This window comes from Lolium perenne, chromosome 7 (assembly GCF_019359855.2).
Source record: "Lolium perenne isolate Kyuss_39 chromosome 7, Kyuss_2.0, whole genome shotgun sequence".
Classification (NCBI taxonomy): Eukaryota; Viridiplantae; Streptophyta; class Magnoliopsida; order Poales; family Poaceae; genus Lolium; species Lolium perenne.
In genome coordinates this window covers 108,521,294-108,591,397 of record NC_067250.2, presented here as the reverse complement: position 1 = coordinate 108,591,397, position 70,104 = coordinate 108,521,294, and the positions used below count along the sequence as shown (strand labels likewise).

The window sequence follows — 70,104 nt, the reverse complement described above, 5'->3', positions numbered from 1 at the left end:
ACGCAGTTTCCACAACAGAACCCATATCGTCGGGTTAGGCCCATAGGCGACGAAAAATACCCCTTAGCGGACGATTTTGAGACGTTGTCTATCAGAACTTTTCTTGTAGTGTGAGCCTTTTATTATGGTGCCTCTTACTTGTTGCTCAACCATTTGTTTGTTACAAGTGTTAAGCTTAATTTTCTATCTATGATCTATTGCAAATGTTTGTGTTTTAAATGGTAATGAGGGAGTAAGGATTCCATGTTATGCATATTGTATTCAAATGCAACATTTTAATTTATGCATGTACCTTGGGGAGCTTCCTCATTCTATTTAAGGCACTATTTTGTGGTGATCATTAGAGTTTGATTCACTTGGTATCTTTTGTTTTGAATGATATTATGGGAGTGATGATTCCATGTTTGTGCACTTTATACTTCAATGCAAATTGTCTAGTTTTGTGCACAAACCTTGGGGAGCTTCCTCATATTATTTAGAGTAATCTTCTTGATCTTATCATAATATCTATCTTTCTTTTGGTATCTTCTTTGTGGTTCATTTGGTTGCTTGCTTCATTTGTTGAAGCTTCTAGACTTTGTTATCTTTTTGCAATCTTTGATCCTATCTATAGTGTGATTCCTTCCGAATATTCGTCATTGGATACGTGCATTTGATTCCACTCAAATTATGAGAAATGCACACGCTATGGAGGAACTCTCACTATATTGACCTTCTAAATTTTTCACCCATTTCGGCAATTGGTGCCAATGGGGGAGAAGTTTGGAGGGTTTAAGGGAATTTGGTTATGTCTTTGCTTTGTGCTTAAGCATGTGCCTTTATTGCATTGCATCTTGTTGCTTTGCATAGTTGAATAGTTACAGGAAACTCCACTAGGCTTTGAATGCCAATATATACAATGAAAGTCAAGATCATTCACACACGCATATATTATGGGGGAGTTTGCTCTATATATTCAACTTGCTTGCTACTTCAATTCCTTATATAAACCCTCTCAAAGAGATTGTCATCAATTACCAAAATGGGGGAGATTGAATGTGCATGGAGCCCCCATGTGTGGTTTTGTTAATTAATGACAATCCCTATGGACTAATGTTTGCATTGAGTTATATTTGTAGGATTTGTCCATAGGCAATTCTTGAACCATATGTTGGCTTCAAGGTTGCAATAAGAAGAAATTGATGAAGGATATCAAGTGTCAAGTATGTCTTGAAGATGAAGATGAAGATGAAATGAGCCCTCAAGTTACTTCAAGACATCAACATGATGAAGAATGAAGAAATGAAGTGCAAGTTCAAGATGAGCCAACTCGAAGAGTTCATAAGCTTGAAGCTTGCCATGGAGAAATGATGTGCAAGTTCAAGATGAGCCATCTCGAAGAGATCCTTTGCTTGAGTCTTGCCATCCATATGGTGATCATGGATATGTGAAGATGCGTCGAAGAAGAAGCTCTCCCATGGTGGATTATGGGGGAGCAATCCACATGGTGGTCATGGTTATGTGAAGATGCGCCGAAGAAGTAGCTCTCCCATGGTGGATTATGGGGGAGCAATCCACAAGACTTCGTCAAGCAAGCACAAGCAAGAAAGGCGTTTCATCTTGTTGAGGTCAAGATCGTCATCATCGAGCTCAAGTGGAATGCGCAAGTATAAGGTTTGCTCTTGATAGGATTTCTTTCTCACCGGTCTCATAGTGTAGTTGGAGACCGGTTTATAGTTTAGTTGTCGTACTATCAAGAGGGCTCTCGAGTGAGTAACTCGATCGTATCGTTCGGAGAGAGCTCAAACCTTTGGCATCCTTGCATCATCTTTCTTGGTTGTTATTTGGATCTTATCCATGTGATGTTTTAGAGCTTGTGCTTATTCTCATGACAAGCTCTAGTTCATCGAAAATGGATTTTGCATAGATCACTTGTTGCATTTTCAAGGTTGGAGGTTTTACCGGTATGTCTTTTTTAGATAGGTCAAACCTTTCTTCATTTATTTATATCGTACCTTGCTGGACTATGATGGTTCCCTGCATGATCTTGTAGAGCTTGTTACTAGCTTCGAAACAAGCCCAAGATCATCAAAATCGGAGTCCGGATGCTCAAGTTATGATCATTCTCGTTTTGGTGTTTCTGCATTTTTCAGGGGGCGGATATTCCGGCCCAAGTTTGGGGCGGATAATCCGCCCCCCCCGAAAAATCCGGTTTTTGGGAAAATCCGGCCAAATATCCGGCCCCCTTACTGAGAGCAGTTTTCTCATGTCCTTAGCCATTTTTTGGGGCCCGGATATTTTGCAAATATCCGGCCCGGAAAATCCGGCCTAAGCACACCCAAACGGTCATATTTCGATGGGAGGGGGTATTTAAGCCCCCCTTCTTCCTCCTTGGGCAGCTAACTCTTCCCCCAAGTGCTTTCCACCATTGTTGACCTTGAGAGCTTCTCTTTCCCTCTACTCCACCTATGCTTCTTGAATCTATTTGAGGGAAAAGGAAGAGGAGATCTAGATCTACATTCCTACCAATCAAATCCCTCTCTTTGTGAGGGGAATCCACTAGATCTAGATCTTGGAGAAATTTGGTGTTCCTCCTCTTATTTGTTCTTCCTCTCTTATTCCCCCAATAGCTTTTGTAGCTTTGTTGGAATTTGAGAGAGAAGGGCTTGAGCATCTTTCTGGTGTTCTTGCCATTGCATTTGGTGCATCGGTTTGAGTTCTCCACGGTGATTCGTGGAGGTGAAAGCAAGAAGGTTGTTACTCTTGGGTTCTTGGAACCCTAGACGGATTCTAGGCCTTTGTGGCATCTTAGTGGTGTTCTTGGGGACTCCAATTAAGTTGTGGAGAATCTTCAAGGGCAAGGCCTTTGTGGCATCTTAGTGGTGTTCTTGGGGACTCCAATTAAGTTGTGGAGAATCTTCAAGGGCAAGGCCTTTGTGGCAATTTATTGGGAGCCTCCAATTAAGTTGTGGAGATAGCCCCAAGCTTTGTGCGGGTTCGGTGACCTTCCTAAGGTCCCATAGTGGATCGAGGACATCCCTTTTGGTGGGAATTCTCGAGGAGAATACGGTGGCCCTCGTGCATTTGGAGTGACTTGTCCTCCACACCGCTCCAACGGAGAGTAGCACTCGCAAGAGTGTGAACTTCGGGCTACATCGTTGTCTCCGCGTCACTTCGGTTATTCCTATACCTGAGCTCTTTACTTATGCACTTTACTTTGTGATAGCCATCGTGCTTGAAGTTATATATATATCTTGCTATCACATAAGTTGCTTGTCTTGCTTAGCATAAGTTGTTAGTGCACATAGGTGAACCATTGCTTAGAATAAGTTGTTGGTGCACATAGGTGAACCATAGTTTATAGGCTTTGGGCTTGACAAAGTAAACGCTAGTTTTATTCCGCATTTGTTAAGCCCATCTCGTAAAAGTTTTAAATCGCCTATTCACCCCCCCTCTAGGCGACATCCGTGTCCTTTCAACTACCCGATGAAGAACTTAACTATATTTCTGGAGGACTTGATGAAATCCATGTGCTCCCGATGGGAGTAGGCTCCACTCGAGTCATAGAATCGAGTTGAGTCCACAAACCTTGATTGTCACAGATGTTGTGGAAGTTATTTTTCTATCGGGTGCGCGGCCAGCGCTCCCGATGGGAGTAGCCCCCGAGGCTACAGCCAAGTGTTTGCACTTGGGTGTAGGCTCAACTTGCTTTTAATCGACACCACAATTTTTCCTCTTTCTTGTATCTTATCGGGAGGGTGAACAATACTCTCGATAAGAGTAGCCCCCGAGCCTATGGGCAGGTGCTTGCACCTAGGCATAGGCTCAAGTTGTACTACTCGATAAAGAACTTGACTATATTTCTGGGCGCAGCCCCTCTTTTTATCGACTCCAGGCCATTGCTATTTTTATTTGACATCCATATCTATATTGTACAGGGATAATGGTAATTGGGGCTAGTTCATCTGACGGATCAGGTACTAGTTAACTGCTCTAGTGGCAATCCGCAAAAACCTACTTCAAGATCACGTCCCTGGACATGATCTCGGGATACTGGTGCTAACTCGACAGGTGCCGCTTAAGGTCTTACCATCTGTCGAGCCCCAGTCATGTTTTATCGGGTCCACAGCGTGTCCGCTGGGATATTTCTTCACATCTATTGATGTGGAAAAAAGTAGCAGAGCGCAGTCTTTGGCGATGCCACGCCACACAGGACGGATCCCGGGGTCTTACCTTCGCAGAGTTTTGCGGCATTCAGAGATTATTCGCAACTTTGGCGCTCTGAGAATATTTTGTCAAGTGCCTTGTTCGGCTGATGCAATGACCCATTTTGCGGGTTCTTCTATTTTTCTCCCGGGCTTGATGAGACAGCTGAATATATTGGTTATTCTATATTGTCGGGTACATCACCGATGCTCTTGTTCGGAACAATATGACGAGTCAATGAACCCGAAGATTTGGGTTCCTCCTTGATGAAAATTTCGTCGAGTTCCTCCTTCAGGAAAATTTCTTCGGGTCCTCTTTGAGGACAATTCTTCGGGTCCTCCCTGAGGACAATTCTTCGGGTCCTCTTTGAAGATAATTCTTCGGGACCTCCTTGAAGATAATTCTTCGGGACCTCCTTGAAGATAATTCTTCGAGACCTCCTTGAAGATAATTCTTCGGGACCTCCTTGAAGATAATTTTTCGGGTCCTCCTTGAAGATAATTCTTCGTCGGGTTCCTCCTTGAGAAAAATTCGTCGGGTCCTCCCTGAAAAAGATTTCGTCGGGTTCTCCTTGAGGATAATTTCTTCGGGTTCCTCGAGATTTTGTCGGGTTCCGTCCTGAAGAAGATTTCGTCGAGTTCTCTTTTGAAGACAGTTTCGTCGAGTCCCTCCTTTAAGATTTTTTTTGTAGACACGGTTCTTCTTTGGTCAACCTGAGATGTATAGTGAAGAAGTATGGCGCAGCCCCCGAGTGTCGGATGCGGCGAAAGTAAATGATAATCAACTTTATGCAAATCAAAGGAACACTTAGCTTATTGGGCACGACGGATTCGGCGCGATGAAGTCTTCGAGTGCGGAGAAGAAGTCGAGCCGAAGTAGAAACCACCGAATAGCGAAAGTGGATGCCACCAAATTGTTGATGAAAAGATAGCCGAGCCCCCGAGCACTGCTGGGGTGATGTCATGATTGTTGCTTAGACGCCGTGTCACCGTTGTTACTCGGGGCAAAGTCATTGCCGAGCCCCCGAGTATTATCCGTGTCGCCGAAAGAAGGCCATTAAGGATGAAATACTGAAGATGAAGTCCGAGATGAAGTACTTGAGATGAATCCATATTAAAGATTACACCATCATATATTGAAGATGAATCCGCCGATATCATAGAGGATGAATCCATTGAACCGAAGAATCCAGAAATATCCATAAAAGATGAATCCGTTGATATCATAGAGGATGAATCCATTGAGCCGGAGAAAATAGTTCCAGTAATAACCATAGAAGATGAATCCATTGACCCGGAAACGCGTCGGGTAATATTGTGTAAGAGTAAACCAGTAATATCCATATAGATGAATCTTATAAGATGAATCCGAAGAAGACAAAATCCAGTAAGCCGAAGAAGATGAATCCACTAAGCCGAAGAAGATAATTTCACTAAACCGAACAAAATGAATCCACTGAAGGAGATATATCCAGAGCCGAAGAAAATAAATCCATTGAGCTGAAGGAGATATATCCAGAGCCGAAGAAAATAAATCCATTGAGCTGAAGGAGATATATCCAGAGCCGAAGAAAATAAATCCATTGAGCTGAAGGAGATATATCCAGAGCCGAAGAAAATAATTCCATTGCGCCGGAGAAGATAATTCCACTGAGCCATAAAAGATATATTTCGGAGAAGATAATTCCACTAAGCCGAAGAAGAGAAATTCACCAAGTAACTGAGTATATTTGTGGTAACGAAGTAATGGCGCAACCCCGAGTGTCGGGTGTCTTTGTTGTAATATTGCAATGGCATAGCCCCCGAGTATTCGGGTATGGCGAAAGTAAATAAATAATTGAATCTTGGAGGAAGAGAAAAACTTAGCTTTTTATTGAGTGCGGCGAAGCCAATGTGGATGCAAGTCGTGCCTCGGACGCAGTATGTAATCACGCGGCGCCTGGCCAGAAGTAGTAGATGTGGCCGACATAGTTGATGAAGAGGACGTAGTGGATGTGGCGGATCCGCGACGGGCGAGCCCCTGAGCATGGTGAGTGCGCTATGTCGAGTACACGACAGGCGAATAGTCGAAGCTTATTCCGATCTGCAGTTATATTATGGCGCAAAAAATCTGCGAGCAAGTAACAATCCAAACCGAAAAATATTTCGGCTAAATAAATTTTACAATAGTAATTAACTGGAAATATAGCACCTAATGGTGTTTGTATCGGATGGCGACTCCGCTATGGCGAGTGCGCACTAGCAGGTTCGTGCTGGTGTCCATGAGAGTCGTCGTTTGCAAATGAATCTGAAATTACTCGTAAAAAATTTGGAGCAAATATTGATCTATATTTTCTACGCGGTGATTTTTCTTACTATAAACACGATCACGTGTTGCTTGCCTTTATTAGATGAATAGTTGTCCATAGTTAAAAACGAAATACAAAAGTACGATAAGAAACAACAAATAGGAATACTTAGCTTTTGTTTTCTGAAGAAAACACGATCTTAGAACCGTCTGTTGTTATTGCATGCTTCCTGAATCCTGATAAAGCTTTCTTGAGACTTGCTCCTCCTTCGCTTTTTTTTTCCTAGATTCATGAAACCTGTACGTGAAGCCCCTGGCGCTAGCTTACCTGCACTGGATTCATTAATTCAGAAGTGATTCGCTTTTCATTCTTGGTCCAATCAACAAAAGTAGTGCTGTCTTTTGATTGACTGAAACCGAGGCCACGCGCGCTGATTTGCAGCGACATGATGACAGCCATACGGCCCCTTGCGCGAGAGACAGCATGACACGACAGCGCTTCTTTTCTTGCAGATTTATGTCAAGCGAACATCAGTCGAGATAGGCGATGCGCAAAGTCCCGATCGTGTAGGCTTCTTTTTCTTCACGCTCGACGATAGATCTATGCTTGTTGATGAAGATGATGAGGGATCTCGGTTTCTTTTTCTCGACTTAAATCTTGCTGATGAAGTTGCTAATGAATTTGACGGATCCCGCCCGGATGACAAAATCCAACCGCCGCAAGCCCCACAGACGGCGCCAATTGACGAGGGATCACCTCGGCAATGCCTACGTATTGTAGACTTGGGTTTCGGGAGAGAGCGACGATGGAGATTCCGGGAGCGAGATTAGGCACACGACGTACCCAGCTTCGGGTCCCCTCGGTGGAGGATCCCTACGTGCTGCTAGCAATCCAGTATATGAGCATAAGTATGTTTATAGGTTGCCGCCGTAGGCGGAGCTATGTTGTCTATGTCTTCTCCCTTATTTCGGGTGCCCTGGCTAGCTTTATATATGCAACCAGCCTAAGGTTTTACAAGAGTCCTAGTCGACTACTTCTTCGGGTTGCCTTGTTTGGACCTTCTCCATATTGGACCGAGCCGATCCAGGTATACTAATAATGGGTACCCGAAGGGTTTACCCATGTCAGCGTGGTTAGGGTTCCCCCGAGTCGCTCCGCTCGAGCGACGCGGGGGTCGGGCGTACTCCATAGCTATTCGACAAGCGAGATTTGTGCACTTATCTGAATCAGACGGCTTCGGAGGTGGCTGATGCTTTGGCTATTTACAGCGGGTTGATTGCTAGCGTTGGCCAATAAATAAGGGTCTGATGACTAATTCTTAGCTGACAAAAAAAAAGCTATTTCTTTAACAAAACTTGTTAATCTGTAGCAGTTCTTACTCGCCGTTATGATTGGTGAAATCGGCCTAGGCTTTAGCTATGGCTGAGCTTTCTCACTTTAGCCATTTGTGTTCTTTTTTTTGATGGGCCTTTACAATTTATGGGCACTAAATCAGAGTTTGGATTTTTTTAGCTCGAGCTACACATAGTTCATTTTTTTCAAAAATTCTAAAATGATACTTTAAAGTTTTAAAAAAATCTTAAAAAATATCTTGATGTAGGTAATGTTGGGATCTACGTATGTGCAAAATTTCAACTTAAAATACCTTATATTCGAAGCTGCACAAAAATGACAAAATCTGACAGATTTGGAGGTTTTAAAATATTGCACTGTTCACTACTATAGGTGTCAGATTTTGTCATTTTTGCACAGCCCCGAATATATGGTATTTCGAGTTGAAATTTTGTACGTACTTAGATCAGAACATTGGCTACATCAAAGATTTTTTTCCATATTTTTTAAAACTTTGAACCGCCGGTTTTGAATTTAAAAAAAACCGAGCTACATGTAGCTTGGTCTACACTGATGGTTTTCGCACTAAATCAGCAGTATGTCATTGGTTTTTGGGCCTTGATGTAGATTACGGATGGTAGTATAGTTTTCTTTCACTTTCTTGCGAAAAGGATTGCCGATTTATTAATTATCATCAACAACAGTACTACGAGCTTTTCTTAATAAATGCAAACAAAGGATACTAGGAAAAGATTATGTTACTGCATCAGTTCTCCAGGTTCATGATAAATATACGCTTTAAGTGCATTGCTAATTTTGTTCAATAATCCACTTATACTGATTTCATGCAGCATCATGGTCTAATATAAAAAGGGCTAATCTGCTTTTTACAGACAATCATGTGCCCCTCATCCTTCTCACATGCTGTGACAAGCAGCTGGCAATTCGTCTCCACCACAACATGTGTCCATCATCTGGCCTTGGCAAGCATGAAAGCATCACAGCATGCTAGCAATTCCACGGTGCCCGGATAAGTGACATGTTCATATCTTCGGCACCCGTATGTTCTCACATATATCTGGCCATGGGCAGCCCGGCCCGAAAAACTCGGGCCTGGGCCAGAAATGTTGGCCCAACTGCCGGGCCGGGCCGGGCCGGGCCGGGCCGGGCCTGGGTAGCCCGAAAACACACTTTAACACTACGGCCCGACGGGCTTGGTGGGAATTTGGTCGGGCCGGGCCGGGCTTGGGCCGAATTTTTTTTGCGTCGGGCCTACCTCGGGCTGGCCCGAGGCCCGGCCCGGCCCGACACATGCCCAGGTATATTCTCACACAACCACTCCTACTCCCGCCATTCTAGCATCAATGTCCAGAGCGCCATCACAATTTAATTTCATCCATCCTTGATTAGTTTTGACCATTTCAGCACTTCTGCTCTGGATGGGATAACATCTGGCGAAGAAGGAAAATTCTAGAGACTTAGTTAACTCGTCTATTAAAATTCTGATTATGCTAGATATGTGCTAGTAACTTTATTTGGAAATCCTGGACCAACTAAAGAAAAAAAGAAATTGAAAGGTTGGAAACTTATTTAGGAGATGTGGTAAACAAATTAAATGCTACACTAGGAGATGCTCCCGGCCGAAATTGTATTGACCATGCTTTCTCTTATACTACATGCTTAAGGCTTAGGAACACAAATGATATCATGGTTAAACTTTCTAAGAAAATTATTTATTTGGAACTTTATGGAAAACTAAGGATTGCACTTTAATAGTACTAGCCTACATGAGTAAATTTCTAAGTTTTGCTAAAGATATCCCAAGGAAGAAAGTAAGAAACAAGATGATATTACACACATTGAGGAAATTAAAATGCTTAATAATATTTCTAATGATCCTCTACTTAAGCTTAAAAAATGTTGCTCGCATGAATTATTAGCTTTGCATAATTAAACATCGCTAAGTTTGCTTTATGATTTAAATCTGCGGTGGACGATGTTCCATGCAAGACAATCTTGCAAGATAATATAGTATAGACTATTACTTCTTGTCATATCTTAACAAGTTTATCACGAGCCTCAAGACTCGAGCTTAGATTTGATGCATTTCCTGTAGGTCAACCCATCGAAGCATAGCCAACAGCCAGACAAAGGTGCATACTAAACAAATCAATTGAAGTAAACAAAATAGAAAAGAAAACACTATTATACCACTATGGCTGTCTGAGTGGAAACTCTCTTGCTCCCTGTTCACTGGCGTACCAAGTTCTTCGTTTCATATTAGTTGTCGCTGATTTAGTACAATTTTATATTAAATCATCGATAACTAATATAAAATTGAAAATCATGTTGTCGGTGTACGTGAAAGAATACACACAACAATGTCATCACTAGTTTACGATTGAAGCATTAGTGGAACACTCTCGCCCCATTTTCACCGGTGTACCAAATTACTCGCTTCGTTTCATATTTGTTGTTGCTGGTTTAGTACAACTTTACATTAGCATGAAACGGAGACTGCGGATATCGCGTCTGTGACCGTTTAACACCGTAACTGGTCCTCTTCAAGATCAGGCTTCTGGTATACATGAAAGAATACAGATAACAATGTCATCACTAGTTTATGATTGAAGCGTTAGTGCACATGACATGACTGAAATCTTCGGTTCGATATCCTTGCACGGCAAAAAATACCAGCAGATAATACGATTGACACATGCTTTTTTCCTTGTTCCTGCTGGCAAAAAGGAGGAAACTACATTTTGAAAAGAGTGGGAGGCAATTCCTTTGGTCGGATAGAGAAAATAAAATTCAAGGAAAATGTCTTGCTAGCTGGGAAATGATGTGTAATCTAAAATATCAAGGAGGACTGGGAATCTTAAATCTCAGGGTACAAAATCAAGCTCTCCTAATGAAGAACTTGCATAAATTCTATAACCATGCAGATGTTCCTTGGATCAAGTTGATCTGGCATGCTTATTATGAAAATAGAGGCACTCCCCAAACAATTAACACAAATGCCTCTTTTTGGTGGATCTTTTTGGTGGAGAGATTGTCTGACATTTCAGGACAAATATAAGGAAATAAAAACTGTTGATGTAAAAAAAAATGGAAAATCAGCCATCTTATGGAAAGACAATTGGAACAGTGATATAAGATAAGATCTGTATCCCCATTTGCACTCTTTTGCCACGAATCAAAAAATTACAATTGACAAGGCCGTAGAGGCAACAAGTGATAATATCTATGATATTTGTCATCTTCCTCTCAGTGTTGTTGCTCATGATGAGCTGCATAACTTGGAACAAGAACTCTTGGATTTAAATACTACAGATGACCATGCCATTTGGTCTTTTAATTAGGGAAGCAATTTTTCCACAAAGAAAATACAGAGATCTTATTGGCAATCATGTAACACCAAGTAGTATTTCTGCAATATGGAAAGCCTGTAGTATTCCAAGACACAAATTCTTTGTCTGGCTAGTGCTTAATGGTAGATTGAATACCAAAGAGATGATGAAGCACACAATTTTTTATGTCGAGTTCTCAGAATGCATCATATATGATACCTGCCTAGAAGAAACAAATATGCACCACTTGTTTGTGTGCACTTTTAGTCAAAGCTTCTGGTGGGCCCTTGTCTGGAGTGGAATGTGGATATGAACCTATTTCAAACGATTGATGAAGCTAAACAGAGAATATCTTTGGACTTCTTCATAGAAATTATGATTGCTGGATGCTGGAGCATATGGGACCAACGAAATGATGCTATTGTTAATGGAAATTTTCTGTATTAGCAAATTTAAAGCCACCTTTACTCTCACAATGCATATAGCTAAGCCTAGCCTTAAAGAAGGAATGCAATCCTGGATTGATAGTCTATGAGCATGTAATAAGTGGTACTCCATTGTAAATATTTCATCCCTTATTAATAGAAAATGACATAATAGGGAGCCTTTTCGTACTGTATTTGTGTCAAAAAAAAAAAAAAAAACTTGGAACGAACTCGTCCCATGGTAGGAGTAGTACATGGGTAGCCTCACGCCACCGACCACACAGGAAGAGGTGTGAAGCAACCGAGCCGTGCGTGCGTTGCAGAAGAAGGAGTACTCCAGAAGAAGAGACCGCGCCGGCACGAAGACGAACACGATACGGTCGCCTCCCCCGACAAGCCAACGCCAACCCAAAGCCCACGCCACCGCTCGCTCGCTCTCTCCATCTCTCTCCTCGTCTCTCGCGCGCGCGACGACAACGAGAAGCCGCGCCGCGGTCGGGGGACCCCACGCTTCCGCTCCGCTCGCCGGAGATGGAGTCCTCCGGGAGCTGGGACGCCATCGTCTGGAACCAAATCGAGGTACCTACCCCCGCCGCCTGACCCCGCACCCACAATCTCGCGCGCGCGGCCGCCCTCCCTCTACGTACCGCCTCTCGTCGGCGCGGGAGTTGGGGCCGGGGGAGGGCGCCGATTCCGGTGCGGCGCCCGGGGCCGCCGCCACGCCGCGAGCGCGCATCTCGCTCCTCCTCGCCCCGCACCCCCGACAAGCGCGCGCGTAGGGTTAGGTTCTGGTCCGAGGTTCTAAATTCTAATGCGGCGCCGTTTATTCCTTTTTTTTTCCGCTTCCAGGATCCGAGGTCGCGGAGGTCCACGCAGGGCATGGAGGAGTACCTGCTCGAGGACGAGGAGGTTCACGCCCAGGTTCCGCTCAATTCCCCCCAAGATCAATTCCCCCGGCTTCTGATGGGTTTCATTTTGAGACGGCATCCCTCGTGTGGTTGGAGAATTTAGCTTTGTGACCCTAACCAGTGTTCATGTTCTCGTTACTGCGTGTGCCATCACATGACATATGGCTAGCCTGGTGGTATGAGTTTGTAGATTAGCCTAGTGGCATCGCACGCATCTCTAATTCTATGCAGAACAAACGGGTACAAGTTTGATCTCCCATAGACTTAGGAAGTGGCGCCAGACCAAAATGTGGATTTCCTTTACTTTCTAGCCTCAAGGGGGTTCGTTCTACATAGCTTTCCTTAGCAGTTAACATAAATAAGAACGGGTCTAAGCTGGATGCTAATTTTCGTAGGAGAAACTTGTGCTTAACACTAATGCGGTTTACCACAGTAAGCGCTACCATACACCATTGTCTGTCATGCTTCCTCCAATAGTAAAGTATTATGTACACAAAAAACTGAGTACAGTTGAGTACGCTGTCCTAAACGGAACTAAGTTATTAATTCCATTTCTTTTTGTACAACCTAACAAATTAAGTTATTGATGTTACCAAATTCATGAAAAACAAGTTGATTCTAATTTTGTTCAGTAGACCATGCATTAGTTCGTCACCAAATATCAAGCGCCTGACCAGAACAATAAAAATCTGATACTGGGTCATAGGCGAAGGATGGGGTGACAGGTCTACAGGCCGTGCTTCCAGCATCATGTGATAGATACTGGAGCAGATTGCAGTTAGTGGATTCCAAGATTTTTGAGGTTGTGTTACAACGTATAGCAGGTCCAGCGTACATAGTACTTGGCTATTTAGTGGCAGAACTGGAAATTCACTAAGGCAAAGCACCTGTGTAGCATGTATTAATCGAGTTCGAAACTAGCAGAATTAGTAACACAGGAATTCAGTATTCTTGAATAATTATGGAGTGGAATAAATGCGAACAGCAGACACATGTTATGCACCAAAATGATAAACTGCCTTTTACTACCATGCGTATTCAAACTTGCCAGACAGAAAGCATTAGAGTGCTAGACAAATAGCTCCACCACGCACAACTCACAGAGAACTAACATAAGTCTAAAGGTCCGACGACAATTTGTGTTGTGTGAGGTGCTTCAAGGATCAATGGGCCTGGTTCGCCTATGCCTAGTTCCTCCCTTGCTGCTATATTTGCTCAGCCTTAAAATGAAATTTAGGGAAATAAGTGCCTTCCTGCCTACTGATGCCAATTTTACCACATTATAAGTACTTACATATGTGGGCCAGATCATTTTAGTATTCAAATCTGTAGTGACTTCATTTTGACCTCCAAGTTCTTAAATTTAAGAACAAGTGCAAACTATGAGTTAGTGGTTTAATGAATTTCCAGTCAAAAACCAAAAACCTTCACTGGATGAATCCCCATTCCCATGTTTGGCTTTGGCATTTCTCCATCTCGATTTTGATCGCCATTACCTCTTCTTACTTAGGGCCATGGTGTTAATCTACTAAACACAGATGAGGCTGGCATTGTTTCAGTGACAAATTTCCGTCTTCTCTTTGTGGTAAGCAATCATATCATTATTCCATTGCTACCGTGAAAACTAATTTTACATCTTGTGATGCCTCCTGAGCTTAAATACAAATTCCTTTTGCCATGTAACTTTTCAGTTTTTTAATTACGTTTCACTTTCTACATCGTACCCTCAATTTCATTCCATTGAATTGGAATCTAGAAAAAAATATTGGTTTGTTTCAACGAGCTTAGTATGTTCTTTCTTATATTTCCCCTTTATTTGCAGAGCCAGGCAACTAAAAGCATAGTAGAGTTGGGTACCATCCCTCTGACTACAATTGAGAAGTTAAATGATGTAAGCCTCCAGGTTATATTCTTAAGTTTGGTTTATCTTCTTTGGTGCATACCCACTGTTGGTTTGCTCTAATGCTTGCAACCAATTCTTATAGATTATTATCAATTACTGGTTCTGTTGCAGGATGTAAAGCTTCAATCCCTGCCACACAAGTATGATAAGAACCAGCCTCGTGAACTTCTTCAAGTCATTGGTAAGTTCGTACTTTTCAGGGATTACCTTTAAGAATCAGTATAGGACTCCTTTTATGAACTCATGGAAGTATGTACTCCCACATTCAGTATACCTCTTAAAAGAATCTGGTATACCTATATCATTCTGATGTTCTCAATATACCTTATTAATTATTCTAAGATACCTCAACACAACTAGTATGCAAAAAAATAAATCATTGGACCCTTACTTTTTATACAGAAAATCATATATGTGATACCTCAACACAATGATAGCACTGATGTGAGGGGTCTGTTTACATATCATCCTGGAACTGTATTCACCATTTCTTTTATCCCCGCGACCTTAGATTTTTGATATTTTTCCAGTGTGGTAGTCACAATGTCTTTGTTCTGTTACTGCATAATTCATTTTTATTTATGCTATCTGCACTTTATTTCTCACCATTTAGAAGTAACGTTTCAGGTGGGATGGGATCGGGACGTCCGCCTCCCGCCAGGCTAATCATTCATTTATCCCACCGTCCCTATCCCTATTATCCCACCAACAGGAGAAGTTAAGTGACCTCCTGTGGGATGTCCCACCTGTCACACAGATATCCCACCTTTAGGTGCGTACGGTGTATGCACATATGCTTTCCGTGTTGTCTTTGCGTTCTCACCAGCTGTTTTTGCGTTCGCCTCATGTGCTTTCCGTGCACATATGCTTCTCGTTGAGAGCCCATATGCCATCATGGAAATTACAAATAAAAAAATTATAAATTGAAAATTTGCAAACACAAAATTTGACACTAGCCGAAGAATTAATACAAGACACCACATGCACAGTTTCTCAAGATCCACATAAACAGATAGTGGCATGTGCAACATAATATACTACTAGTACTAGAATTAAAAAAAACAACAAGAAACAGAGGATTAAAAAGCAGAGTACTACAGAGTACAGAATCGAGTCATCTAAGTTCATTGAAATAGAATACTGCATAAGCTACAGCTAGCCGCTTAAATCAATTTGAGGAAAATGTTGTGGTATGCTTCAAGCAGGAAGCGCTGGAATTATGTTCTGCGCCAGGAAATCTTGTCAAAACATCTGCCAGGAAAGGCCACTCTTGAGTAGAATCTTGGTTCCCTGGTTTAACACTTCCTGAGACAGTAGTCACGACAGTAACCTGAGACATTAATCAAGACATGGTTAGCAACAATCAACTGAACTTGAAAAAAACAGGCAACAAAACCATATATTTCACATGATGGAATTCTGCAGTAGTAAGCTAGTACAGATAAAATCAAAGCCAACAGAATCAGGCTCAGTTTCTGGAGGATACTTGGTTCATTCAGTTACTACTACAGGGAACAATGGTTAATACTAAGGATGTAAAGCATACCTTAACAGCACAACAAATTGTAAATGAACAGGTTCATCAAGAGTCCACCTGTGTCTCGTTTCTCTCCACTCTGAAATTAGAAAATCATGTGAGCATCCTTAAATCCTACATGGAACCCTTGATATTAGGAAAGCCTACAAGTTCAGCTGCAAAGTGTCCAGTTCTGGATATATACTTTGCAACCTTTTCCCCAACACCTAGCCACAAAGAGCAACACATGTTAAGGTATGCTCGTACCTGAAATTAGTACTAGCCCTGAGAATTTCATCTTCATTATCCAGATCTTCTACAATTGTGGTTGAATCAATTACACCTGAAAACATAACAAGAATTTGTAAATTTAGTAAACATAACATTATTGAGTAGCCAAGAGGACAATAGTTTACCTGATGGGCGCATCCAATCTTGCAGGCATATCAATGCCGTGATGGTTTCGCTAGCCAAACGACTACGGTAGTCGCTAATCACCCTACTTCCAGTGGAGAATGCTGACTCTGAAGCCACAGTAGATGCAGGAACAGCCAATACATCACGTGCCATACGTGCAATTGTAGGATACTTATGTCCATTGGTCATCCACCATTCCAGAACATCAATTTCAACATCTGGAGGTACAAGGTCATCTTTCAAGTACATATCATACTCACTTTGCTTAGTTCGCTGCTTGCGTTGACCCACATGCTGACTCCACCTAGCCCACGGATCACTTGAAGATGATGCTTGATTTTCTTGTTCATTTCGAATTCCCGAGTCACCAATCTGCTCTGATGAATACGCGCTTAGCATTTCTTTGAATTTCCTCTTCACGATTGCTAAATACTTTGGCCCCTCAACCTCTGTATCATCCTTCAAGCTGTAGTTCAAGAACTCAACCTTGCACCGAGGATCGAGTATTATAGGTATGCACATAGTTAAGTATGAGAGCTTCCAGTACTTCAAGAACTTCTTCTTCATATGCAGCACCATTGATCTGATTGTGGCATTCGCATTTGATGCTTCCTTTTCCAACGTCCATTTGACCCTCCAAAGCATTTTGAAATATGCATTGCTTGTAGGATATAGTGAACCAGAAACTACCACCGTAGCATCATAGAAAACAACTAACAACTTGCAAATTTCCTCCGCGATTGTCCATTGAGAAGCTGATGGTGCACATTTGAATGAAAGGTCTTGCACAGCCAATTGATCAAAGGCTGCAATGTACTCACTTGCTGTCTTCATCATCAAATATGTTGAGTTCCAGCGAGTGCTGACATCCAATGCGACCTGTTTCTCACAAGTTATTCCAAGCTGTGTAACGATTTTGTCAAAGTTTTCTTTCCGCTGAGCCGAGCTCCTCACAAACTTGACACTCTCCCTGATGGCATCAATAGCCCCACAGCTGACCTTCAGGCCATCTTGCACGATCAGATTTAGAACATGTGCCGCACAGCGATGATGAAATATGTCACCATTTCCAGCTAGCAGTCTTCTCCCAATCAGGTTTGATTTGATATAGCTGACCATCAAATCATTAACTGAAGCATTGTCTAGAGAGATGCTGCAGATTTTATCATCTATACCCCAATCTTCCATTGTTTTTAACATAACATTTAACAGATTAGTGGCATTGTGAGGAGTTTCAACGTGAGCAAAGTTGATAATTCTCTTATGGAGTTTCCATTTGTTATCCACAAAATGGCATGTAACACAAATATAACCTAGCTCTTGATTCGATGTCCAAAGATCTGCTGTTAGTGAAACTCTAGAGTTCAAATTTTTCAACACCTCTAGTAGCTGTGTCTTTTGCCTATTGAACTCTGCAATACATTCATCTCTTATAGTAGTTCTAGACATAAGCTTGAAGGCTGGGTTCAGACTAGCCACGAATCTTCTAAAACCAACATACTCAACTATACGGAAAGGAAGCTCATGGAGTACGATCATCCTGACAAGCTCATCAAGAGCTTTATCTCTATCATACTTAAACCGCTTAATAGCAGGAATTCTTGCATCGCCGGGCTGAATGGTACCAATCAGTTCATCTAACTTGGCTTTTTCAGTGCAGGTCAACCTATGCCGACGGCATTGACTAGATCCAGACTTTTTAGAAGTCGGAAAGATGGTTTCACAATGGATACACTGACCTTCCACAAGTTTGCCATTGTCATCATAGATAGCAGTGAAATCATCCCATATGTCCGACGTGAGTTTTCTTTTTCTTGATCTAGTTGGTGGGCCTGCATTATCAACAAGGAGGCATGTATTACAAACCAGGAAAGCTACTGCTAGCACAATTTTCATAGACATAAAAGACAGAAAGGAACTTACCGGTAGCATCAGCTGAAGTATGCACACCTGCTGTAGACGCTACGACATTTGGAGGCCGCCTGGTCGCTGAAGTGTGCGCATTCGCGAGAGACAATGGAGAGTTCCTAACAGATGGAGAGTTCCTCCGCCTTGCAAATGATGGGCTCAAATACAATCTGAGACCAGGAGAGCTGACAACAGGCACGATTGGAGACCTTCGCTGTGAATGCTCTGCTTGGGATGATGGGGGAAAATACATTTCGAGTATAGGTTCTTCAGAAACATCATATTCCTCATCCTGAGAGGTTGACATGGTTTACCAACTAATACTGGCCTGCAACATTATCATAACAGAAGAACAATAAAACTTGAAATATTATATGGAAAGGTAATTGTTATAGTTTACTTTTTCTTTTAAAATTTACTACATGGTTTGGTTAAGTTATTCAGAAGAACAATAAAACTTGAAATAATGTTGCTTTGCTGTTTATGAAACAATTTAGTTGGTCGGAACACCCCTGAATATCTATAAAATTTTATGTAGGTTCCATTTTTAAGCTAAACTAACAATTTTTGATGATGAGCTAATTATTAGCTTTAATTTGCAAGCAAGAACTCTGCATCACTTAGCTTTAATTTCCAAATGCCCTAGCTGACCATAGTGAATGCCTAAATTAGTACAACCGACAGTTGCAGGAAGAAGAGTAAAAACAGCAAGAACTCGTGGGGTACCTTGGGGACGAACCAGTCGTTGGCGAGCTTGGTGCTTCAGCAATGGAGGAGAGGTGGCGTCCTCAAGGGCAAGTACAAGCAAATCAGTCGGGAGGCCGGGCTTGGGGAAGAACTCGCCTCTATCGGAGAGGCCACGAGTCGAGGACGAGCACGGGGGGAGCTTGGGGATGGCGCAGAGGTCATACCGCGGGCGGACGAGGTGCGACGGCGGCGGCTGCGTCGGCGATGTGACGGAACTCTCGGGCTAGGGTTTCAGGCGGCTGGTTGGGGCCCTTCTCTACATGCCTACGGGCCTAGCTTCGCCGGAGAACAAGGGAGGCTTCGGCGGCAGCGCGCTGAGACCTGGGAGACGGCGGCGGCGGTATGACTGGGAGACGGCGGCGGCGGTCGGTGAGAGCCTGAAGGGTTCGCTCCAAATCTCCAATCGCTCGACAGAGTCACAGAGAGGAAGTAGGGATGTCTGGGCTGTCGCTGGGATAGATGGGCTCGTCCCACTCGGCCCACACGGGATTAGTAGAGTCAATTAGAGGGATGGGCGGGATTAGTGGGATGGGATGGGACACGGGATTGCTGGAAAATCCCATCCCACTTGAAATTTTATTTAGAAGTCCTGAAGTACAGTTTAATGACTTTACCTTTTACTTGATTATTTTTCTTTCAGGTAAAGACATGAGAGTTATTGTGTTCGCTTTTCGTCCTAGAACCAAGCAGGTGGATATTCTTTTCCATTCTAACCATCTACCAAAACTGTTGCATTTGTTTACTAATTACCCTTTTAGCTTATTCTGGAAATATTCTTGTCAGTTCCCTTAGGTTGAGCAATATCCAGTTTTAACTATGCATGGCCCGTGCCTTTATTATGCCAGCCATTTTGAGATATACTTCAAATACTTATCTTTTCAGAAAAATGAAGTATTTGACGCATTGAGAAGATACACTAAACCTGCTAATTTGTGGGAGCTATATGCATTTTCCTGTGACCCATCCACTGTTGATAAGACGTCCAGTCCAAAGTCACGCCTCTTGAAGGAATACGAGCGCCTTTTTAGCAAGCAGTTTCCAAAGTCGGGCAGTGGGTTTGAAGTTGAAAAAGATTCTATGCATAAAAATCTGTGGAGGTTAACTACAGTTAATTCGAGCTATTCATTGTGTTCAACTTACCCCTCTCAATTGATTGTTCCAAAGAGCATAAGGTACTTTTCACCATTGGCAACATCATTTGCTAGTTTCTGTTCTCTTAAACACATGCTCAAAAAGTTACATATAATATATTTTTTTAGTGACGAAGATTTGTGGCTAGCTTCTACTTTCCGAGCTGGTAGACGATTGCCTATTATTTCATGGTGTGACCCTGGTAAGTGCGTTCATTTTTTACCCTTTGCCAACAGTTGTATTATTTCCTCTGTAATTTGAATCCTCATTAGATCTGTATTATAACATCAGCATTTTTTTTTGCAAATATGGATGGTTCATAGTTTGGTCAGTCATTTTCACCCTACCAGCTAAAAGCTTGGCACAACCACCACTGACCACTCTTGTTAGTATCTTTACTATTACAACTTGCAAGTATATCCAAACCAGTCGATTATACTAGCAATGATGCTATTCTAGGTCTGCCAAGCAGTTACTGCTTCTGGTGGTTCAAATGTTAAATAGCCCAATAGTAGATACTGTAAAATGGGAAGTTCCTGGTACCCTGATCTCCTTATTTCTTGTGAGCATGTGGTGTGAAATCTGGAGTTTGGCCGAGCCATTGGCCAAAGAGAATATTCCTTGTTTGTACATTCCACAAGCATATAAAGGAAATCTAAGTCTGTTAATATATATTTTTTCTTAAAAAATATTGAGATTTGAGTGATACTTTCATGTTGCTGAACACCAAGTCACTATTTTACATCCATGTCTAGTAAACTACGCATGTTCTGGTTGTTAAAGGTACTTAGATACTTTCAGATGGGGTCATAGTGGTAATAAAGGAACTGTGGAGGAGGCATGAGCCAGCATTTGGTTTTAGTTGTCTTGAATAGAATAATACTCAGAAAAAGTGAACTTGTTTATATTCCAGGGTCTGGAGCTGTCTTGGCAAGGTCATCTCAGCCACTGGTGGGATTAATGATGAATTTTAGAAAGTGAGCTTACATTCATCTAAATAAATAGCTGATACATGTGCTGACCTTTGAGTGCTGTTGGTCTAATCATAAGGTATTTTTCTGCAGCAATGCTGATGAGAAGCTTGTTTCTGCTCTTTGTCCCCAAATTTTTGATCCTAAGAAGCCTCCAAGGTAATCAAATCATGCTTTTCATTTCTATGTTGGTTGGGCTCTCTCTTTCGATATACATTAAAGTTTTGTCTCCTATAATGTGGCTTTACTCTATGAACACTCTTTCACCTACAATGTTTGCAAGTAAGCTGTGACATGTGTTTCTTTTTTTGACAAAAAAGAATGTATGTATGCAAACAGTGCTGTACTGTTATTTATGCTATCAACTATCTTATTGCTTTCCTTTTTTTTGTGCACTAAAGGTTTATCCTCACATACTAAGCTAAGAATTGCACATCTGTTGACGCTTGATGATTACTTTCATAGATGATGTCATGTCATATTGAATCTCATCTACTTCTGCATTTAACAACACAGTACTCTGAGCAAATTCTAGCTAATTTAAGCCATTGTTTTTTATGCCCTCCATTCCATATTCTTAAGCACCTATTGACTCTTTCTGTTTCCTATCCGTTATGACCAGTTTTAATGCCTCCTTATGCTGCAATTCTTCTGCTTCGATGTAAACAGGAAACTATACATAGTTGATGCCCGGCCAAGAGCAAATGCTTTAGCAAATGGGGCAAAGGGTGGTGGCTCTGAATCATCTTCTAACTATCCAAAATCTGAGGTAAGATATGCACAGATTGGCCTCTATGTGTATCCTATATCATTGCTCCACATTTTTTTTATCTGTTCAATTCTTGGATCCGGAACCAGGTTCTCTTCTTAGGAATACAAAACATCCACACAATGAGAGATAGCCTTTCTCGTCTTAGGGATTATGTTGATGCCCATGGGTCAATATCATCAAACGGTACCTCTTCAGCTGTATCCCTCGTCGGGGACCGGGCAAGTATCTGATTTTTTTCATACTGTAATAGCTGCATGTGTCAAGAAGCAAACATAGGAATGATAGGAATATTGTGTTTTTCCAGAGAAATCGTGGATCAACCTGGGGTGGAGGGAGTCTTAATAGCATGACACAATTTTCTTCGATGTTAGGGGAATGGCTAAACCATATCCAGAACATCCTTGTTGGTGCTTCATGGATTGCTGCGCAAATTGCCCAGGAATCAGCTTCAGTTCTTGTCCATTGCAGGTTTTCTACTTACCTCAGTATCAATTATACATGCTAATTGAATTAATTCGTCTATATTGTACTAAATGAACATCATTGATTTTTTTTTTCTGTGACTGTTGATGTTGCATTTAGTTCAGACATGTATGCATGCAAGTGCCGGTATAGGATTATCAATTCCTACACAGCATATTTGTGCTTATTTGTTCAGAATAATATAACAGACGACCTGTCGCTAATGATTCTGAAAATTGGTGTAATCAATAGGAAAAAAACAATTTTCAACCCTCAGCTATGAAAAAGTCTGCTTTTCAACCTAGAATTCTGAATAGCAAAACTGTCTAAAACATCGCTTCATTCAATTATTTTTGCTCTCTAGATTCTGTAATCATTAGACGACACTGAGATGTGCATAAGTTCATTTATGCATTGCTTTTAAGTTATAAATAGCTGGACTCATTTGTTGAAATAATAATTATTACATGTCCCGAGTTTTTACCAGTTATTGTTGAACTACATAATCAGAACTTAAAATTGCCTTTTATACACTTACGACCTTTGGATGGAAAATAATGGTGAAACCACACCTTTGAGAGGATTGGAATAACATTTGGAGGTCGTTCGTTTTCATTCATCTGATAGTGAAGCTAGCCTATTCTACACCCTTTTGCCGCTGTAGCTCCTTTAATCATTTATTGTATCTGAGAATACGTGACAATGCCAATGGAGTGGTTGAACTATACCATCTAGGTTCCACCTTGACCCATCGATGGTGTTTTGCAGTTTGGGTTGTCTGTTTTGTTGCTTTTTTTTCCATAAAGGAGTTTAAGACCCCCAGCCTCTGCATCGAGGAGATGCATACAGCCTGTCTGTTTTGTTGCTATTGGCTTAATGTAACTGTGCTGGCTGTGGCTGCTCGTTCACTGTTTCACACCTGGGTTTCCAAAAACTGGTTATGGGAAAACAAGTCCTGGACCTAGACTGCTAGGCTCCTGCCAGGAACAGGGAAACCCATGAGCAGTAAGTTTCGAGAAAAGTTATGTCTGTTACCTTTGGGAGCTTTTATATTCAAACTTAATCCATAGTATAAATATAAATTAATACCTGTCAGCTTTCCAAATACTGGTCCTACTAGCGATCAGATTATTAGAGGGATTCCAAATCTTGGTTGTCTTGTTGACATCTCATGCACTAAGTAGTGATCCTTCGAATGTAATGTTAGCTTGACTACAGCTGCTCACATAATTTTAACTTTCGCTGTTTTTCTCTTTTGCAGTGATGGATGGGACCGCACGACCCAGTTAATTGCACTTGCTTGTTTGTTGCTTGATCCCTATTATCGGACGTTCGATGGGTTCCAGGTACAGACTGCAGAGACCACCAAGCTTGCAATGTACTCCTGTAGAAACACCTGTTCCCGCTTCTCTTTTATTCCTGCCATTGAACTTTTTAGATTACATATGCCATTTCCTCACACTAGCTGTTGCACGCGCCTCTTCAGATGATATATGCCTTCTGAACTTATGAGATTATAATGACACTATGCTCCTGCGTACTTTAATTTATCATCATTATGTTACTCCTTCCGATCCATATTAATTGTCGCTAATATGGATGTATCTAGACACATTTTAGTTCTAGATACATCCATATTATCGACAAGTAATATGAATCGGAGGGAGTATCTAATTTATGCTAGTTCCTGATTGCTGATTTTTTACTATGTGACTTCAATAATACAAATGACTTAGTTTTTCCGAGTGAAATATTTAACACTCTTTTACCAACCTGTTTTAGGCTCTTGTGGAAAAGGATTGGCTAGCTTTTGGTCACCCGTTTGCTGAGCGAATGGGAATTCCAACAGTAACTGAGAACGGGGGATCACAGTATGAGCTACTAAGACAACCTTCTGTTGGGAATTTAAGCAGTTCACCAAGCAGAACCTCTTTAGGATCATCAGGGTCATCCTCTAATACATCGGCTCAATCCCAGACATCAAACAACAGTTCGCCCATACTGTTACAGGTGGCCTACAAGTTATACTTTTCTTTCTTTTGTTGGGGTGATTTTATCATTGAATAATAGGAGTTGCCTCCGTCTCAGCAACTACCAACTGCTTGCTTCGATGAATAAATGTTTATATTCATTTACTTGCTCCAATTCACTAACTGCATGTACGCTATAACCTTTTGGATTATGGATTTTACCTATTGGGGTTGTAAGATTGTACAACAGACCCCTCACAAGTCATGCATCTCAGAAGCTTTTTTATTTATTTTATGAAATGATATCAGTTAACAGCATGGTGTGCTTTAATGAGTACCAATGTGTTTGAGCATTTGAGAACAACACTACCTATCATACAGTTTTGATGTGTCAAATGGTTATTCATCCATTTGTGTTTGTCTTGCAAATATATGATATTTCCCTTAATTACTTGAACTTCTTCTCTTCTTCTCTTCTAATATGGCATCTTATGTTCCAGTGGCTTGATTGTATTGCTCAGTTGTTACGTCTATACCCATCTGCATTTGAGTTTTCATCTGTAAGTCTTCTTTTCTTCTCCACCTGTATGTGTCTGCTAAAACTAGGTTTCCACATGTATATTCATCATAACTAGGACTGTTTTTTTTGCAGAAATTCCTTGCTGACTTTATGGATTGCGTCTTTTCATGTCGCTTTGGGAACTTCCTATGCAATAGGTATTTAATCTTGGGACCATCTTGGCTAATTTGTTGATATGTCATATCTGCATTTTATGATCTAGTGAATCTAGTAGGGGAACAGAGGCATGTTCATCACACTCTTTTCATATTTTTGTTTTGTCCAGAGTGTGAATCACCGGACATAAGTGGATCATATACAAAAGGAACTTGAAATGTAGGTGTTTTGTGTTGGAGAAATATTTATTAGTACGAAATTTTACAAGGATCAAACTCTTTTTAAGTTTGGCATGTATGCTTTGATTGAAAGGAACCTCTGTAAAGAGACATGATTTCATTCTTGGATTTTCCATAGGCACTATTGAGTATCCAATTAGGGAAACAATAAGTAGCAGGATTATAGTTGACTTAAGTTACTGAGCAATTGGACTATCTCTGAAGTTATTCTCTGGTGCTCAAATCAATTCAAAGTATTAGGAGGCTACATGCTATAATCTGGTCATTAGTATACCCAGTAATCATGTCGCATCCTGTTTTAGAATCCATCATCCACTCAATTTTAAGCTGTATAATGCACAAATGGAGGTTGAGACTATTGATTGTGTGCCCAAAATGGGCTTGTCCAGACCATGATAGCGCTTTGATTGATCAGATAATGCTTGATTCTTTTCTTCATCTGCACTGTTTTATTTATCTTAATTGTAAAGTATTCTGCATACTAATTTCTTATTCAAAATGCAAGTGAGCGGGAAAGGGAGCAATCTGGGGTTACAAGCTCTTGCAATTGCATGTGGACGTACTTGGCTGATCTCCGGGCTTCTGGTGGCAGCTACCATGAGCACTTCAATCCATTTTATGATGCAGCTAGTTATGATGCTCCCCTAGTGCCGCCTGCTGCAGCACTTGCTCCAACTTTATGGCCTCAGTTTTATTTGAGATGGACATGTCCCCCTGAATCACAAGGTGGTGGTCTTGAATCCCATTGGCATTCCATGAGTAAAAAATATGCGGCCTCAGTTAAGGTACTTATCTCTAGCCTTCTAGCTATTTTTATTTATTATATACACGAGTTAGGAGACAAAAAATAATGGCTGAAGATATGTTAACAACAAGAGCAATATTAGTATGTTCTATTCGAAAATGACTGCCATATACCCTTGGTAATGCTCTTGTATTTTTTATTTTTTCATGCAATCGGCAGGCAAAGGAGATAGCTGAATCAAGATCACGGGATATTAAAATGAGGATGGAGTCTATGCTGGCAGACTTGCAGAGGGAGAGGCGTGCAAGTAGTTCAGCCTTAGCCATGGCTCAAAAGGCTCGAAGGGAAAATGCTGCCATTAAAAGGGCAATCCAAAGTATAGGTTGCGAAGTTAATTTCTCGATAAATGAAAACCAAGTTGACAGGACCGAGGAAATGTCGTATTCATTTCGAAGGGAAGCAGATGCTGGATCTCAGCAAGATGATAATGCTGACTTATCGGTATCCATATCTGCGATTGAGGACGGTTTGGTATCAGACACACCTAGTGACCAAGTTTGCGAGTCACTGTGCCCCTTGCGCACGAGAGAGGGGTGCAGATGGCCACATGCTGCCTGTGCGCAGCTAGGAAGTCAGTTCGTTGGTTTAAAAGCAAATTTTGATGCTTTTGACCGGCTATCAATAGAGGACTGCTATTTTGGTCCAGAATAGGCGAGATCACGTGCTCAAGTCAGTTCAGATGCACTTTGACTTTTTGACAGCTGCCGGTAGATATTTTTTCCCACGGTGGCACCTCTCAGTTTGCATTAACATCAAAAGATTGCACTGGGAGCAAATGAAGATTGATTATTCTGACTTGAAATTCACGTCTAACTCGCAAGTTCCTCAGTGATGTACTAATGGTTTCTGCTGGTCAGTTGGTATTCTAGATTAGGGGTTAGTGATTCGTTGAGAGCCACCGGGGACTGAAATAGCAGTCCTTTGTGTTGTATATAGTTTAAAGCAAAATAATGCCAGATGCGAAAGGTAGCTTCTTTTACCCTTTTGTTTTTGCTAAAATTCATCTGGTTAGCTTGGGAATAAGAGCTGATGTACACCCTGCGATGGTGAATAAAATGTGATCTGTCAAAAACATGGACGTTGTAGCTTTTCTTGATGTTATGACATCTTTTCATTATTATTGTAGTATCTTGTTTTGTGAAACTAAATCATGGTGTGCAATATACATACTTCTGGCACCAAGGTTAAGCAAAAACAGCAGGGATACACGCCTATATTTCATTTGCAGCAAAGACATTCTGAAGAATGATCACATAATTTGCATTCAAAGCAATTGTTTGAGGACCATCAAGCGCTTGCATCTGCAGAAATATTCTTGAAAGACAATCTTCACTGTTTTCCAATCGAAGTTACTAACTTGATTTCTAAACGGAAACCACAAATGTAGCCTGAGCTATAGCTCGTTTATTTTTGGAAAATTTAAAAATGGCATGTTAAAGTTTCGAAAATCTGAAAATAAGACAATGTTGCGTTCTACCAGTGTAAAATTTGAACTTGAAATGCCCTTATAATCGAGGTTGTGCAAAAATGACAACATTTTGTAATAGTGAAAAGTGCAAATTTTCAAAACCTCAAAATCTGGATAGGGTGTTTCTACATCTGGGTGCATATACACCCTTTGTTTAAAATATATTTTGGACATATTAAAAAATGTAAACAAATACGCAAAAATATCTCTTATATATTGTAATGTCCCAGGATTAGAGACGATCGAGGGGTAGATTTTAGAAAGGGGTGTGCATTGCATTGTAAATTCTGAGAAAATTACGCGCTTTTAAACAAAAACTGCATCGAAGGGGGACAAGTTTCTCTCTCGACACCTTACAGAGTTAGGGTTTCGAGAGTGCGACAAACTTGTTTCTCATTCAACTAAAATAGGGTTTTGAGAAGAGAGGGGAGAAATTGCATCTAACTTAAGTTGCATGATTGAATTCAAACCTAAGTTGAATTTGAATTTCAAAATTCAAACATTAAATAAATAACTCATAATTCAATTGTGAGGAAATTCATTAATTAAATTATAAAAAATAAACAATATTGAATAAGACAAATAATAAGTAAAGCTCATTAGAGAAACTTTGAGCTTTATTGATTAACACACAAGATACAATGTCATTTACAATATTCAGATTTGAATTATAAAATATTACAACATATTACAAGTATTGAACAAATGGAAAAAGAAAAAGAAAGAAAATTACAAGTAAATGATCTATCCTAAATTACATAAGATGAACTTGATCTTCACTTGATCATCCTAATTGAGTCCCTGCACACACTCAAAGATCAAATAATGGATTATGCCAAGTGGCATTGCCCCTTGTCAGGTTAGTGAAACAAATGAAATTGAGTGGATATGGATCAGCTCTGCCGAGCTGATCATCTCACAGCCAAGTACCAAGCCAGGTACCAAGCACTTGGTACACACACACAGCCTAGCAGCTCACCAGGCAGTGTGCATGCAGCACAACACACACACACCAGCAGTGAGTCACCAAGTGAGGCCAGGCCTTGTTGTCGACCAGGAGAACAAAGCAAGGGTGGTATAAAACCTTTTCCACCGCCAGAACCAGCAATCCATCGACAAGCAGCTTGGTAAGTCACCAGATAGCAAGAACACAAGAACAGGAGGAACAGCACTGCTGTTCAATCTGTCCAAAACCATCACAGGACCAACTCAAGCATCACAGGCTTGCTAGGAGGAGCAGGGCAAGCATAAGATCAACATAGAAGCAATCCTCTACACCAACAAACAATCTAGGAGCTGGAGTGAGGTATAAACAAGATCATCCTGAGCAAAACCAAGTTTTGCTCATAAATAAGCATCCAATGCATCACAGAAGCACAGAAGGGTAGAATACTCTGTTTGTGTCATCATCTGGCTATAAAGCCATTTGGTGCAAGCAGATATGGGTAAGACCACTAGGCAATCATCCTATGGGAACATCAGTTATGCAAATTAGTGCATAACTAGAGAAATCCAGCAAGGGATGAAGTCACAGCTAGCCTAGCCCACACACTTAGCACCTACAGCTATCTATGCCATCAGACTATAGACAATTTCTTGTCTATATACTTTGTCAACATCTAAAGGCCACTGGAAGTCCAATATTGGATCAAGCCAGTGAACAGCTGTTCCATTCCAGCAAGCAATCACAAACCATAGCAAGTCACAGAGGGGGGAGCAACCATGACAGCATCACAAGTGCTGCCAGGGCCACCTCAACCCTAAGCCAGCACAAGAACCCACACATCATTATCCATTTGGATTCAGTACAGGGCTAGGGTACCAACCAGAGGTTGTCATCCAGCTAGCCCTAGTTAATTTAATTGAAATAATCATCACTGTGTCACAGTTCACATCACTTATCCATTTCAGTAAATTCAGGCAATACAGACAAGCGAACAACACAAATAATCAAAGCACCAGAGCCTTGCAGATGATCCAAGGGATCATTGCAAGCAATAGCTGATGCTTAAGCAAGCACCAGCTCACACCAGGACCAACCTGTGTGACACACACACATCACAGGTTGAGTAGCAATGAGACGCAGAAGCAACACAGCCGCTTTTACAAGCAACTGATGATCATATGATCATCAGGAGCTTGCTAGAGCATGCCAGGGCATGCTAGGGCATTACTAACATCAATTCATGGGTCAGAAAAAATGAAACAGCAACAGTTAAGCAACAATTATATTACAGATAATCAAATCAAGCATATCTTGAATCAAACCATCCAGGGATGGAACCAACCAGTAGCATTAGTGCTCAACATGACAATTCCAAGAAGCATAGCACAATAAATCACACACCAAGGGCACTGGTACTTGCTAAACAGCAAGAATCACTCACAGTAGTGAACCAGGGGAGCCAGAGCATAGCACAACACAAGCAAGCAAGCAACAACAATGGCTAGGGATGCTCAGATGAGCATCTAGACAGATAATAGCATGTATAACCACAAGGGTGAGCAGAGACAGGAAACAAAGGAGGCATACGCCACAGTAGGATTAGCACACGCGCATAGACTAGGGCGAGTAGAGCAGCAGCACTAACACTGGCATGGCCATGGCAGCAATGGCCAAGGCCAGTGGAGCACAACAGCACGAACATCAACTCAGGAGCAGGCAAGTATGGCGCAACAAAGCACAACAGCTCATGAGCAGGCAAGCAAGGCGCAACAGTAGAGCATCGGCATGGCGAGCATCTCTACAGAGAGGTACAAGCCATAACCAGAGCTAGAGGAAGAAGAACAGGCAGGAGAGGGAAAGAAGGGAGGCGCACATACCCGGGGTCGAGCAGACAGGCGCAGCCATGGCGGCCACGGCGACACACGCCGGAGCGCGGCGGCGCCAGGCCAAGCCAAGCCATGGCGGCACCACAGCACCAACCGCACCACCGCGGCAAGGTCCACGGCGGCGCCATCGCGCCTGGAACCCAGGGCGCAGCGGGATCGCCACGGATCCTGTAACCATAGCCGCCGCGAAGGAGGTCGAGGGCGAGCGGGAGCAGCACCTGCTCCAGATCGACGCGGATGAGGTTGACCACCATCGTGGGGCGCGTCGATTGCGCACCATGGCGGGGGCCAAGTCCGGCGGAGCTCGCCGGAATCGAGCGGCGACGGCGGAGGCGACGCGGATCGCCAGAGAGGGGATTAGGGTTAGGGTTTCACACGCGCGTGAGAGAGAAAGAGGAGTGAGGCTGGTCGAGCCGGACCAGGTGGGTCGGTTCGACCTAACCCCACTGGGTTACACCGACAGGTGGGCCCAGGGGTAATTTGGTCATTTCCAAATTCATATAAAAACACAAACTTTGACCAAGTTTTATAAAATCATTATAGCTCTAAAAAAAATAATTAAAAATATGAAAACCACTCAGTATAAAAAACTCTATCATAATAAAATATGAAATGGAATTTTTGAAGTTAAACAAGAATAAGTTCAAATTTTATGATTTAAATAATCATTTAAATCACACATTTTATTTTCAATAATGAAAATAAGTCCATAAATTCTTTTGGACTCTAAAAAAACCTTGACAACATTTCAAGGTTGTATTTTGCCCTAAATAGAGTATCCCTAAATCATTCTTAGTATTAACCTCTCATAAAATGATAAAGACATCGGAAGGGGGGAACAAACCCTAAAATTGGAATCATGCATAAATGCTTCTTTAACCATTGCCCTTATCGGACAATGATGCTATTTTTCAGCAACAGAGGACAAGGGTCAGTCCACACCATCCAACTGCAACACTTTGCAGTGTTCAGGCAAGTTCATCACTTGCTCATGTCATTTGAGTATTTTTACCAAATTACTTGCAAAGTACTATGTTTATCACTATTGCATAAAAAGCAAAACCACTATTTTCATAACTATGAATATGACTAAATGGTGGGCAATGGAACCATGGATTGTGTTGATATGGTGGAGGTTCCATTGCAAGGGTTTATATCCATCTAGGATTAAACAACAAATGTCGTCCAGTGATTCTTGTGCCGTAATACCCGTGTTAACCATAAGATCTGGAGTGGGACGGAGTAGTCAAAAGTGTTTCCACCTCTCCTTCATCAACGGATGCGCTTTACCGTAGTACACTTGTAATCCAAGGGGGCAAGCGGTGAGGCTGGGGAGTCCTAAGTCCCCACGGCATTGTCCGTAGTACACTTGTCGCCCGAAGGAGCAAGCGGTGAGGCTGGGGAGTCCTAAGTCCCCACGGTATTGCGGTCTATGATGGGTTGCAGCTACCGGCGAAGGAGTTTGGTTCGATCCCAAACTGTTGTCGTGGTCGGGGTCCACCCTAAAATGGGAATAATGGGACCGGCGAGGACCTAGGGTCGGGGTTTGCAACAAAGGGTGGGTGTTCGAGGTAGCGGAGGAACATGATTGGCTAGGACCTTATACCGGGCCTCACACCATTGGAAGTGTGGACGGGAAAGCTGCCCGGTTGGCACCAAGGTTAAGATCTCTTATGGGTAAAGCAACACACCTCGAGTGTAACGAATCGTGACCGATCCTCCACTGTTCGGGTTTTGGAGCTATGACGCTTAAAGGAACTCCATGAAGTTCTAGTAAACCGGTGAAGGCTGACGGACATAGTTCTTTTGAATAAAAGCAACCTTTTGAAGAAATGATTATGAAAACCTGCATTGGTATTAGACTTTCTGGTCTAATACCGTAGCTAGTGCATTAAACACCTCTTTCCTATAATGAACTTGTTGAGTACGCTCGTACTCATACCACTCTTAAATCCCACAGCTAGGTATGCGAATCGACTGGAGGAGGACAATGACGACCCCGAAGGAGCCGAAGTCATCGGCTATGAAGAACCAGACCTCTCAGGAGGCATCGAAGGAGTAGACTACCTCATAGTCTATGGAACCAGGGAGGGTTCCGGAGGAGAACAAGCTTAGACCTATCGAGTAGTAGTAGTATCCGAGCAGTACGAACTCTTAGTACTTAACTGCTCGAAGAGAATAAAATGTATAACCTAGTTAGACTTCTATGTTGTAAGTTAAGTTGGGTTCGCCTCGAACCCAGGAGTATCCCTCTTAGGACCCAAGAGGAGCTCCGAGATGATATGTACATGTTGCTTGTAATAATAAGTGAATGAGTTATGGACCTGCTATGTTCTGTTGTACTACTCTGAGGGATGTAATATTTGCGGATTGGTACTTCGTGAATGTTATATCAACGACTGGCATACTGCAACATGCAGTGGTATGCAGGGTCACCACATATATCTTGATATGTTACATGCTCACAAAGTTGTTTCAGCAAAAACTCAAATATTTGGTGCTACAATAATCCACTTCTCGAAGACATTTTTATTATTATCCTTTTACATAGGGCACAATTTTTTTGGTTGTATGTGAAATTTCATGTGAGCACATAGAACATGCATGCAAAATTTATTTCCTAAACTTTTTAACTTTTTAAAATATGTTTTGAGTTTTAGTCAAAATCTGTCAGATTTTGTTATTTTTGTGCAGCCCTGAATATAAGATATCTCGAGTTGAAATTCTGCACATTGGTACAACACGGCATTGTCTACATCTCGATTTGATTTCAGATTTTTTCGAAACTATTAAATACCGATTTCGAATCTAAGTCAGCTACAAGATAAGTTCAACTGCGAATTGGCCTGAACCACCTTGTTGCTCTTTCTAGCCCAGAATAATGCCATGAAAGATTGCAAGATATGCAGACATGCACACACACATTGTTTCGTGATTGAATCAAGCGTTTATCATCGCCTAATATCTCAAACATGGACAAACTCATGAGTTTAGAACAAGTCATGGAGTGGGAAGGTAGAATGTTTAGGGAATTATTATTTCCTTGCTCATAGCGTCATAGCCAAACATGCAAGTGCTTGCAGCAAACAAAAGCACAAGAAAAAGTATAAACTGATGCTAGTGGTGAGCTGCAACAGCAGGGGCTCCTTCGGCTTCCTCCTTGGCCTTGCGAGCAGCAGCTCTAATCTGGCGTTGCTCCTCCTTGTAGATCCTGTTCCTGCGCTGGAACTGCAGTCGAAGACATCACAAAGGGTAAGCACATGATTTTCCTATCAGCTTAGCATGGTTCTTCAAATCACTTAGCAATAACTAAGAACGAAATGGAAGCACAGAATAACACGAGTTAAGACTGGAGACTTGTAATACTTCAATAACTATGAATGGGAAAAAATGTTTCTAAGGAAAAAAAATTACCAGGAAAATGGTCCTAAGGATCTAGGGGATTATTCCTTTCAAACAAAACATTATTCAGAATATGATCTCATCAGGCATCGAAGGATATCTTCGACCTTTTTGCGCTTGTACTAGTCCACATCGTAGAACCAGAAATTCTCCTAATAGGTTATCCATCACCCAAGTAGGAAAAGTTGTGCTTAGGATTTTTCTACCAGGATAATGGTTCTGAGGAATTGGGGGATTATTCCTTTTAAACAACACACAATTAAGAATACGATCTCATTAGGCATGGAATGATGTATCAAAAACTCAACTATTATTCGTTTGAACCAGCAATACTCCTAATTATTTACCCATCACCAGAAGCAGGAAGCTAGAAGGATCACCTCGAAAAACTGCCCCCCGCAGCTCGTTCGACATAATTCAAAGAAGCAAAATCTAGATAACAAAGGCAATTAGTTGGCTAACGAGCCATGATTTCAGCAACCATCCTAAGAGAGCACTCAAAATACTCCGATACAGCATCCTCTGCGGAACACTTATCAAGCTCGACCACAGCACAAGGAAAGTGAGCGTGTAAGAACCCCCGCCTATTTTGTCCAATCAAGTCTACAATGGATTACAGCTCCCTGCGCAATCCTTATTTGCCCAAACACAGCTATGGTGAATCTCTCCAGAGGCCGATGATTTACAGGTAGGCTACATTGAGGACAATATAATGAATGAACACGAAGCGAAATGGGAACAGCCTAAACCGGAACCCTCCCATTTGGAGAAAAAACACATCAAAGAACAATCGATTCCCCTCCATTCCGATACAGCCACGGACGGAAGATCAGGCATGTCTGAAATTCGGGAGCGGCTCGCCAACGAATCACACGAGGCGGCGATGGCGACGGATCTAGGCAGCCGCCGGTCAGCGTCGCGGCCGCGGCAGATCAGACGAGGAGGGGATAGATCTCCTGCCTCTATACATCGAAGTGGGGGGGCGGAGGGCGATGGGCTGGGGGGAGTAGGGGGAAGGGAAGGAGGGGCGGGCATACCTCCTTGGAGTGGTGGAGGCACTCGAGGTAGTCCTCGCGGAGGAGGACGCAGTCGGAGGGCTGGCGGCAGCGGCTCATGCAGGAGCTGAAGTCCAGCCAGAAGTCGTAGCACCGCCCCTTGTTCCCGTTGATGCCCCACCCGGACGCCATCGCCTCGCTTTCTCCCCCGCCGCCCTGCTCTGTAGCCTCGTCTTCGTCTCTGGCTCCGGTGGTGAGGCAGGCAGGGCTAAGGATGTTCCCGTGCTCACTCTCTCTCTCTCCACCTTCTTTCCCCTCGGCGTGGCCACGATGACAATGTCGGCCCACCTACAGAACTACAGATCCTCGTGTCTGTCTCTAGCGGGCTTCGCATGCGTATATGGGCCTCCAGAACCGTTTTTCTTTTCTTCAAGAGCCGTTTCGTCTTCTATCGGAGAGAGAGATAGAGAGGAGGGTGAGAAGTGTGCCTTAGCTTTTTTTTTTCTTAGGTCTTCTTTGACTTTGTTTATCTTCTCCCATTCATAACTACTATACTAAAGATGAACAACTTCGATTTTTCTCAGATTTTTGAAATTTTTTTTGAGTCTTTCATGTGGTGACACGTGTTAATCCTTTAGTTTGACTGTTGCTGTTTTTTTTTTGCTGTGTATGTTTTAGTGCTCCTAACGTTTGTCTATCACTGGCCACATTCTTCCTAGATTGACGCGTGTAGAGCTTTGCTTGTTTTCCTTGGTGGTGTTTAGTTGGTAGGTTACCTTGATGTTTTAGTGGGGTGGGCGTAGCTACAAAACTGATTGAGATAGTGGTGGGCCATCCAGGAGTGGGCAACGGATGGTTTTCATGATCTGTCGGTCAGTCAAAGCGGTGGTGGTCTGTGCCAAGTCCTGCTACTCTACCGACCTGTGCTACTGACGCGTGTGTTTGCTATGCATCGTGGCACACAAGACGCAACTCCCATCCTCCTCCTCCAGTAATCCAGTCTCCTCTCCACACAGGCCATTATTATTTTGCCACCGATCTCCTCCACCGAGCCCAGCCTGTAGCGAGCTTGCCTCAGCCCCAATCTATGCCGTGATGTTTTTCATGTTTGAACTCCTTCTTGCCGCAGGCCGCAGGTCACCGAGTTTCACCTGGGCGCAGCTTGTGCTCACCTCAGCCGTGTCGTGCCTCGCCGTCATGGCGCCCCACCTCTTCCCGGCGTGCTTCGCCTTGGCCGTTTCGACGACGTGAGGACCTGCTTGCCGCGCAGGAGTTTTCCGCGTGGGACCCTGCCTAGACGCGGGACCTCTACCCGCTCGCCGTCTCCTTCCTCGGGGCCGCCAGCGAGCTCGCACTCACGGAGGCTGCCGTCGAGGAATATCTTGTGCCAGCCTCCGCGTCCATTACGCCGCGGGCAACGCCTTCGTGCGCCGCTACGCGGGCTCCGGCACCTTCTGGCAGATGGACGCGACGGTTGGCCGGCTTTGGAGGTCCGACCTCCTCATCTCCTCCGCGTCGATGTATATCAGCCGCTAGACGTACTGCAGGCTCGGCGAGTTCGCGAGCGGCGTCATCCTCGGCGGTACAGGGCGTCGGCAACTGCAGTATGGAATTTCGGCTGGACCTCACTACCCGACAGGATGCAATTCTTCTGCTGCAGCCGGAGGGGCTTCTCTTCTCGCTCTGTTGTTTGCTTGATTCGACTCCTTCATGTCCAAAGAATGGTCTTGCCCACCACATGTTCGTTTGAATGAACCAACAATTTGGGCCTGGATGCTTACCGACTGAATTTCTGTTTGTCCCATGTCTCTTAGTTGAAGTTTTGGTTTTTTACAGGTATACATACTCTTGCTCTACAAGATTTTTGGATGCAGCTCATATAATTCGTTGTGTTGACTTATCAAACATGACATTATTGCTGGTGTTCTGTAGGTGAAAATTTTGTTGCTTGAACTATATTCTTGGCCACTGTGGTATGGTTAGCTGAAAATAATAATGCTACAATGAAACAAAGGTAATTATTGTTTGGTACAAGAAAACCCGTTGGTGATTTTGAAGGAACTTTCATAAAGGAGGGTACTGATAAAACGGCACTATTTTTATGCAACCAAAACAATTTGTAGTCTACCTAAAGACACGTTATGGGCTATCATGGTTTCCTTATTTAAGATTTGCTAAGCTAGCTACGTGTTATTGCTGAGTGCGCACTATCGTTTATATATAACGTAATGGGGATGTATCTAAATACGATCTACTGCTCCTGGAAAAAAGTGTTAGTCCATCGGACTTTCTTTGAAGGTTCTTGGTTTTTGTGCCAAGCCTCTTTTTTGTACATATGCAACTTCTTACAATGTTTTTGTATAGTTCTGTTGTCATGAGTTCATGACGGTATGGTGTTACGTATATATGTTATTCTATCCTATGCTCCTTTTTATGTTGTTAGATTATACTAATTTTGGTTTCTCTTTTCCCTATTTCACAGTATGGTTGTTCAGTCTTTCAGAGTGTGGACTGCCTGTGTTGAAGTTATTGTATTTCCAACTAACTATTATGGGATGTGTGTGTAAACGGCCTTTTAATGTTCAAGGATTGAGTCATGCACTCATTCTACGATGTTGGCGCCTGGCGGTACGTCAGTATATCTTGCGACAGAATTGTCGCCGAACAGCAAGTTGGCATCACTTTGCTAGGAAGTCGTTGGAGGTGGTTGATTTTAATTAGGTTTATATGTTGAATAGATTAATGATATATTTTTTTATTTCGAGTTTGGTTTTATGGATTGCGGCATGTACAAAAAATTTGCACTCAAATATTCATTGAAATATTATTATCTATTCTGATTTACTACCATATTGGGGTGACTATTGATTTACAACTAGATGTCGAGCTGCCATTTAGTATCAGTTATCTATATGATGTCAATTTCTTGCATGCCTTCTTACTTGCTCATAATGAGCGAAAAATCATGGTTGTTCTAGATGTATTTTGCAAAGGACATGAATGTCATATTTGTTGCCAACAAGATCCCTTCACGTGTTCCCACTAGGCTCTTTCCCCCACTCCCCTAGGAGCCCCAATCACTGCAGCATTGGACAGTAGCTAAGGTAATAAGGCATTGTAATTCAATTCCAGTATCAAATTGTAGATAGGCCATATGTGTGATCTCAGAAATTTAAGATACTTTGATTTTCAATGTTTTCATGAGTAAAAGGTTCTCGCATTACGTGCAGGTCTGTTATGACGTGGAAGGATAGGGCTTCTTTGATCTGAACCATGCCTTATTTTAGAAGTTATAGGCACATGTGTGTACTATGCAACATAATCCCTGCTTAAACTTTTTTACTGTGACTCATGCTATTAGTCTATACAATTAAATCAATATTGGATATGAGAAACTAGGCGAGGGCGACGCGCCGTGGAAGAAGCTCAGCGTCCCTCTCATGTTCGCTCCGATGAGAAGTTATTTAAATTCAGGTGCATTTTACCACTGAACTCAGTTTGCAGTAGGATACCATTGCATCAAATAGCCTGATCTGCATGTTTCTTTGCTTCCTTCTCGAGGCTATTAAGTTGTTTCTTAAAACCTAGCATGGTTTTTCTGCTAACAATGCTCAAGAACATTTTAATCTGAACTTTTATGTCCTTTCGGTAGGTGGTTGCAATGGGCCATGAAGACTGTGGCGGGTGATAACACCAACAATTCAGGCAACAACCTTCCCTGTTTACTGCAATTATATCTTCTTGGAAGAAGTTATCTGGCAAGCTAAACATAGCAAGAAAAGGTGGCGGGACATACTGTCAACCATCCTTGTCGTTGCCATCATCAGAGACCATTTGCACGTGTGTGCCATGGGATGGCATTGGTAAAATTTCCTGGTCTTTAGTTCGCTACCCTGCTTTCGAATTACTCTGCACTATGGAAAGCAAGGGAGATAGCATTTCTATCTAGACTAGATATTCTTGCCAAGGAAGATACTATCACCAACGTTGGTGCCTAAACTCCTTGGTCAGCTGAATTCGAATTAAGAAACTTAGTCTTAATTGTAGATGCTAGCGACGGTGTTACCACACAAAGATTATACATTGTTATACTGAAAAAAGGTAGGTAGGAGAGGTGCAGGGTGTCTCTTTCGATGATGAAGATTAGTCATTAGGTATCAGAACTCTGTCACTTACGTGGGAAGTTCAGTGTTTCTTTTTTTTTTGTAGGGAGCGTCGATGGCTGGAGATTGTTGAAGCACTTTGGTTATACGAATCAGATGCTAACAGATTTTCATTAAATACTACTGGCTGTTTGACTGAAACAGAAGTTATTTAAATTCAGATGTGTTCTTCCTCTGAACTCTTTGCTCAATGAAGGCACTATGTTCCCTCCCGGGATATAGTAAGGTCGTATGTTCTCTAAGAGTTTGTGTAAGGAAGCAGGTGAACTATTTTTCTTCTTCTAGATAACATGTAGTCCTCCTATACAAAGAATAACTGCAGAAATCTTATATGTATATCCTATATCTAAGAAATCAGCCATATAACGTGATCAAATTAATCGAAGCAAACCGATGTTACTCCTGTTGGTATATTTAATCACTTTTGCTCCCCGGGCCATACCGTTTGTCTGACCACCGGTTTGGCAGCATGGTGTTGCTGAACGTCTAGAAATCCATGATCAGAGGAAAGAAACCTGCAGTTGATGTGTTTAGATCGTTGCCTATGGTCAGTTTTTTACTGCTTGGGGGAAACAAAGTGCACTTGAGAATTCGTAAAGTTCATGAACTCTGATGGCCGAAGACCCAAACCACCTATATTGGTAGATGACCTAGCTGTTTGTTCAGCTTGACAAGCTGGTCCGTCTGGTTCTTGGCATTCTTTTGTAGTTGTTTAGCATGGAAATATTGCAACTTTACTACAGTCTTTATGACTTGCTGCTGCTCTGTTTTACAAGAGTTTGATGCATAGTATTTCTGCTTTGTTTTACACGTGCATGCATAGAGGGCAGTATTTCACGACTGCATCGATTTATCGCATTTCTCATCCCTTTGGTGTATCACTCTCTTGACAAGGACAATTTATAAGTAATATTGCAGTGCCTCTTTGGTTTTAAATTGCAGAAGCCCTATGTTACACTCTTTAATTTCTTTCCACATGCATCTACTCTTGTTTGGTAGATGATTCCTCATTTCTTTGACAACCACGTCCGAATGATACGAAAAATAACGAATTAGCATTTAGAAGCAGCTATTCTGCATGTCAATGTACCCATACATGTATCTACACTTTTGCTTGATACATGATTTCGCTGACAATCACGTCCGAACAATACTAAAAAAGATAGAATTAACATTCAGGAAAACTATGCAACACGCTCTAGAAAAAGACCTATCTTTCATTCTTCAACTTGCAATCACAATTTGGGCGCGGCATGCCGCCGCGCCATCTCCCGGCGTGGAGGCTAGATATAACTCGCTTCTCCGTCCCTACTCCTACCCCATCGGCGGGAGGCCACTGCACTCTCCCGCTCCTCCACCACCACCGCGACTGAGACGCCCAGCTACGGCCATGTTCCTAATCTTGGGTGAGGCCCGGCTCCGCTCCCATCTGGCTTGGTACGCGGTCGAGCTCGCCATGCTCGCCGATGCGGCCTGCCCTCTTCCTGCTCCCCGCCGCGGACAGCATACGTCCTGCTCGCCGGTGTGTCCAGCTCTGGACGCCCATTCGCCATGATGTTCTTCCTGTATGAATGATGTTGTCCTCTTTCAAATACAGTGTTCTAGCCTAAACACATCAGTTTGGTTCAATAATATATTGTCAACGACTGAATTGGCCGCCCGTTTATCTTGCTCACTTTTAATTCAGTAATGTTGGTCTCTTGCTTTACTTAACGACATCGTTTGGTCTGAATTATTTCATATGAAATAATGGTTTCTCCTGCAATCAAGATTCTTGATAACAACATGCCTGAAAATTCTACCTCAACAAATAGGTGTAGCAGTGCACTTATCTCTTCCTGTGCCCAACAACGACAAAGAAGCCGTCCAAGGTCTTGCCCTCCCTAGAAGAGCTGATACCGGGCGAGGACAACAATGCCGGCTGCTGATACCTCAAAGACAGAAGAACACCCGCAGCACCTGTCTTACCATGCTATCCACTAATTAATTAACAATGTATATTAGCTAATCGACAAACTATGTACTGGAGTGCTATGTATTAAGTAACAATGCAAGATATTACCAGTAACTAATCTTCCTGTTATATGATGTAATCCTATCAACTATGCAATCCTGTAGGAAGATGTATCAGTATAAGTGACTATAGTTAAGTAACAATATATATTAGTACCACTAGCTAATCCACAAGCTCTATGTACTGGAGTACTATGTATTAAGCAACAATGTTAGTTGGTACCAGTAACTAATCTTCCGGTTAGTTGATGTAATCCTGAAGGAAGATATATCAGTATAACCGACTAATTGGTGTGCGCCTCCCCAATACCATCACTTCTTAATAGTGTTATGCATACAATGCAGCCATTGTCATTGGCTCAACGGTTTAGCTGGCAATTCTGCAGTGATTTTTCTTCGAAAAAACGCAAAGAATTTGTGTTTCTTTTTGTCGAATAGAAGAATTTTTCAGTAATGCTCTTGATTTTCATTCTAAGTATACCTACTATGGTTGCAACCTTTTTAGTACCTTCAAGGGCACCACCTCTTGAATAGCTTATGCTCTAACCTTACCAACTCGCTGCGACTTACAAAATAACGGATTCGTACTAAACAACAAAATTAACTAGACAATTACCATGATCTGGCGCGGCGTGCCGCCGTGCCCTTCTTTGCTAGTGTTAACTATGGCCTGTCGTTTTGATTTTTGTAATCTTGGCATGGCTTTGACCATTGATCATGTATACGCCAAATAAGACTAGGCAGGGCTCTAGGTAGGATTAACTATACACACCCACCACAACAAAGATTTCATTCTTGATAAACATTACTGAGTATATAGAAGAAAAGGCTGCACATCATTCAACCTTACCTTTTGGTACAGTGAATATCCATTGAACTAAAGAATGTTTCCAATATTTCTATTACACAATTATTACATGAGAACATCTGAGGAAAATAAGGTTTCCTTGGTACAGTTTTTACATTTACTATGCAGAAAACAATATAAGGATGGTTTGTACATTCTCTACGCAGAAAACAATATAAGGGTAGTTTGGATTTTAACCTATGCTACAATCAAACTACAGACCTAGTCCTCCCTAATGTGGCATGCTTATGCAGCAGTAGTGCAACAACAAAAGCCCACTTATTCACAAGGGAAGCAGACCGGCACTTAGTCAAAACAAACATAGCCATAAGTTTCCCCGAGGTCTCATGTTAGCATTTACATTTCCAGTCAATCGCAACACCTTCGCTCAGGGCTTAGACTTTTGTGAAGATCCCTTCTTTCTTTTGCGGTGCAAAATAAGGTAATGTTTGATTTCAGCCATGCCCGATTTACAATTTTGTGCAGATCACTTAATTGCAATAGAAAATTCTTCTGTTCCCCACCATCTGGACATAAAGAGAAACCAGACTAAGGATCTGCATTCAGAAGGAATCCAACGTCCATCAGAATGTTTGGAGTTTCATATTTTCATGAGTAATTGGGATTTTAGGGTAGCAGGTGACCTGATTCGTCCAATGTAGCTAGATGTCAGCACTGAAGGAGGTAATCAAGCCAGTGTGACCTTCTTTCCTTTCGATTCCCTAGCCTGCATAACATTTCTTTCAGTAATCGTCCAAGAAACCCCACACTAGAAAGACAACTATTGCAGGTGAAGATGGATCGGATGGGGACACTAGAATATTCAATTGTGAAATATGCAGATTGTATGCTGTGAAATTGAGTACGAAGTAGCACCTTCGTGGCAATAGACTTCCTGGACGACACAAATTCACCAAACTCCTTATCGTACCCCCTCTTATCATCGACTGGTGTAGAAGGTCTCGCCTTCATAGCAACAGACATGAGGAGTTCCTTGCTGATACACGGTTCTCCTTCTGGGATACCGTCCTCTCTGCTGTCCAGAACTTCATGAATCGCTGCCAACCCAGCATCTGTTAGAATTGCCGCCAGATCAGCACCAGTAAATCCTTCAGTCAACGAAGCAACATCTTCCAGACTGGCGTCACTTGCCAGTGTAACCTGAGACGAACAGGAGACATAAAACAAAGCCAAAATTATAAAGAATGTGGATGCAAAGAAAATAAATTGTCATGAATTCAGATATATTTCAGATCATATAAGTGAATGTTATATTCTCTGCTGAAATTTTCCATAAAACAAGAGAAAATACAGGACTGAGGAAATACTGGAAGAGGTATTTCTTTTAGGGGTACAACAATGTGTACATAGATTAAAGTGTCATCATCCTTTTCTAGTCTACTGACGAAGTTTTTTAATCCAGGAACAAAAACAAACTCATGCCCAGTACACACAAACTAAGAGAGAAAACTACACTTGTGCAGATGTTCACGTAACTGGCTATGTAAGAAATGGGATACAAAATCTCACCGTATTAGATCATAAAAAGGCAACAATACAGAACAAAGAATAGAATTAACAACACATTCTAAAGAAATCTCACCGTTCGAGAGTGCACTTTCAGAATTTCTAAACGCTCGTCCCATCGAGGAAAATCACAAAAGACAAGTCGATCGAATCTTCCAGGCCGCAAGAGTGCAGCATCAATTAATTGTGGTTTGCTGCACATAAGAAAACAGTGACACCATAAAAAATGGAATGAATGAAGTGTGCATATGAGTAAAACAACCCTCACTGATAAAAATCAATCATCCTAGCATTTCATCCTATGCCGGCTGAAATTATGAATATCCAAAAGAGCAAATAGAAAGAAATATAGGACAGAAGGATAGATCTGACAGTAAATTTTAAAAGCAAAATAAGAAAGAGACTAAAATCTCTTTTTCTTTGAGAACTAACCTTGTAGCAGCAAACACAAATACCCCAGTCAAAGTTTCCACGCCATCTAGTTCAGTTAAGAACTGCATACATACAATTAAAACAATGCAAAGCACGGCAAAAAAAATTAGATAATGTTCTGTCTTTCTTGTACCTAAAGATCCACCTACAGAAGTTGAGTAGCAGCAATGATAATTTACTCACCTGATTAACAACACGATCAGAAACTCCTGCACTATGCGTTCCTCGTTGGGGTGCAATGGAGTCAAATTCATCGAAGAATAGTAGGCAAGGTGCTGCTGCAGCTGCCTTTGCAAAAAAGTCACGAACCTGGAATCGAGTGATTAATATCAGAGCATGGTGATCTGAGTGGTCTTTTGAACTCAAATGAATAATTACATTTAGCAGTAAGAGATGTTTGAACAATACAAGATGCAGCGAAATAACGGGCGAGAAGTTCCTTACCGATTGCTCAGAAGAACCGATGTACTTGTTCAACAGCTCTGGACCCTTGACTGAAATGAACCGCAGGGAACAAGCTGCAGCTGCAGCCCTCACAATATGTGTTTTACCACATCCAGGTGGTCCATAAAGGAGGATATTTGATCGCAACCGTACAGGTGCCTTGGTGAAGACATTTGGGTACTTTGATGGCAATTCAAGAGTCTATAAGGGGGGAAAAATATAAGTGGAACCCTCTTACACAAGTAAAAAAATCGAAGGCGTGTACAGAATAGTTAGTTGCCCATGAAGATAGAACTTAGAAATCAACGTTATTGTTCATTAAACATTGACCTTCCTATTTGGAAAATATCAGGAATAATCCTGTTGAATATAAATAACAATGTTCGTTAGAATGTATCTAACAGTGAGTACTCTTCAACACCCCCAACCCTCAAGAAACAGTGACTTTAAGATTACTGTTAAGGTTCTCAACAATTAGTTTCAGATATAGGCAGACAGAAAATTTGCTTGTTCCGTTAGTTAAAGGGCATTCATTCCCTGAGCAATAACCATGGTATACCCTGGTGGAAATTAATATCCACCATCATATCTTAAAGCTCAGGTTACAATGCAGAAATTACTGAAACTTTTACAGCCATGAAGATTAGGTGTTGCGAGCTCTAGTGGCATCATGTTTAGCATCTGTTAATAGCACAATGAAGTAATTTGAAGAAGTCAGGAAATGACACCTCTTTAATAATAGTTACTGCTTCATTAAGCCCTCCAACATCTTCCCAACCACCATCATTGCCATCAGGAGCATATTTCCTAAGATCACGCATGGCAACAGGAAGGAAGTCATGCAGCGCTGTCAAGAAGTCTTCCATCACCAGCGTTGGGTTCACAGAGTTCAAATAGGTATACGGAAGAACAAAGCGAGAAGCAGCAGCATGCACAGCCCTATCAACCAAAATTCCCTGCAATGCAATAGTATGTGCATAAGACACAGATTGGTCACACAGCACATACATCAAACATTATCTGGTAGACCTACTCATACAAAATAAAATTTCTACCCCCCAAAGTTATAGCAATAATAAGAATAATAATATGATAAGGTGCCCTATGATAAACATGTTACATGATTGCAAGTATAGTTCGATTATAAGAGAAATTAAAAGTTCTATTTTTGGATATGTTTTGTCGATGCCTGATAGTTGATAAAGAGGAGTTGCATAAAGGAAACATTACCAAGTCATATGCATCATAGCCATCGCATTTTGACGCTATCTCTGAGATAACTTCCTCAGAACACTGTAACTCGTGCTCCTCAACTTGATGTTTAAGTATTGCTTCACGCTCAGGGATGGCAAGAGCACGAAGTTCAACATGGAAATCAAATCTCCCTGTGAATTTTTTTATTAGTTCGTCAGAGTTGTTGATGCAACTACAGGTTTGATGGAAAGATGGGAAGAAAATAACCAGATGAAGTCAGCTCTTGAGGAAGACTCTGAAGTGATTGAACTGAAGCCATCAGTGCAATAGGTCCATATCCACATGCATTACGACTCTTATCCTTGCAAGAATACAGGGTCATGCTAAGCAAGTAGGACACACAAGTATTCTTGCAAAACAAGAACATCATACAGCCATACACATATCGAGATGACCGTTATCCAAGTTTGCTTTTTATAAATCATTACAATGTAATAAATAAGAAAAAAGATGATAAATCATGCTTACCTTATACTCATCCAGAATATCAGTCAAGTATCTTACTAGAGAATCAGAAGAACTGGACGATTGGGATACTTGAGGATCTGAAGAGACTGATATTATATTGTCTAGATCATCAAATATGATAACAGAAGGTGAATGAAGCAACGCTTCGGAAATGCAATCTTCAATTGTTTGCCTTGTCTCCTTAGCCTTGCCAATTGCAAGTTTGGAACAGTCCATATATATTCTGCTCTTAACAACAAAATCCACCTTTTATTGATATATTTCAAGGTAAAATGATCATTATTTGGAAACAATAAAGAACTTAGTTTCTCATGAGTGGCTTACATGTGTGCCAGTATCTCTTTATGGTCTTCAAAGTATTTTGCAGCAGCCCGTGTCAAAGCAGTTTTCCCAGAACCCTGAAAACGGAAATAAAGTTACAGTTTTTTTAATCCTGAAGCTCAAATTAATATAAACAGACACACAAAGTATGTCAATATAGATGTCAAGTTTCACCAAATAAACATGGTATTGTTACTTACTCGAGGTCCATGGACAAGAACATGTCCAGGAAAGGGGAACTTTAGCCTGTTAAATAACCTCAGAGCAGTTGAAGACAAGAGCACAGATAGTCCTTCAAGAAGGAAAGCATGCAAAGCATAAAGAGAACAACAAGAATGGTAATACTTCAACGTATCTAGAAGACAAACAAGGAAGTATTTGCATATTTAGTGAAGAAAGAAAATACTTTTTGTCACATCCGACATTGCATTATCCATCCAGCCTAACGAAGATCGAGTCAGCTTAAAAGCATCGCTGAAGCCATCATCCAGTACAGAATCAATTGATATAGCTTCACCAAGCTCCAACCTCCCGAAGTTCAGTTCCAAGTTTTCTGGATCATCAGTTGGAGTATTCCAGGTAATCTCTATATTGCCTTGTGAATTGTTGTATCCAGGGTTTTCAAAAGCAATTGTTAACAAGTAGATAAAATCACCTCCTCTGCTTAGTTTCCCATCTACCACTTCAAAATGGATCAAAACATTGGCTGGTAAAATTACTGAACTTATCTCAGAATTTTCAGCATGTAAGGCCATTTCTTTGAGTTGCCCAATAAGCCAATGTTTAATAAGTACCTTCTGTTCTGACATGGATTCAGAAATACTATTAACATCTGCACTCATGAGATGTCCATTATCATGAGCTTTCTGAAAAGAATTGCCATTTTCCGAAGGAATGCCGGTGTTCCTCCAAGTGTCATTTTCATGACTGCCTAAATCGCCATTATCATGCAAATTGAAATGTAAAGGACACATTTTCATTACATGCTCATCTTTCTTAACATTAGAACTGCATTTCTTCACATAAACCCCTGAGGAACAGATAAACACCATTTTAGATAATAGTAAAGTAAGCGGCAGAGAATGTACAACCAATAGACTGGCAAAATGGCTATTGAGAAATGACTCAATTTTCAATTGGAAATCATATAACAAAGCTGGTTACTTCTTGTTATAGAGAAGAAAGACCTGATCTGTGAACTCACATGAATGTGTGTCTGCACTTATGAAGTGACGAACAGAGTGGGGAAGCATAACATGCCCTTTAGCAACAGTGTCTGAGAATAATATATACACGGCTACTTCTCGTGTCCTTTTAGGTACTGAAACACCCTTTTTTTGTGCAGCTTCTTTGGCTTTTTCAGTAAGTCCCTTAGGTGGTGATTTAGATGATATAGTGACCAACTGGAGATTTCCAAATGAAGTCCTTGCAGCTGTATCTGGATGTATCAGCACAGCAAAACTCAGAACCACTCCCAGTTCAATACCCTTAGATTTGAATTTATGTGCATACTTTCTATCTGCTGCTTGAACACGTAAGAGTGCCTTTGTTTTGCCCTGTTCTTTCAGTGAACTTTCCTTTTGCACATCCTGGCCTTTCCCTTTGCGTGTTTTGGGTGCCACGGCAACTTCAGTTCCTGGCACAAGTTGAACTAGAAAGGGCACAATATACAATTAAATACAAGTAAGAAGGAAATAAATGTGATAACATGATTCATAAGTTCATATGCACTTCATGACTAGAATACTTAGCGGTACTCAGTAATATATAGTACAGTGCAGCAAAGAAACTTCAAACCATATGGTGCCCTATAGGCTAGAACCTATTTAGGATTTCTTGAAAAGATAGCACATTAGCTCTAGGCAAATGAAATACTATTGCACTCGAATAGTTACAAAGCATTGCCAGTAGAAAATAAATAACTGCAATAGTGTAACTAGATATAGCTAAATTAAAACATAATGAGAGTGTTCAAGAATTATAATAGGTGAAGCATACAAAAACTATACCTGACATCATGATTTTGAACAAGCATAATATTTTTTTATAAGAGATGAGATGCTAATTGAAATATTTTGGTATGTCACCAATGTATACGTAATCTTGACAATGTAGTTTGCAGAACTTTTAGAAAACATCAAAATATTGCTTTAGGATTTTGTGCAATTTATGTTTTGGGAGAAAAAAAAAACTCAACCTGTGGGGGAAGACAGCCCCCACAGCTTTTTTTAGAAGGTGAGAAACCCCCCAAAAACGGCGCATGGCTGCTTCAACCTCACCTCGGGATTAGACACTGCGCTTGCCAACGAGGAAGATTTTTTAATGCGAAACCCAGGTCTTGAACCCGGGTTGGATGCCCCAGCCCCCACCAACGGAGGTGCAGCCACCACGCTATTAACGCATTCGCTAAGTTTAGGGAGAACACAGAGTATTTATCACTAGTAGGATCTGTTAACCTATGTGAACTAATTCTTGGTCCCAAACAACATTAAAACCATACTAAGGATAAGTACAAAATATAGTGACATACTTAATTTTGCTTTCTTCACGAACACACTTAATTTGGTACGTGACAAATCATCAAAACAAAATCCTCTCGATGTAAATTATTTTGTAAGAAGTGATTTCATTTTTATTCTATTATTGGTAAGACGTACATCTAAAAGACACTTTCTATAATAAGTATAGTGCAATCAATTGAGTCATTACCAAATGCACACACCCTTCCCTAAGAAGTGCACATTATATGGCTTACTATAGATTGAGTGATCGGTGCAATGTTGGCAAAAGAAGACGGTGGGAAGGAGTACATTATTGCATACTTAAGTCATCGTTTTATCGGTACCTTGACTTGGTACGTGTTTATTCAAAAAATTAAACATGTTTTTATATTATTATGTTATAACAACCGATTCCTAGTGATTATATGGGAAGAGGAAATTACAACCTGTGAACACAATGATATGTAAATGGGCATCCAAAGGAGCATCCATCCGAATGATGCAACACATATCGTGCAAGTGAATGAAGAAAAAGAAATCATACCAACTGACTTTTTGGGGCTAGATGAAACCACGACAAACTTTACAATATTATGGCCATCCAACCACAACGGGAATTTCATGCCCTCATAAACAATACCGACCTAGTTGAAAAGAACAAAATCGAAATTTCAGGCATTAGAACTGAACATGGAATTGTAAATAAGCAATATGGAAAATAATGAAGCGTGTTGTACAGATGATTCAATTCATTGTAAAACATGAATAACAGTCGGGGGAACATGTGATTAATAACAAGAGACATTTTTCCCATAGAGCTTAGAACCGATGTAATCAGCAAGCGCGGGAAATAAACTAACTCGTACCGAAAGCATAGAATACCTGCTGCAAGATGGTTTCTTCAGCCAGATCGGCACGGCTCTCCAGTATCTCCCAGTCGTCCTCGCTGAAGGGCTCGATACTGACCGAGTCAGCTCGGGTCAGAGAGCGAGCTACGCTGAGTTGAGCCACCGTTCCATCAGGAAGTGAAATGCAGTCTGCCAACTCCTGCGCAACCTGCAAGGCTCCGCCAGCTGAGGTCATGCTGCAAATATCCGGAGCATGCTTATTTCGATGCAATGTAGAGAGCGCGTTTAAGGTCGTCAAACCGAGGGTAATCGGAGATGATCATTACAGTTCTGCAACCCAGGGTCGGCAATTTACAAACTAGTATTGGATTGGATGGCAACATGTACTCTAGAAAGTTCTTGATAGAAAAATTTGATCCCCAAAACTTCCCAAGCTAGCATCAGTTCAGTGAACGATCCCGGTAAATTCGGAGTGCCTGGGGTTCGAAGCCTTTGCCGTCAATCTATAAGAGGGGCGGAACAGGGTCGTCACTCACCTCGATGGCGCGGGAGCGGGACGCGGCGCCGGACCAGGCGAGGGACCACCGCGCGCCGGCGGCGGCGCGGAGGTCGAGCGCGAGGACGGGCGGGAGGTCGGCGGAGGCGGAGGTGCGGGAGAGGGCCTGGATGAGGTGGAGCGGGAGCGCGACGAAGCAGCTCCGGGCGCCGCCGACGACGCGCACCTCCACCTCCATCCCACCACCGCTCCCCATGGCCTTCTGCCGGAGTTGGACTGATGGATTTACCTTCTGTTCGGACGGATGGTCAAATAAGTCAACTGCCTGCTGATTTATTTTTTCTTCTGTGGAGCTGCGTTTTATAGCGGGGAGAAGAGTTTAAAATCTTTAAAACTATCGTTTGGATGCCATGCAGAAAAAACACGAGAACCATAGAACAGAATGAAGAATACAAGATACAGGATCTCATGTCTGGTTTCCTTCATAAGTACTGTATTTTACTCCTATGGAATTGTCAATTTCATAGAAATTCACAGGAATGTAGGATATCTATTCTTTTGTTCTAAACGGTCTGAAAGACAATTTTCCTCTAAGGCTCCAAGAATCTTATTCTCCAAAAAAAAAAAAACTCCGTTCGTTCCAAACGGGGTCCTAAAATTCTGGCAAGGAAGATCAGAGAGCAGCAACACGATGAGAGTCTTTTTTTTATATACATATATTTAAATACGAGTTTCACAAGAAAAAGCTAAATTTCTAAGAGTCAGGGAAAATTCCGATGGGCCGAAGAGCGCCAACAGATGATCCTGGACAGATGTATTTCTTGAACAAAGCTTAAACAATCCCACTTTCATATCATGTCATGTTTTAAACTCCTGTTAAACGAAGCTATCGAGCACCAGAAAAATCGTTGCTAACAGTGAAAGGACAAACAATTTACATCAAAGCCAAATTGGCTGTTCTACTTTTGCTCTCTGATTTCTGTTTCATCTTCACTCAGTTCTCCGAGAAAGAAAAATGTTATGTTCAGTTCAAACTCTTTTCTGAAAACATGTCCTTGAAGATTCTTATCTGTTTGCAGCTGTAAGAGTCTTCTTGGCGTGTCATCATGACACAGGCAGCAGCACAGTTGTTGTCAGCTAATGGTGTGGACTTCACCTGTTGAACGGTGGGTTCTTCTGAAATGCCTCGGGAGCAAACAACGGGAAGGACTGGGCGGTTCGCCCCCTCTCCCCCCTCGCATCCTGGTGATCAGCATTGAGCTCCCTCCTGTCATCTGGCTGCGCTCTCGCGTCCGCTTCATTCCTTTGAGATCCAGCAACAGCGGCGCTCATAACAGGCCCGCCGAAGAATATCGATTGTCCAGAGTGTGTCAGCCACTCAGAAGGCTGTCCGGATGGCAATCCTGAAGAAGATACATTCATCGGTGTGAGATTTCTGCCACGGTTGTTGTTGCTGCCTGGCTCACCACTTGGGTTTTCCAAGAAAGGCGGTGCTCTTGCCGGTTGATCAGCAGCAACGCGGCCATCAGCTCCCCTGGGTCTTGCGGGTGCGGGTGCCACCGACACGTACCGACTAGCGTCTTGATCCCAAACAACTGATGCTCTTCGGTTCTCCCTAACGTAGGACGTCGCTGACTGGAACATTGGGTTGGTGACCTGCTTAGTTGGAGGAACAGGCGGCCTTGGTATTGGCCTCTCTGGTGGTGGAGGTGGGCGGGATGATGGCATATTGATCTGCGTGTGAGGTGCAAGCTTGTGGATGTGGACCGGGCTGCCCACACTGCTGGCGCTCTGCGTGCCAGTCTCGTAGTCATCGTGGCTAGCGAGGCTCTGAGGATACGAGTTCTGAAGAGAAAACAGTTTCAGGCCACCCCTCTGTTCCCTTGCTGCGCTGTAATCAGCACTTATGCTGCTCCTGACACTGCCGTTGCCGCTGGAGCTAAGGTCGGCATCATGGCCCCCGCGGGCATCTCTGGGTCGGAGGACGGAGGACGATGCCCGAGCTCTTGCAGCAGCTTTCATCGCCTCATTGCCGTCCAGCTTCGCAAGCTTCCATGAACTGATTTTGACTTGCTTCTTGGCTTTGTTTGGTCTTTCAGCATGTCCTGTGGCATCAGGGTCGATGGTAGATGGTATCACGCCACGCTCCAAATGTGGGATAACTTCGTCTTGCTTCAACATAGGCACAAAAGTCACCAATAAAGCCTCCAAAAAAAATACTAATCTCTCGAAAAGATACAATATCAGATTGCTTAGCAAGCTTAAAATTCAGAAGGCGGTATGCTCGTCGTCCAATGCTACCTTATCAACGAAAATCCTTGGAGGTGTGCACCATGCACCCTTGTAGTGAAGACCAAGAGAACTTCCGGCGCTGAATCCAGTAGTGGCTGAGTTTGTTGGGGAATAAATAATGTTTACCCTCTCTTCTTCCTCCTCATCTTGAGGTACTTCACTCATAGCTCTTATTGCGACAACATATTCATAAGTTGTGATCCCCTGACACAGAGCAAGCAAAAGAAATGTAACAATCCAATCAAAAAACAGGACCTTTGAATACGTACTACGCAAGGTGGGAATTGCGAGAAAACCTTTCTGATCAATAGCATGTGGAAGATGAACAGCTCTCCTAAAGGTCCGCAAGCAACTAGAGACAGAAGAGTAGATATTCCCTGTACATAAGAAATACACATTCAGTCAGCTAATGGCAAGGTCATACAAAAAAAAATAGTGGAACATTATCTTGCAGGGCTATACAGTTTTAGGCTTCTAATCATGATCTCCAAAATTTAATAGTTACGGAAATAAAGAATGACAGCTTACCACAATAACTGCAAATGCAGGACGAGATAATCCATAAATCTTGTCATGAATAATTTTTTCAGCATTCTTGTTGATGAAGCACAGAACAAAAACAGCAATGCCCATCCCAACTTCAATAGCAAGCTGTCATACATGAGGTCAGAAATAAATTAGCTTAGCAAGCAGATGATAAGTGAATAGAAGCTGCAAAAGTGCTATATTATTTTAAATATTATTTAGGTGACAATTAGGTATCAGGTAAGACCACTTTACAGACCCAGAGGAGACTGGTAGTCATCAGAGCAATAAATGTGAAATAGTTTTTGCGTCCAACACAGTTATTTAGCCACTGCAGCAGATGCAAACAAAAAAAATCAGATATGCAAATAAAAACTGAAGGAAAATATAGCTTCTGTGTAAGAAATACCCGACAGTGATGATCAAATCCATCCACACACTTGTCACAACTTCTGCAATGTTTGCTGAATTGACAAACCTGAAATGTTTTCTACGTAAGTTAGAAAGATCTATATTGCAACCAAGTTTCTTGCTTCGTATAAGAAATAAAGCAAGCCCTTCTAGACTCCTTTCTTTTTGTAAATTAGCAAGATCTGGCGGTGTTGGTTTTCATTTTTTTACTTGTACCAAAGTTAGTGCAGAACGCTAAACAGATAGGACCTGTTGATAAGATGTGAGACATGGGAAATAAAACATTTCAAACTCAAACATCCACATATATGACTGTACCTCAGCGTTACATAATGTGCAGAACAGTGCACCTTCTCCATCAACTTCATTCTCTGAATCATCAGACTTCCTGCAATCCTCCTTACTAAACAAAGCACAAATGAAGCCTCCAATGTAGCACCCTGATCTTCTTCTTGGTGGTTGCACACTTATATTTATATTTGTATCTACAGCCGCTAAATCTCCTTGGTTAGAACGCACATTTTGAGAGCTCCTACAAGTAGATGTGGGGGAGTTTGTTCCAGTAGCAATGCCAGTTTTCCCAGGCAAATTTGTGCCCTGCAAGCCAGCATTACTTTCTGGTGCATTGACATAACCATCGTCAAACTTTGACATGATCCCAGGATCTGCAGGGTTTATAGTAGTGCACCGGATATAAAGGACGAAGACAGCAAATGCCTGAAGGAATTGCCACGAAGAATTGAAATAGTAAACACATAGAACGTAAAAAACAGCAGAGGAAAGTAACAATCCTTAAATGATGAGAAATAAATAAAATATAGGTGCAATATGGCAGGCTTACCACAGGAGTGTAGATACCAATTGCGACATACTTAAGGATTTGTGTTCCCAAAAATGGTGCAAAGAAGGCGTAAAAAGCAGCCACCAGAAGTAAGAAAATAAAAATTGCAACGATCTGTTCAATAAGAGATTAAGAACATAGTCATTCCCCGGTCCAAAAGTATGAAATGGTCAACTTCAAGTCATATTTGAAATTTCTATCCGTGTATAAGGTGAACCGGAAAATGTGGGATGGAAAAACGCATAGAGGCATATGACCAACTATCGATAGCAGAACCTATGAAACGCACCGCCCAAATTTGTCGCATATGTATTGCTTTCTGACATTGCAATAAAGGTCTTGTCTTTGCAGGGCATTACAGACAGGAACAGTCCAACACCGCAAGTTTTTTCTTCTCTTTTAGCACAATTAAACACAAAGTTTGGATTTCAGAGGAATTGCATATTGTAGAATCAAATGGTACAAGTCCGGAAACTTGCAAACACTATAAAGCTAGTACTAGTTCTAAGTAACAGTAGTACAGTACTATAACCAATGCCATGGCCAAGGCATTACTTCAGGAGCTAGAGCTACTGGTTACTAAATGTGAATGAACCAAATAAGTTCGCTCCCTTTGCACCAATTTCAGTCGACTTGTGCGGACCAGAAGCCAATCCATGATTACAAAGGGGATCATCCAGATAAATAGGATGAAACCAAAGGGGGTCCCCGCTTCAAGACTACAAAAGACAACCCAGGTTCATGCCTAGTAGATGGGGGAATCAGGAATTTAAGGAGCCTGCCCTAGATAATTCTCCCAAACATGCTTTTTCTTTTCTTTTAACACAAAATTCACGCAGATCTTGAACAGGTCCCTTGTTGCTATAAACCAGGAGCAAGAATCCTCCACGCTGGCATTGCGCCCTAGAGACTGAACTCCGATTAAAAAGCTGCATTTGACATTTATCTCCTCCAATCAACGACACAACGAGAGTAGAAGACGAATTATCAACTGAATTCGCGCTGCTGATCTGAACCGAATCCCCCACTTTATCGCGGCCCTTGCAAGGCAGTCCGCATGAGCTGAACTCGCCTAGTAAATTCTGCCACTGTAAGAAAGAAGAGAAGCAGGCCGTCGAAAATCTCACCTGGAATGTGTGTACCGGAGTCTGCCATCCGTTCTTCCTCACCATGGCGGCCCCCTCTTCCTCCCTGCTCTCTCGCCGCCTTTGCCCCGGTTTCTCGAGGGCAGTTCGAGACCGGAGACGAACAGAACGAGGCTGGAGATTTCTTTCTTTATAAAAAGAAAAGGAAAGAACGAACCTCACTCACGCTCACACAAACTCTCTCTCCCTTCTTTTCTTCCTTGTTTCCTGGTGATTATCTTTTACCGGGTTTGGGTTTCCGTTGCTTTCTCGGTGCTTGTTAGTTGGGGATCAGTTGAGGGCTGGCGCGGAGGAATCTCGTGGCCTGCCCGCGGAGAGAGAAGAGAAGACTGAAGCAAAGTCAAAAGGGAGCTTCAGTCTCGGAACTGAAGCTGTGCAGCAGAGAGCTTTGCCTTTTCTCGGCTCACTCTGTGCTCTGCCTCTTAAATTCGAAGGTATTTCATGTCAAAAGAAAAAGCGAGTATTTTTCCTCTGGAAACGGACAGAATTACCATACTAATTGTTGGTTGGATTCTATACTACGTGGTACAGTACTGGACACGTATACAAAGTACTACGATAATGTTTCTCAAATGTAAACCAATGGAATTGCAGTACTCCTACTCAACCAAGCCTCAATCCGGTACTATAAAAAATGTTGCTTGACCTGAAAGCATGCATGCATTGAATTAGTTAATTAACATTCATGCTCTAGGTGGCACGTACTAAACAATCTGATCCTCAATTTGCACTATCTATGTATGCTAAGCTAAGCGTCATGTCGATGTGTGGGGTGCAACCAAAGGAATGTTGGCCTCTTTTGTTTAGCAGAAAGAACAATTAAGTGTGGTAAGCGCAGGTAGATGAGTGCCGGATCGAATGATTGCTGGGCGTTAATCAGTCGATAATGATGCATCACATTTCAAGAAGTGCCAACCACTTTCTATGGTTTCTTCTCCCGGCAGGTGTGGTCTCTTTTCCTGGGCAGGTGTTCTCCTGGTCCAACACCTTTTCTTCATCCTCGTCTTGTTCCTCATTGAGGATGCTCATCCTTTCCCTTTTTGTTTTTTTATTCTTGTGGTTGTTTTGTGTTTCAGCTTTTGAGAAGCTTCTTATGCTTTTCTAGGTAGACTTGTTTCTTTTAGGGCATGGTCAGCGGGTGGCTTGAACTGACTGCCCCGCAGGCCTAGCTCGGTTCGGGTGCCAGATGATAGGCTCGGATGCTGCTCTGGGTTATCAGTAGTCTCCCTATGAAGAGGCTGCCTCTCCGATAGAAAAGGTGCGGAGAGATGAGAGAGGAAGAGAGAAATGAGTGCATACTTGACGAAAGAGATTGGTAGCCCGAGCTTTTGGGTTAGATGGAAAACAAATAAACTACTGCCTCACGTCTCCCTAGGAGCTGTTAGCTTCGGAAGCAATATCATCGTATGCCACCATAGGTTGGTGCCTTAACATGAAAATGTCATGATGGACGGACCTAGCAGACTCATTTTATTCGAGTGGTGAGATTACATTTTACAAAAATGGTCTAACAAGTTGCTAGCATAGCAAACTAGCCTTGTAATTTTACACAAAGAACCCTAGATTAAATAAAGTGAAAGCAATTGAGTCTTTCTCCATGGCTCAACTGATCTCGCTTGCACTCATGCCCAGCAACGCCGCTGCCTAGGACACGCCACTTGGGATGATGTCGCTGTGACTTCGCAGGATAGAGGAGAGTAAGGGCCTACGCATCGTCTTCACATCTAGAGGTAGAAGCATGACCATCTCATGGCCTAGATAAGCAAGGGAGAGATGGGCACCGTCGTCGCAAGTCTCGAGCTTGAGAACAACCGGGAACGTCTGCAACCCGACTTCCAACCTCATGTCTGAAACCATCACCTCGATGGTTCGAGATCAGAGACTAGCCGACACACACCATCAGATCTAAGCCACCACTGGGCCTTTATTGAAGGGGATGCAGTGGTGAGATCACCTCCATATCTGGCTCTGGAGGACTGCAAATAGGAACCACACCACCAACCACCGGACGCAAGCACCGTAGTTGAGCTCCCCGACGGCATAACGCCAAATCCCTTGGGAATAGACAAACCTAGCTCGCCTACTACTACTATGCACAAAGGGGGGCAACTCACTCCAGTTAGCGAGGCTGCCTGAGGAGAAGGGGAGAGAAGCCAGGAGGAACTAGGGGTGTGTTTGGTAGCTCGGGGCTACTCAGAATCTCTCCTCCCAACCGAGATTTTAAGGGGATACAATGTTTGTTAGGGACTCTTCCCATCTGCGCACTGCTCAAGGGATACAGAAAACGTCCGAGAGCCGGGATGAGGAGCGAAGCTCAAATCGAGCTTCACAGCACGCCTAGGCTGAACTCATCCTGCAAAACACTATACAGGCCCCGCACCACCCCCGAGACCCTCATCCCCACCTATTATTCTTCTCATTTCTCCCCACCTCCTCTCCTGTCAACCTCCAGCTCGCCCTCCCGCCGCCGCTACAGATGAGCACCTCCACGCAGAGCTCCGCCGCGCCTAGGCCATGGACGAGCTCCGCCGCGCCTAGGCCATGTCATTGTCGGCCGCGCTGATGTGGGCATTACCCTTCGCTTACCCGACATTAGTCTACCTCCTTTGGCCCAACAAGGGGCCCATAAGGATGGCCCTGACCCAAGGTGGGCTCATACATCGGTTACTACAGAGAAGACTTACAAGAAGATGGATTCTTGACGAACAAGGCAAGAAGATGCCGATAACGGAAATAATAGATTAGATCTTGATGTAACCTAGTCGAGTTCGGACAGGACTCCTGAGACCTAGCCTCCCATATAAAGGCCAGGAGAGGGCCAGCCGAACAAGAACACACGAAACCCGCACAATCTAGCATACACAAACCCTAGAAACATTGCCTCTCGGTGAGTTCACCATAGTAGTCTATCGGCTACCCCATTGTAACCTATTTTACTCGATAAACCAAGATCAGACAAGCAGGAAGTAAGGGTTTTACCTCATCGAGGGCCCCGAACCTGGGTAAATCTCGCTCCCTGTTCGTTTGGTATCCAATGTCTCGTGTTAACTTGTAGGATTCCGTCAACGCCAAGCCCCTCATGGCGGGGATTGCCGAGGAGCTCCCTCGTTAATTGGCGCCGTCTGTGGGAAACCTGCTGGTTCAAGATACTTCATCGGCTGTTCCGACCGTGTCGGCTAAATCTTCGCCGGCATCACCACCACCATCGGCTCCATCATTGCCAAACTCGGGGAATTCGATTCGCTTCGGGTCCTTCGAGTTCACTCCGCACATCGACGCGTCGTGTTCGGCCTTCTCAGGCCCGCGCAGCGGGATGGACATGACATTCGGGAGTGTCCACTTCTGTGTTGACTCTGGTAGTGTTCTTCGGCTCCCGAACCTGATCGCTTCTGGCGCGGCGACAGCCGCGACTTCATCGACAACTACATCTATTGCTTCATCACCAATCGCGGTCGATCTATCGGCTGCACCGTCGGTGTCGACTCCGGCCTCTCCGTCATCGTAGTCATCGCGTCGAACCATGTCCACCATGTCTATCGGGTCTGATGACTCTGGGTCGACTGCGACACCAGGCATGGACTTGGCTCGGACGCCTCTCCGTTCGTGTGCAGCGTCAAGTACTCCTTCGATGAAGAGGGCATCGACAACGCCATACCTTTAGCCACGATGCAAGTGGCTCATCACCAAATACGCGTCATCGTCAACCCTCAAACGGGAGTCAAGATCTCCAGGGGTGAGCACACCCCATGCGCCAATGGCGAGCGACGACGAGATGATGAAGCCAGCGGCAGCAATGTCGACAACACTTTCACTGTCTCTAGGGAGGAGTGGGATGTGGCTCGCAACGCCGTAATCAACAGCACCCGAATCCCCATCGGAGTATCGACAGGCACCCTCAGCGCTTATCATGTCATTCCGGAGAAAAACTGAGCTCGGTTAGCTAAAGAGCAAGCTGACCTTGATTGACGCCGGCAAGCTGCCGATCTATCGAGCGAGCGACGAATGGGGCTATCCTCTCTCGGGAGTGCCTCTAGGAGCAACCAAGGGTCTGGGAGATTCCGTCCGCGTATCCCCCGCCTCTCGGAGGCAGACGCAAGAGAGATCACATCAAACCTCTGCAATTCCTTCATGACAATGGATATGTCAGGCATGCTTAGGCCCAAAACTGTCGAATGAGTGACAGCAAACCTCACAGCTTATTTAATTAATAACCGGTCGACACCTGACAATCCGATGGCACCGGATCATCGGGGTGCCCTGGAAAGTCTCGGAATCCTCGGGGACAAGCTCATCCCTAGGAAGGGGAAATCTACAAATCACGGCAGCGGTTCTCGACATCGTTCATCATCAAAGAACGCTCGCAACGATATTACGCAGAGTAAAATTGACAAGGCTCGCCGCTGATGCTCTACGCGTGCTAGCTTTGACAGTGATGATTCTGAAGAAACTCAATAGCACGACGGTGAACTCCGTGGTGCTGATTGCCTAAGCCACAAAATTTGAGAGGCGATTCTACCGAAGAGATTCAAGCCAATACCTACCGATGTTGTCAAGTACGACGGTCAACAGGAGTCGAGATCATGGATAGCTGAATATCTACAAACTGTGATCCTGCACAAGTGGAATCAAGTGGCGGCGATGCAGTGTCTACAACTGTACCTCAAAGAATCGGCACGAGCATGGCTGAGAGGCCTGCCAAAAGGATCCATCAGATCCTGGGAAGATTTGGTCGACGCCTTCGTCAAAAACTTTCAAGCCACATACAAGAGACCCATTGGAGTTGAAGAGCTATGCCAATGCCACCAAAAGCCAAAGAAGTTGATGCATTCATATATCGGGTGCTTCACCAAACTTCTGAATGCTGCCAAAGATGTCTCTGTTGACAGGGCAATCGACGCTTTCAGCGATGGCATCCGACGAGAATCCTACATCGAAGAACTCAGGCATAAGAAGCCGAAAACTATCACCAAACTCATGGAGATTGCCAACAGTTGGGCTGATGGTGAAGACCATGTACGAAAACCGCGCCCACGCAACAATGATGAAGAGGATGATCAAAAGCACAGAAACAATTCGGGTCATCGACGTGGCCGGAGCAAAAAGAGGAGAGACCGTGGGTATAAAACCTTCGGCGATGCCAACATTGTTGCAGCAAGCTACACTAATCGACGCGATGATAACGACCAGCGTACTGACCGACGCGACGATCGTCGAGATAGCAACCGCAGTGGGTCCAGAGGAAGTCGAGGTAATTGGAGGGATTGACCACCACTAGTGTCGGAGCTACATTTCGCGGAGCAACTTAACGCTCCTTATTACATACATGCATACATCGACCTGAAGAACAACGTCAAGAAGTTGAGCCATCTGCTCAGGGACTGTCGACAGTTCCTCGAGCTCCAGAAGTTTAACAAATCAGCAAAGGATAAACATACCCAACGGTACAAGGATCGCAACCCCCTAACCCGCCGCCTGCACCACAACATCAAGTTCAGCAAGTCCAGCCTCGCGCACCAGGGAATTTGGATCTCTCCGATCCAGAGACCTTTTCCTTCTCTGCTCGAGCAGAGGTACCAGCGGCGATGTTCTTGGTGCGCTTGGTCCGAGGAGGCATGGCGGCGAAGCAACGACACGTAGGAAGAGAGGGAAAAGCTTGGCGTAGGACATGCAGATGGTGGTGGAGAATGCAGGCAATGGCAGGAGCAGAGGAGCTTGTGCGTCAGAGTGAAGATGAGGAAATGAGATCTAGTATTACCCCTTTTAACCTAGAAGATGAAACGATTGTACCGTTGGATGCGCGTGAAACAATCTCGGCCTTACGCGTGGCAGGGAAGTAAAAATATTTTTACAGTTTAATTTGGAAATAGAGGAGTTACTGCGCGCGCCGGGAATTTCGGAGAACGTGCGAGCCCCACTTCATGCGACGTGGGGGAAGAGCAGAAATTTTGGACCCACAAAACAGTGGTCCACCAACAGTCGTGCCTTCCTGAGGCGACAACACATGGTCTTCATCAGCGTCAATGTCACGTTTGAGAAAATATTCGAGTTAACATGACAATATATGGCGAGAAGTATAAAATCTGGAGCCTATGTCCAGTTGCAAGCAGCCGACCATGTGCTCAAGGGCTACTCTTATCAGCAGTATAGATTATACTGCTGATAAGACAAGGTGAATGATGAAAAAATATAGAGTTGGTTAACAGCAAAGTTGAGCCTACACCCAAGTGCAAACACTCGGTTGTAGCCTCGGGGGCTACTCCCATTTGGAGCGCTGGTCACGCACCCGATGAAAATTGATAATAAATAAAGCAAGATAGCAAGGCAATATAGAATGGAAATGAAGAATTTTAGTTGTGGGCATACATCTTTGAGTTTCATAAAACTCGTCATGTACTCCCATCGGGAGTCAAGATATTATTCGGTGAAATACATCAAGCTCAAGAAATGGAGTATTTCATCATCCGAACAAAGGCACTCGATAATATATTCTCAGAGCGCGTCCGTCGCGATAAAAACTCTAAATGTCGTGACTTGCAAAAGGGTCACGAAGGTAAGACCCCAGGATCCGTCTTGTGTGGTGTGGTATTGCACCCGAATGCGCTCTCCCATTTTATCCACATCAACAAACATGAAGAAAAATCCCAGCGAATGCGTTGGGTACTTGATAAAATAGTTGGAATTCAGTTTTCAGTAAGTCCTAAAGTGGCACGTACTAAGTTACACCGGTATCCCAGGTTCGAGTCCAGAGACTTGAATTTGAAGTAGGTTTATGCGGATTTTCCACAAGAGCAATTGACTGGTACCTGATCCGTCAGATGAACCAGCCTCATTTACCATCGTCCATGTACAATATAGATATTAGAAGGTTGTGTGTAATTCGGAAGATGAAAGATGGAAATTTTGCCCGACTCTATGACTCGAGTAAAATCTCGGGGGCTACTAACCTAGTTATGCCTGAGTGGCATGTCGCATGAATACCCCTGGTCCATAATTAACGAAGAAAGACCATGGAATCGAAGATTTGGAGGCCCAGAAGGTTGAAGATGTTTGGATTACGAAAATAGAGTTATTATAGGAAATCTGTATCAATATAGGGAAAGACCCGGCGTGGCCCGATAATCTGTACTTGTACGACATGGAAAACCCTCGACTTCACCTCCTATATAAAGGGGAAGCTGAGGTCAAAATAAGGATCGAATCATTGAAAACCCTAGCCACCATTTTTTGTTGAGTTGGACGCCTTTGTTCGTATGACAACCTTCAAGATCTACTTTCCCTCTACTTTCTACCAAACCCTAAGTCTACAATCTGTAGGCATTGACGAGTCGATACTGACATAGGCATCCCAGATGGGCCTGCCGAAGATAGTACCCGGGATTTACTGAAAGCCCATCACTCGAAGTTTATGAAACCCGGAAGCCCATGAAGGCGTCGACTATGGCAAGTAGAGATAGATTAAGGATAGAGACTTGTAATTTTACGGGACGGACTCAAAGAGCCTTCCGGCAATTGTAACTTGTGTAATACGAAACCCTCGGCTCCGCCTCCTATATAAGGGGGAGTCGAGGGACAAAGAAAGGATCAATCTCATCATCAAAATCAACCCTAGTTTTAGCAGTCGAGCACCTTTTCAGCTGAAACCTTCAAGATCTACTTGCCCTCTAGTTCCTCAAAACCCAAGTCTGCAACTTGTAGGCATTGACAAGTTAATACCTTGTCAATTGGCGCCGACCGTGGGGATTAGATGCGACAAGGAGCTGATCTCGATGGCACGTTCAACATCGTCGACATCTTCGGTGGTAAGCAGCGCGATGGACGGAGGTAAACAGATCAAAACCGGTCTCGTTGATTTTGTTCCTCACCCTCCCGCCCGTTTGGATGCATATGCCTATCTGGAAGAGCCAATGGAGATGAAGTTCAGGAGCTTCTATTTTTTGCATCGGGAAAGAGGGATCACATTGTTTAGCAGCACCGATTTGTTCGGGACCGTTAGCAGCTGATGATGATTTCTCGGGATCACCGTCGTCAACCAAGTCAAGCGATGAAGAAACCTCGTCGACAAGCTGTGTCAAGACCGCCACCGGAGGAGATCTCGCCAATCTGATCGGCGGGATATCTTTCGGGTCGTTCACGGACTCCGATCTGGACAACGACTCGGAGAGCATCGACAGCTTCAACTTCATCGACATATCTACTTCTATTCGGGAGTTCTTCGCTGATCGCTACAATGGTGTCACCAAACCCGAAGAGAAACATACAATGCCAACATATCATCAAGTTTGTGTGATTGGTGAGGCAAGCCATCAAGAAGATGAAACATCATAGGCTTTCGATGATTTGGAAAATCCATACATCGATCCCGCTGATCTCACGTGAGGTTTGGGCAGCAAATATGTCGGGCCTACACCTCGCTAGAGGCTACCACTTCCGCAAGAAACATGGGACAGAGCAACAACAGCCATGAACGGCACGGATCCAATGACTACCACAACCACGGTGGAAGAGCTGCAGGCATATCAATATAGACTCGCTCTTGCTAGCCGAGAGTTGGAGAAACAAAGGGTGATACTTGAGCAAAGGAAAGCTGCAGCTTCCGCATCGAGCAGGCGAAGAGCTGATTTAAGTCGACAATCAAGGACTTCGGATGACAACCATAGAGCAGCGCGCGATAGAGGAAGATCTCGCCTGCAACATATACCCGAGCATGAGCGGGAGTACCTGATCCAGAATCTCGACATGTCCTTTATGTCGATCGACACAAGAGGGAACATTATCCCCAAAACACCGGAAGCTGGGTATATGGCGGCTCAAGCCTTCATGCTGGCGTCAAAACCACCAGCTGGAGACCCGAGAGAAGCATTGTATCAGATGGCCATGACAGGAGTTGGAGTCATGGGAACAACATTCGCAGGACCCAGTACACCACAACCCGAAAGTGCTCCAAGACGAAATAGTCCTCGACCCACCACGGAAGCACAAGACCCCCCACGAGCAGACGTGGCAAGGAATACAGAAACTCAAGATAGAGCCGACAGAGCACGGGAAAATAGATCCAGGCGACATTCGCCAGGAGTCGAGGAAGAGGATATGTGCGGACTCCCCTGCTTTACTCGACGAGTTCGCAGAACACGGGTCCCTTCTGGCTTTAAGTTGCCAGATGGTTATAAAAAGTTTGATGGCCTACAAGATCCCGAATATTGGATAATTGATTTCCTGGAGACAGTAAAACTGCTGGGCGGATCAAGAGCAACAGCTGTGCAAAGCGTTCAAGTACACCTCAGTGGAGCCGCAAGATCATGGATAAAAAAGCTACCACTAGGATCCATCGACAGCTGGGAAACTTTTGAGGAGATGTTCATAAAGAATTTCCGTTCCACGTGTAAAAATCCCGTTTCATGGCAGTACCACATTATAAATACTTACTATGGAGGCTACCCGGACCCAAGGGCCCAATCACGATGAAGGGAAGTTTTGCTTTGGCAGATAAGTGGGACAAGGAATTTCACAGGATGTCAGAAACCTTCGGGATGCAGCTAGAATAAATGGCATCAAGGTTAACAACTGATTATGATGTGTTGCCTGACGGAGGAAGGCCGCTGAAGGAGCAAACTTTCGACACCTCCAAGAACTGAAAGGAAGTGCAGATTCACCCGACGGATCCTAAGAAGACGACGTCTATCGCAACAAACATGGATAGCGCATAGGAAAGCGCGCTCGTCGAGTTCCTCCGTGAGCGCTGGGAAATCTTTGCATGGTGTCCAGCCGATATGCCAGGAGTACCCATGGAACTTGCTGAGCACACCCTTAATCTGGATCCACGAGCCAGGCCGATTCGACAACCTTTGCGGCGTTTCTCTGCGCCAAACCGCAAAGCTATGTTATCTGAGATTAATCGACTCAGAGATGCAGGATTTATCAAGGAACTGCACACCGAAGCCACATGGGTAGCTAACCCAGTGCTGGTTCCGAACAAAACACGGAGGTCCTTCGCATGTGCGTCGACTTTACGTGTCTCAGTAAACATTGTCCAAACGATCACTTCCCCCTCCCGAGGATCGATCAAATTATCGACTCCACGGCAGGTTGCGAACGTCTTTCCTTCCTGGATGCATATTCTGGTTACAATCAGATCCGATCAAAAGAAGAAGATGAGGTCAAAACAGCTTTCATAACCACTTATGGCGTGTTTTGTTACAGAACAATGCATTTTGGGTTGAAAAATGCGGGAGCAACATATCAACGGATGATGCAGAAATGTCTCGCCACACAGATTGGCAAAAACGTTCAAGTATACATCGATGATGTCGTCATAACAACAAAGCAAGGATTATCCTTGATTGATGATCTCAAGGAAACCTTTGATAACCTCGACAAGTTATGCCTCAAGCTGAACCCGACAAAATGCTCTTTCGGTGTCCCTGCATGAGAGCTTCTCGGGTTTTTGGTGTCAGCAAGAGGAATCGAGGCTAACCCGGAGAAAATTCAAGCCATCGTAATGATGAGGAAGCCAACCAAGCTCAAGGAAATACAACAGCTAACTGGACGATTCACGGCTTTAAGCATTTTACGCACTGATCAAGCAAGGGGAAAAGTTCGAGTGGAACGAAGAAGCAGATAGAGCTTTTGAGGACCTCAAGCGCACAATCTCGACACCCCCAAAACTGGTGGCTCCAAAATATAAAGAACCTCTCTTCGGATGAAGCCCGGTGATCAGGGGGGTACGTGAGCACCCCCTGGCTACTCGACACGTGTCTAACGGCATCCAATATTCCGTTAACACTCTCCAAAACGAATGAAGACACTGGAGGATACAAAGCCGCCGCTTGCCCCTGCAGCGCGGACGCGCATCTCCAAATAGACTCACTCTCGATCGCTCACAACTACATGCCTCTCATCTCCCCATCTCCTCCTCTCTAGCAGCACATTCAACACTCGGGAAGCTTCTCAAACAGCCGCCGCAACCATGTGCGCCATCCACCAAATCAACACTCCTCTGCTCCGTAGATCTAAAGCTGCAAATCTGATTTTTTTTCCTAATTGTCAATTTGCTACCTTCATTGGGATGGGGCACGAGTAGAAGACAGAGCTGAGCGTTGATGGCTGAGCGCTGCGAACTCCACGCGGACGACGATGAAGACGAGATGTGGTCCGATCGATCCCGCCCAAGCTGGTATGATTCTGATCGATCCCACCCAACGCTGGCCTGGAGCCCATCACCGCCAAGCCTCTGGTCACCACGCGCCGCTCAAGAGCTCATCCGAATCCGTCGCTGTTCGCAGCGCGAGCTAGCTTTCTCGGCAGCTCCAGCCACCAAGCCGCACTTGCCCCCAACTTCCATACGCACTTGCGTGCACCGCACTACCGCAGTGCTCTGGCCCAGACGCGGCGCCTCCTGCAACTCCGCACCCGTCCCCCGACACGCGAGGCGCAACCGCCCGAGCGTCCGACGACCGCGGCGAGTCCGGGTAGAGAACAATGGCGATTTGGCCACCGTCGTCGTGAAGCTCGAGGGGGCGAGGACGTCGGGCGGCAGCTCGCTTCCGGCGTCGCCAAGCCCAAGAACCGGCGTTTCCGAGGACTCGCCCCTCCCGTGCTGCCTCCACCAACCTCGGCAACTCCCCCGCCTCCATCGTCGTGCTCGCGCCCGGCAGCGAGCTGGCGACCGGCGACCCGCGAGCGCTGGGACGAGGAGGTGGAGCGTCTCCGCCAATCTCCAGCAAGATGCTCTCCCTGCCGCCGCCTCGTGAGCACTTGATTTGGGGAGATCCCCAAGATGCAGATGAGTGGAGCAGAGGAGAGGACAGCCAAAAAAGATGCTAACGCCGTATGGTGGCCGTGAGTGAGAAATTGAATCTCAATGTTGATCCAACGGTAGCTAGGGGGTGCTCACGTACCCCCCTGAACACCAAATTCACTCTCAACCTCTATTATTATATATTGTGGCCACACCTCAGGCGGTCAGCACGGTCCTCGTGGTGGAAAGAGAAGAAGAAGGGAAAATCCACAGAGTTCAGCGCCCGGTATACTTCATCAGTGAAGTTTTGTCGCCATCAAAGCAACGCTACCCGCAATATCAGAAGTTGGCATATGGCGTTTTTACAACGGCAAGAAAGTTGCGACACTACTTTTCGGTACACCCGACAGTAGTTGTCAATGAGGCACCTCTCTCCAACATCTTGAACAACCCAGAAGCCACGGGGCGTGTCTCCCTTTGGGGCATAGAACTCTCCCCTCGAGATATCACTTATGAGAAAACAAAAGCAATAAAGTCACATATTCTGCCGGATTTTGTCGCAGAGTGGATGGAGCTGCAAAACACGGGACCTCCTGATTTATCGAGTACCTGGACCATGAATTTCGATGGGTCCAAAAGAGTAGAGGGAGCTGGAGCAGGCGTAATACTTGTCTCACCCCAAGGCGACAAAATGAAGTATATATTGTGGATGACATTCCTTAACGCTTCTAACAATGAGGCAGAATATGAAGCACTCATACACGGGATGAAGATGGCAAAGGCCTGTGGTGCTACTCGCCTCAAAATCTTTGGCGACTCCCAGTTGGTAGCACAACAGGTGATGAACAAGTGCGACAGAGTCAATGACAACATGATTGCATACAAAGAAGTCTACAATGAACTCGAGAAACTATTTGACGGGTGCGAAGTTAACCATATCAGCAGACTCAGCAACGATGAAGCTGATGTTTTGGAAAATATCGGGTCACAGTGCTTGCCGATACCACCTGGCGTATTTTGGGAGGAGATAAGTGAGAGATCCACCAAGCCGAAGAAAATGCCAAAGCAGCCGAAAAATCAGGAGAAATCCAAGAAAGGCTCGGGGGCTCCAGAAAATACCGAGGCCAATCTATCGGAAGATGAGGAGGAATCACATGAAGTCATGATGATAGAAGTTCCTTGGATGCAGGTTTACGTGGCATATATTATGAGGAAAGAAATACCCCAAAATCCAGTTGAGGCAAGAAGGGTCATCCGACGATCAAAAGCTTTCACTGTGGTCAAGGGAGAGTTGTACAAACGAAGTATATCAGGAGTTTTGCAAAGATGCGTCACACCCGAAGAAGGAAGAATCATACTTAAGGATGTACAAGAAGGAATATGCGGCCACCATGCGAGCAGCCGAGCAATAGCAGCCAAAGTCTTCAGGGCAGGATTTTATTGGTTAACAGCAATAGAAGATGCGAAAAACATAGTACGCACGTGCGATGCGTGTCAAAGGTTTGCGGCAAAGCCTCATTCTCGGGCAGCTAAACTGATGCCAATACCATTGGTTTGGCCCTTCGCTCAATGGGATCTCGACATGGTGGGGAAATTACACAAAGCCTGGCCAGGAGGTTATGTGTATTTGCTGGTGGCTGTCGACAAGTTCACCAAGTGGATTGAAGCGGTACCAGTAACTTCGGCAGATGCAACATCGGTGGTGAGCTTTATCAAGGGCATAGTTTTTCGGTTCGGTGTCCCTAGCAGCATGATTACAGACAATGGTAGTCATTTCACATCCAAAGAGTTCAAGGCATACTGTGCAAAAGTGGGCATCAAATTGCACTTTGCATCGGTGGCACACCCGCAAACCAATTGCCAAGTCGAAAAAGCAAACATCATCATCTGCAATGGAATCAAGAAACGGCTGTTGACACCATTGGAGAAAGCTCGACATACGTGGCCAGAAGAGTTGCCTAGCGTACTATGAAGTATACGGACTACACCAAACACAACAACGCAAGAAACCCCGTTCTTCTTGGTTCATGGAGCCGAGGCAGTACTCCCGATAGAAATAGATCATGATTCTCCGAGAGTAGCGGAATATGATGAGGAAACTTCGAGAAAGGCGCTGGAAGATGATGTCGATGCACTCGATGAAGGTAGAGACGAGGTGTTATCAAGAGTCACCACGTACCAACAGAACCTGAAGAATTACCAAAGTCGACGTTTGCGATCAAGGTCCTTTCAAGTTGGCGACTTGGTTCTTCGGCTCACCCAGGACAGTCACGAGAAATTCGAATCTCCGTGGGTAGGACCGTACATAGTTATGGAAGTGATTTCAGGAGGGGCATATAGATTGAAGGACAAAAAGACAGGGAAGGAGGAATCAAACCCCTGGAACGTGGTGCAGGTCCAACGTTTTTACGCATAGAATCCGAAATATAGTTACATATGTAAGCATACAATGTACTGAAAAGCTCGCGAGTTTTCAGACGCACTCTTTTCCTTTCAGAGCACCGAGTGGGGCTGAAAGGTTTTTAATGAGGCGGGCTCACGATGCTGCAATATAGTAAAAATATTGGTGACATACATCTTTTTCTTCGTCAGGCTCGGGGGCTTGTAACCCGCAGATTCAACAATATAGACTCGATCTTTACAATATATAACTCACAAATTATTCGCCTTGGTCCAAACACCTCGCAAGCAATAAATATACATACACCTACCGAAACACTCGGCGGCTAGAGAAAGAGGAAGAATAAGTAAAAAATCAATCTGACTATATATGGTTCTCGCAATATACAAGATATCTCTTTTATTTCAGGAAAAACTCGACAGAAGGAAAAGATCCTCAGTCATCTTTGATCACGTCATCTATGTTTACCCTTTCACCTTCCGCAGATGCACCCATGGTATTGGCATAATGATTTTCGGTAAAGAAAGCAGCATCCATCCGAAGAAGATCTTCAATCATTTTTTCAGCTACGGGTGTTACCGCGTCATTGATCTCGTCGACGTTCCTCCTTCTTTTCCTCAATCTGGCGTGGCAGAGATCATCGACGTTGGACATATCCAACTTTGGGTAGCAGATTTGCAGCATAATCAAAGAAAATCTAGCACCAGCCATTAATTGAGCCTTCACAAATCCGTGTATTT

At 43.5% G+C, this 70,104-nt stretch overlaps 5 protein-coding genes across 9 annotated transcripts; 1 reads left to right on the top strand and 4 right to left on the bottom strand.

The window, feature by feature from the left end:
* The first annotated feature begins 12,000 nt into the window (after nucleotides 1-12,000).
* On the top strand, nucleotides 12,001-27,132 carry LOC127316333 (phosphatidylinositol-3-phosphatase myotubularin-1). Of its 2 annotated transcripts, none has more exons than XM_051346729.1 (19): nucleotides 12,001-12,158; nucleotides 12,429-12,500; nucleotides 13,998-14,072; nucleotides 14,310-14,378; nucleotides 14,502-14,571; nucleotides 19,619-19,668; nucleotides 19,861-20,150; nucleotides 20,238-20,311; nucleotides 21,023-21,086; nucleotides 21,174-21,239; nucleotides 21,750-21,849; nucleotides 21,939-22,070; nucleotides 22,157-22,320; nucleotides 23,576-23,660; nucleotides 24,097-24,324; nucleotides 24,785-24,844; nucleotides 24,937-25,001; nucleotides 25,705-25,984; nucleotides 26,164-27,132. In XM_051346729.1, the coding sequence occupies exons 1-19, from the start codon at nucleotides 12,111-12,113 to the stop codon at nucleotides 26,653-26,655; spliced, it is 2,484 nt and encodes an 827-aa protein (XP_051202689.1). In that variant the 5' UTR covers nucleotides 12,001-12,110; the 3' UTR covers nucleotides 26,656-27,132. The 2 variants fall into 2 exon arrangements, with proteins under 2 accessions (XP_051202689.1, XP_051202688.1); XM_051346728.1 differs by having other exon boundaries at nucleotides 14,310-14,390.
* Nucleotides 15,314-19,529, bottom strand: LOC127316332 (zinc finger BED domain-containing protein RICESLEEPER 2). Its single transcript, XM_051346727.2, has 6 exons — nucleotides 18,958-19,529; nucleotides 18,247-18,559; nucleotides 16,323-18,155; nucleotides 16,174-16,249; nucleotides 15,937-16,006; nucleotides 15,314-15,720 (listed from the first exon to the last, which is right to left on the bottom strand). Exons 2-5 carry the CDS (start codon nucleotides 18,536-18,538, stop codon nucleotides 15,973-15,975), a joined length of 2,235 nt encoding a protein of 744 aa, XP_051202687.1. The 5' UTR covers nucleotides 18,539-18,559; nucleotides 18,958-19,529; the 3' UTR covers nucleotides 15,314-15,720; nucleotides 15,937-15,972.
* Nucleotides 27,133-33,216: 6,084 nt separating the features above from the next.
* Nucleotides 33,217-34,928, bottom strand: LOC127316334 (NADH dehydrogenase [ubiquinone] iron-sulfur protein 5-B). Its single transcript, XM_051346730.2, has 2 exons — nucleotides 34,744-34,928; nucleotides 33,217-33,532 (listed from the first exon to the last, which is right to left on the bottom strand). Exons 1-2 carry the CDS (start codon nucleotides 34,891-34,893, stop codon nucleotides 33,422-33,424), a joined length of 261 nt encoding a protein of 86 aa, XP_051202690.1. The 5' UTR covers nucleotides 34,894-34,928; the 3' UTR covers nucleotides 33,217-33,421.
* A 6,785-nt stretch (nucleotides 34,929-41,713) lies between these two features.
* LOC127316336 (peroxisomal ATPase PEX1) lies at nucleotides 41,714-50,351 on the bottom strand. Of its 3 annotated transcripts, none has more exons than XM_051346731.1 (18): nucleotides 50,056-50,351; nucleotides 49,554-49,727; nucleotides 49,216-49,315; nucleotides 47,375-47,821; nucleotides 46,577-47,200; nucleotides 46,371-46,462; nucleotides 46,174-46,247; nucleotides 45,850-46,072; nucleotides 45,589-45,682; nucleotides 45,358-45,512; nucleotides 44,856-45,083; nucleotides 44,128-44,328; nucleotides 43,867-43,992; nucleotides 43,684-43,745; nucleotides 43,328-43,445; nucleotides 42,601-42,885; nucleotides 42,369-42,451; nucleotides 41,714-42,281 (listed from the first exon to the last, which is right to left on the bottom strand). In XM_051346731.1, the coding sequence occupies exons 1-17, from the start codon at nucleotides 50,269-50,271 to the stop codon at nucleotides 42,413-42,415; spliced, it is 3,258 nt and encodes a 1,085-aa protein (XP_051202691.1). In that variant the 5' UTR covers nucleotides 50,272-50,351; the 3' UTR covers nucleotides 41,714-42,281; nucleotides 42,369-42,412. The 3 variants fall into 3 exon arrangements, with proteins under 3 accessions (XP_051202691.1, XP_071680754.1, XP_051202692.1); XM_071824653.1 differs by having other exon boundaries at nucleotides 41,714-42,251; XM_051346732.1 differs by having other exon boundaries at nucleotides 45,589-45,676.
* A 451-nt stretch (nucleotides 50,352-50,802) lies between these two features.
* LOC127316338 (probable protein S-acyltransferase 19) lies at nucleotides 50,803-55,579 on the bottom strand. 2 transcript variants are annotated; one of them, XM_051346733.2, is made up of 9 exons: nucleotides 55,212-55,578; nucleotides 54,085-54,198; nucleotides 53,562-53,960; nucleotides 53,242-53,310; nucleotides 53,092-53,163; nucleotides 52,836-52,958; nucleotides 52,604-52,684; nucleotides 52,317-52,511; nucleotides 50,803-52,187 (listed from the first exon to the last, which is right to left on the bottom strand). In XM_051346733.2, exons 1-9 carry the CDS (start codon nucleotides 55,254-55,256, stop codon nucleotides 51,168-51,170), a joined length of 2,118 nt encoding a protein of 705 aa, XP_051202693.1. In that variant the 5' UTR covers nucleotides 55,257-55,578; the 3' UTR covers nucleotides 50,803-51,167. The 2 variants fall into 2 exon arrangements, with proteins under 2 accessions (XP_051202693.1, XP_051202694.1); XM_051346734.2 differs by lacking the exon at nucleotides 53,092-53,163 and having other exon boundaries at nucleotides 55,212-55,579.
* Nucleotides 55,580-70,104: the final 14,525 nt, after the last annotated feature.

Bases quoted from the DNA above. Each gene is read 5' to 3' on its own strand.
- LOC127316333 (XM_051346728.1), top strand. From the start codon at position 12,111: ATGGAGTCCTCCGGGAGCTGGGACGCCATCGTCTGGAACCAAATCGAG. The intron at 20,151-20,237 runs GTACTTTTCACC...ATATTTTTTTAG, and splicing joins ATTGTTCCAAAGAGCATAAG to TGACGAAGATTTGTGGCTAG. The intron at 23,661-24,096 runs GTACAGACTGCA...AACCTGTTTTAG, and splicing joins GGACGTTCGATGGGTTCCAG to GCTCTTGTGGAAAAGGATTG.
- LOC127316332 (XM_051346727.2), bottom strand. From the start codon at position 18,538: ATGTCAACCTCTCAGGATGAGGAATATGATGTTTCTGAAGAACCTATA. The intron at 16,250-16,322 runs GTAAACTATTGT...TTATGTTTTCAG, and splicing joins AGATTGGATGCGCCCATCAG to GTGTAATTGATTCAACCACA. The intron at 16,007-16,173 runs GTACGAGCATAC...TTCTAATTTCAG, and splicing joins AGGGCTAGTACTAATTTCAG to AGTGGAGAGAAACGAGACAC.
- LOC127316334 (XM_051346730.2), bottom strand. From the start codon at position 34,893: ATGGCGTCCGGGTGGGGCATCAACGGGAACAAGGGGCGGTGCTACGAC. The intron at 33,533-34,743 runs GTATGCCCGCCC...CTTCGACTGCAG, and splicing joins GCCTCCACCACTCCAAGGAG to TTCCAGCGCAGGAACAGGAT.
- LOC127316336 (XM_051346731.1), bottom strand. From the start codon at position 50,271: ATGGGGAGCGGTGGTGGGATGGAGGTGGAGGTGCGCGTCGTCGGCGGC. The intron at 49,316-49,553 runs GTATTCTATGCT...CTTTTCAACTAG, and splicing joins AAGAAACCATCTTGCAGCAG to GTCGGTATTGTTTATGAGGG. The intron at 44,329-44,855 runs GTGTCATTTCCT...CCCCCCTTATAG, and splicing joins CAGTAACTATTATTAAAGAG to ACTCTTGAATTGCCATCAAA.
- LOC127316338 (XM_051346733.2), bottom strand. From the start codon at position 55,256: ATGGTGAGGAAGAACGGATGGCAGACTCCGGTACACACATTCCAG. The intron at 54,199-55,211 runs GTGAGATTTTCG...CTTATTGAACAG, and splicing joins CTCCGGTACACACATTCCAG to ATCGTTGCAATTTTTATTTT. The intron at 53,311-53,561 runs GTACAGTCATAT...AAAACATTTCAG, and splicing joins GCACATTATGTAACGCTGAG to GTTTGTCAATTCAGCAAACA.